At 34.8% G+C, this 72,089-nt stretch overlaps 4 protein-coding genes across 9 annotated transcripts in view; 1 reads left to right on the top strand and 3 right to left on the bottom strand.

The window, feature by feature from the left end:
* Positions 1–18,151: 18,151 nt before the first annotated feature.
* Positions 18,152–33,509, top strand: LOC133304161 (uncharacterized). The gene is made up of 11 exons (XM_061504145.1): positions 18,152–18,315; positions 19,272–19,555; positions 20,396–20,584; positions 21,449–21,541; positions 21,626–21,808; positions 21,923–22,025; positions 22,142–22,327; positions 24,320–26,676; positions 26,956–27,292; positions 27,405–27,540; positions 33,240–33,509. The coding sequence occupies exons 2-11, from the start codon at positions 19,328–19,330 to the stop codon at positions 33,253–33,255; spliced, it is 3,828 nt and encodes a 1,275-aa protein (XP_061360129.1). The 5' UTR covers positions 18,152–18,315; positions 19,272–19,327; the 3' UTR covers positions 33,256–33,509.
* A 1,254-nt stretch (positions 33,510–34,763) lies between these two features.
* Positions 34,764–44,121, bottom strand: LOC133304163 (uncharacterized). 2 transcript variants are annotated; one of them, XM_061504148.1, is made up of 3 exons: positions 43,996–44,121; positions 35,248–37,214; positions 34,764–35,109 (listed from the first exon to the last, which is right to left on the bottom strand). In XM_061504148.1, the coding sequence occupies exons 2-3, from the start codon at positions 37,166–37,168 to the stop codon at positions 35,042–35,044; spliced, it is 1,989 nt and encodes a 662-aa protein (XP_061360132.1). In that variant the 5' UTR covers positions 37,169–37,214; positions 43,996–44,121; the 3' UTR covers positions 34,764–35,041. The 2 variants fall into 2 exon arrangements, with proteins under 2 accessions (XP_061360132.1, XP_061360131.1); XM_061504147.1 differs by having other exon boundaries at positions 34,764–37,214.
* Positions 44,122–51,479: 7,358 nt separating this feature from the next.
* Positions 51,480–60,791, bottom strand: LOC133304150 (probable protein phosphatase 2C 76). 4 transcript variants are annotated; one of them, XM_061504122.1, is made up of 9 exons: positions 60,439–60,791; positions 60,037–60,297; positions 58,999–59,126; positions 58,774–58,872; positions 58,379–58,537; positions 57,810–57,896; positions 56,971–57,062; positions 52,722–52,796; positions 51,481–52,001 (listed from the first exon to the last, which is right to left on the bottom strand). In XM_061504122.1, exons 2-9 carry the CDS (start codon positions 60,282–60,284, stop codon positions 51,810–51,812), a joined length of 1,080 nt encoding a protein of 359 aa, XP_061360106.1. In that variant the 5' UTR covers positions 60,285–60,297; positions 60,439–60,791; the 3' UTR covers positions 51,481–51,809. The 4 variants fall into 4 exon arrangements, with proteins under 4 accessions (XP_061360107.1, XP_061360106.1, XP_061360105.1 ...); XM_061504121.1 differs by having other exon boundaries at positions 60,465–60,791; XM_061504120.1 differs by having other exon boundaries at positions 60,477–60,791.
* Positions 60,792–64,401: 3,610 nt separating this feature from the next.
* The window catches only part of LOC133304157 (spermine synthase-like), an 11,857-nt gene continuing 4,169 nt past the window's right edge, over positions 64,402–72,089 (bottom strand). For both annotated transcript variants that reach the window (XM_061504133.1, XM_061504134.1), the window contains exons 5-10: positions 66,591–66,695; positions 66,442–66,514; positions 66,246–66,317; positions 65,582–65,777; positions 65,051–65,180; positions 64,402–64,695 (exon numbers count right to left, since the gene is read on the bottom strand). In XM_061504133.1, the coding sequence (XP_061360117.1) occupies positions 64,609–64,695; positions 65,051–65,180; positions 65,582–65,777; positions 66,246–66,317; positions 66,442–66,514; positions 66,591–66,695 (663 nt within the window). In that variant the 3' untranslated portion in view covers positions 64,402–64,608. The remainder of the gene's footprint in view (positions 64,696–65,050; positions 65,181–65,581; positions 65,778–66,245; positions 66,318–66,441; positions 66,515–66,590; positions 66,696–72,089) is intronic.

The raw sequence follows: 72,089 nt of genomic DNA, 5'->3' as shown, positions 1-72,089 counted from the left end.
TGAATGGTTGAACCAAGTGAGGAGTCCAGGAGATGCAGGAGAAATGGAGGAGGGGACTAGACACTCAGAGAGGAAGAGTCTTATGTGAGAAGCATTATCTATATGCCCTGTAACTAAGAAGAGGCAGAAAAAAGGTGCATCCGGAGGGTGTTGAAATAAGATGATGAAGGAAAGTTTTCTGGGGGTGTTTATATAAGCTCCAGTGTTGGTCTCTTACACTTTTTTCAAGTAAAATACATGTGTTGGTGGACCTGAAGAAAGTAATGAATTATAATGTGGTCATTTAATGAGAAACATTTAAATATATATATAAAGTAATGGATTATAAAGTGGTCATTCAATGAGAAGCCTTTGACTATAATATAACATTTCTGACCATTCAAATATGGAAACCCCTCAAGCATTTATGATCATTTAACATTTCTTGTTTTAATGTTGAATAATAAGTCTAAATTTTAGTCAGTCTTATAGATTAATGAATTTTTATTGAACTACCATATAAATGATTATGTTTGAAAACAATAATAAAACATTTATTTATTTATTGTCAAAGGATGAAAGATTTGAAATTTGATATATTCAAACATTTCACTGAGTTTGTTTCATTTGCTTTATTGTTCTAGTTGTGTTTGTCATACTGGAGACTCAAGGGTACCAATCTAATTGGGATGCTTAGTCCTTCACTCTGAGCTAATTGTGTGCGAGGTTGCTCTTTTTATATTAAATGATTGATGCAGTCATACAGAAATGCTCAAACGTTTATTCTTGTTCTAACTTAAAGGAATAATTAATTCTTAATTTTAAATAATCTCATGATTGTAGAGTTTCCATCGCATTGCAACATGTGAAAACATTGATGCCATCTTTGATACTTGGAAAGAAAAGAAAAGGGTCCTGCAAGTTACATGTTTGTGTCTGAATAAGTAACGTTTTCTTTTCTCAAGAAGAAAAAAAGAAACACTCCTCTTTGTCACGAATAACTAGAACTTGTGTAGGACAATATTGTAAACGAACCGTTCTTTACCAAAAAGGGGGGAAAAAACAAAAAAAGAAAGAAAAAGATTGCAACTGATCAATTTATGGATTTTGAGGGTTGCTTCACTTGTAGTTATATGGCACGATAATTATAAACATGTTTCTCATTGAATCAATCATACTTAAATCCATTACTTTTTGTTGTGATATCCATAGAAGAGAAGCAAATGAAAGGTTTTTATAAAAATTGTCGTAAAATCGATAATGAAATTTTCATTCTGTACATATCAGATGATGAATTAATAATTGCATTCAATCTCCCATTAGCAAAAAGACCACCAACATATGCATGCATTTTGCTTGAAAAAAAAACCTTGGAACTTGTATCAACACCCCTAGAAGCATCTTCATTCAGCCTCTTCTCCCTACATGGATACTCCTCACATAGGACCCTTCCACTCAAGCCCTCTCCTTGAATCTCCAGCCCCTCCTCTGTTTCTGTTTCATCTCATGATTTTTCAATTGATTCATCCATTCAAAAACTAAAATGTGAAGGAAAATTAATTAGTGAAACTATTCTAACTCAGAAACACAACATTTCGTTAGTACCCAAAACTTTTGTGTTTCTGACTCAGAATTGGAGCTACGTACGTTAGAGTTTCGCTAAGTTTTTCCTTCTCATTTTGGTTTTTGAATGCATGGCTGAACCAACTGAGGAGTTCATAAGATGCAAAGAAACAACGGAGGTTGCTGGAGGTGCAAAAAGAGGACTCGAAGAAGAAGAGTTATATGTGAGAAACATTATCTATATTCCCCACAAAGAATTTAGAGGCTGAAAGAAGGTGCTTTTGGAGGGTGTTGAAATAAAATGATGAAGCAAGGCGTTTCTAGCTAGGGGTGTTTATATAAGCTCCAATGTTGGTCTCTTGTATTTTTTTTCTCAAGCGAAATGCATGTGTTGGTGGGCCTGCAGAGAGTAATGAATTTTAATGAGGTCATTTAATGAGAAGCGTTTAACTATATAATATTATATAAATTAATGGATTATAATGTGGTCATTAAATAAGAAGCCTTTGACTATAATATATATTTATATATAAAGCAATGGATTATAATGTGACCATTGAATGAGTAACCTTTGACTATAATATATATTTATATGTAAAGTCATAGGTTATAATGTGGTCATTGAATGATAAGCCTTTGACTATGCGTGGAGAGTGGAAGAGAGAAAATACGCTGTTTTTCTTTTTATAACTAAAATTGCTCGTTAGTAGGGATTTAATAGGAAATGATATTTTTTCTTGGTAAACAATAGGAAATGATTTAATTCAATAGCGACCGACAATGTTTGAAAACATCGATTGTAGCTGGAAACGGTTGTTATTTTCCATCGACACGGCTACGATCAGATATGAAATGATATAATATTTCGATACATTAATTTTAAATAATTTTAAATTTTGATGGATACGTTTTGATATTAAATAATATTTTTAATTTATGTAATATATATTATATTTAATATTCAAGAATCTAACAAAAAAATGAAGCTAAACTTATAATATGTACCCATCAATTTTGTAAAAAAATACAAGATATTATAAATATGGCTTTAATGTTTCTAAAGTAAATGTAGATAAGTTATCTACGTTCGCTTCCAAAACGACGTCGTTTTGTATTGAAAAATTAAAAAATTATAATGAAAAAGACTATTATAACCCTGAAATAAATTATAATTACAAAAATATCTTGATTTCTGCCTCAAAACGATGTCGTTTTGGGCTCATTGTAGATAAGTTATCTACATTGACTGTAGAAAAAACGAACCCTATAAATATTTACATTAAACTCAAAAAAATGATAATCGTAATTCAATAAATCTAATAGTTGGAACTAAAAAACAATACAACGCAACCTTTGAATATTTTTTTGAGTCTCTCCAACGAGTATTGAAGTGTCGAGAAATGTCAGACATGACACATGAGGTTTTTCGAAATGTCAATGCATCATAGGTTGCTATGACCCAAGCACAAACTTTTTTTTCCTTGAGAGAGTATTAATTCTCTGTCTATCTATCTATATATCGAAAAAAAATTTGCTTTAAATATAGAAAACTTTATTTACAGTTCATTATATCTTATCAGTAAGATATATTGTAACAACTTTTTTTTAATTAATGGGTCCCACTTTTTTAAAAAAAAAAGATTATGCTATAGATATCTTTCTCTGCCATAACTGTAGATCTATATATATATATATATATATATATATATATATATATATATATATATATATATATATATAGGTTATAGTTACAACCTTTTTTTTTACAACCTCTTACAACCATATCTTAACACCGTTGATTTTCGCTAATCAACGGTTATGATTTTCGCAAATTAAACTCATTAATTAATTATGAATTCACAATAAATGATAATCGTTGATTGGCGGAAATTAACGGAGTCAAGATATGATTGTAAGAAGTTGTAAAAAAAAGTTGTAAGTATAACGTTCCTCATGTATATATATCCATAACTGTAGATCTGAATATATATATATATATATATATATATATATATATATATATATATATATGGGTTTGCTTTTTCTGCAGTTACTGCAAATAAATTATCTGCAGTAAGCCCAATACGACGTCGTTTTAAGGCGGAAATCATGGTGTTTTTGTAATTTTAATTTATTTCAGGGTTATAACAGTCTTTATATTTATAATTTTTTAAGATTTCAATACCAAAACGACGTCGTTTTGGAAAAGATGCAGATAACTTGTCTGCAGAATTTTTTTTCCATATATATATATTAGTTTCTACACTTTTATGGGGAAAGGAAGCAATTTTTATTTTTATTTTTTAATAAAAAATTAACTTGAGAGATAAAATATTCAAGTAAAGAAATGCTCAAGCATTTAAACATCATTTTCCATTTATTGTTTTAGTTTGGAATAACCAATCAAAATTTTATTTAGTCTTATAGATTCGTTAATTTTTATTGACCTACCATATTTATCATTAAAAAGATAATAACGATATAACAGCACATTTAAAATTATTCTTTTCCTTGACCAAAAAAAAAAATTATTCTTTTCAAAAGATGAAAGATTTGAAATTAAAAACACTCAAACATTTATATAAAAAAAAAAAAAAAAAACACTCAAACATTTCACTTTCTTTGCTTCATCTACTTTAATTATGGGTAAAACATCCGTTAGTTACAGGAAAACAAAAAAAATTTCTACAAACACAAAAATTAAGAGAGAGAAACAAATATAAGGAGATAAAGAAATATCAATGGGCCACATCAATTCTTATCTCTACAGGAAATTTAGTTGTTTTCACGGAACAAGACGGGTGTATTACCCTTTTTTATATTCTAGTTGTGTTTGTGCAATGAAACCCACACATATTGGATCCATTGCTGGGAAAAGTAGATTGTGCCACAAACGGGTAACTAAGAGACCCACACATTGTCAAGACTTTGTGATGGGCTGAAGGTAGAAGTAGAAAGCAAATAAGCAATACATAAGATAGAGTGTGGGGCTGCTGAAAAGAGACTTGCAATTTTATTACGGGAAATGTGTTTATCATGAAATTTTATACTTATTTTATAATTATGTATTTTTAGAAATATATAATTAAAAAAAATCAGCAACAACTTTTTAATAATGTGCTCTCAGGAAGACACAGTTAAAAGAAATAACTTTAATATTATAATTATATACTTCTAGAAGTATATAATTAAAAAATAGTTGCAGAAATTCCTGCAACATGAGAAAAAAGAAACCTTTTTATTATTTGAATTATGTGAAGGAAAATACTGAAAATATAAAAAGAGTTTGATTAATGAGAAACTACAAGAAAATTGTTGGAAATTCCTGTCTCTTCCCTTTCTTTCTCTGTCTCTCCCAACTTTCTTCATCTCCCTAACCCTATTTTCTGCAATTAGCCTTATAGTTTGTCACCCTGGAGAGAGAATGAGTTATGTTACTTTTTTTTATTAATTTTAAATATAGGTTATTCTTTTTTGTAAATGATTGATGCAGTCATACAAAAATGCTCAAATTTTGTAGGGATAAATTCAAAATTGAGCCCGAATCTAAAATTATATATGTAGTAACTAGTAAGGTGGTGGAGTGGGAGAGAAGGGGTAAAATTCAAAATACTAGATGGATAAAAATTTAGACCTAAACCCACATTTTGACCTGGAACGGATCGATATTGAGCCAGAATCTAAATCCCATTTTAAAAAATGTCCAATATAAGTAGGGGTGTTAACGGGCCGAACCGAGCCGAGCTTTGATCTTAACGGGCTAAGCCTGTATTTAAACGTGTCCGACTTGCCCTATCCTGTTACCTGTTACGAATATAATATTGGCCTGTGGCCTGGTTTATTTACAAAAAATAAAAGCATGTGTGAAGCTTGTCTTAGCCTGTTAGCATGTTAAAGAATAAAAATAAGAGAACAGAGTTCCATAAAAAATCAATTTCTAGATAGAAACCTTAGCTTCCAATTTGCAGCAATAATTTACAAAGTCTACAATAAATAAATAAAATTAAAGTGAGAGAAGGTAGATAACAGGTTATATTATCTTAGTCCATTATAAAAAAAGTGCCAACAAAAATAAAAATAAAATAAAAAATAAATTGACATAAACGAGCAGTGCACAGTGGAACGAATGAGATTTTGTGGGTTTGTTTGTGTGAAGGAGGATGAAGGATAATATAGAACAGCACTAGTAATTCCATAAATATACATAAATTCAATATATATCCAAATAGCATAATATAGAACAAAATCATTCAAAAAGTCTGTTAAACCAATAAAATGGGGTGAAATAAATTGATGAGAGAGAGTTATTACAAGTAGTATAAAAAGTATAAATAAATATTTATATACTAAGCTAGCCTGGGAAGCTCTAAGGCCGAGCTTCTGAATTAGAGCCTGAGGCCTTTTTATTAAACGAGCTTTTATATAAGTCCAAGTCTGGTTCCAACACGAGCTTTTATTAAACGAGCTCAGGCCTTTACGAGCCAAGCCAGAGGCCCTTGAAAGGCCCCTGGTTTGTTTAGCACCCCTAAATATAAGTACCCTTTTAGGTCAAATTTAAATCGGGATTATTTTTGGATATAATATAATATAGTTGCCTGTTTCTCTTTTCTTTGCTTTATTTATTTTTTGATATTTTTCTTTTCTTTTCTATAGTTGTCTGATTTATATGTATCAAAAGTTACTTCGCTAGTTGTTTCTTTTCTACGTTCCTTTTATTTGATTGACATTTTCTCTATAAAAAAATAAAGAAATGAAAAGATGTGGGTAAATTGGCTGATTGACCATTTTATCCCTCTTTTAAAATTAATTTACCAATATGTCCCTCCTATCAAATTATATACTAATATGTCCCTCTTCTCAAATTATACATTATTCTATTCCTATTTAACCAAAGTTTGACCAAACACTAGTAAAAAAATGGTGTTTAACCAATTTATAAAGTGGCTAACTGACCAAAAAAACGTGGCTAAATAAAACGATTGCACAAATGGCAATTGGTAAAGCAAAATTAAACAAAGGAATCCGCGAGATCTACCAACTTTGGACAAAACACCAACCAAACTAAGAACCTCAACTAGCGGGTGCATAAACAAACGGGAAGGTAATTTACAAGTCACATTCTACCTATATGTTTTTCCAGCAAAAATTGTCTAGATTCCAAATTGTGTATAAGTACCTGTTACGAAGGGAAGTCCTAAATTGAAGAGAAGGGCTGCAGCACCATCTTGGGCCAAGGATTACATTATGTAATCAGCCCAAGATAACTCATTACTATCATATACATTATGTATTGGGCCTTTATAATATCTGCTTATGTGTCGTTGTTAGAGTCAGTTACAGAGTGGGAACGAAAACGTGTCATATAGAAACGATTTGCAGTTGCTTTTGAACATTCATTGAAATATACAGATTTAAAATTGTTCCTTCTTTCATTTTCTCTCATTGTTCTCTTGTTCTTCTCTGAGAGTATTCAATAGGATCCGCTATCCTATCATTGGTGCTTTCATCTCCTTGGAGCTCAACGAGTTCTCAAGATGCGTGTTCAAGAATTGGCCGATGAGTTTGGTGTGTTTCAGCTTCGTGTTGATCGTAGCTTGGACGATCTGCAAGCTAGGGTGGAGCTACGTTTCACTGAGCATCAAAACCAATTCATCGGTTTAACTGCTCAACTCCAAGAAATTCATGCTGTGGTGGTTGGGGCAAGTGTTCGAACACATGGTGTGTCTTCTGGTTCTGGTCATGATTCTGGTGGGACTTCTCAACCACGCTTTGGTGCTGATGATCCTCGTTCTCTTATGAAATCCATTCGGATGGAGTTTCCTCTGTTCAATGGTTCCGATCCAAATAGTTGGATCTTCCGAAATGAACTTTATTTTGGATTGCAACAAGTTCCTGATTCGCTTAAGGTCAAATTGGCGGGAATGCGCATGGACGGTTTAGCTGGTCCTTGGTTTCAGTGGTTATTCAATGGGGGTTCCATTCATTCTTGGGAGCAATTTAAGTTGGCCATTCGTCAACGGTTTGGTGGTACAGCATATACCGATTTGAGAGGAGTTTTGTCGAAGTTATCTCAGACTGGAAGCTTGGATGATTACATTCGAAATTTTGAGGCATTAATAAACCAGGTCACGAATTTTTCTGATGACATCTTGATGAGTTTTTTTGTCTCTGGTCTGTTACCTGATCTTTGCAGAGCTATTAAGCTTCATACACCTACATCTCTTCATCAGGCAATGCAGCTGGCTATTACTTATGATGCTCACTTTGTTGAATTGCGTTCTTCATTTGCTTCACCAGGGAGTAAGAAGAGCTTTGTTAAGAACTCTTATACTGTTGAGCAACCTAAACCCTTGGCTGCTATTTTGCCCAGTGAGAAACCTGTTTTGCCTACTCTGCCTTTGAATGTTTCTTATAAGAAGTTGAGTAATGAGGAATTGCGTAAAAGGAGAGAGCTAGGATTGTGCTATACTTGTGATGAGAAGCGGAATGCTCGTCACAAATGTCCTGCCAAATTATTCTTGCTGGTTAGGGATTTTGATGATTTTGGGGATGATTCTGATGAGCAGATTGTATGGCAACCTGAATTGGTTCCTGAAGTTTCCCATGATGCTGCTTTACACTCGTTGAAAGGGGATACGAACCCTCGAGCACTCCAGTTTAGAATTCCATTCAAAGGTCGTTTCCTTTATATCCTCATTGATTCAGGTATGGATGCAATGGGGTTGTCCAGTGTCAAGGTTCCTAAGATGCGTGTCTTTTTGGGTAATAGGGAGTTCTTAATATGTGATAGGAAATGTTTGAATGTGCCATTGGATATTCAGGGAAATTGTTTCAGTGTGGACCTTTGGATTATCGAATTATCTGGTTTTGATGTTGTTCTGGGGATGTCTTGGTTAAGCAAGTTGGGCAGGGTCATCCATGATTATACTGACTTGTCCATGGAGTTTGTGTTCCAGAATAATAGGGTGATATTACATGGAGAATCTTTTGGTGGCCGTGACACTTTTGTTGTTAAACAGTGCTTGACCTTTCAGGGGATTGGGGAGGAGTTGGTGCCTACTATTTTACCTGAGTTGTTGGATATGAAAAATAAAATTCCCATGGCTGTTTGGGATATTTTAGTACAGTTTCAGCCAGTTTTTCAGCTACCACAAGGGCTGTCTCCTTCTAGGAGTTATGATCATGCCATTCATTTGCTGGAAGGATCTCATCCAGTTAATGTGCGACCCTATAGATATGTTCATCATCAAAAGGGGGAAATTGAGAAGCAAATATCTGATTTATTGGCTTCTGGTTTTATTAAGGAGAGTAGAAGCCTTTTTTCCTCACCTGTATTGTTGGTTAAAAAGCATGACAACTCTTGGAGAATGTGCATTGACTATATAGCTCTGAACAATATTACAATTCGGGACCGATTTCCCATCCCTACCATAGATGAATTACTTAATGAACTTAAGGGTGCACATGTATTCACAAAGCTTGATTTGAGGAGTGGTTATCATCATATTTTACTGGTTCTTGAAGATACACCTAAAACTGCTTTTAGGACTCATGCAGGGCATTATAAGTTCTTGGTGATGCCATTTGGCTTAACCAATGCCCCTTCCACCTTCCAGGCTGCAATGAATCACATGTTTAAACCTTATCTTCGCAAGTTCATCATAGTCTTCTTTGATGACATCCTTATTTACAGTGGTTCACTTGAGGATCATTATGATCATTTGATACTGACTTTGGGTTGTTTGCAGGCTAATCTGTTTATGGTGAAATTGAGTAAGTGTTCTTTTGCATTGGCAGAAGTGGAGTACTTAGGCCACTTGGTGTCCGGTTCTGGTGTTAAGGCTGACCCCAGGAAAATCGATGCAATGCAAAATTGGCCACAACCTAAAACACTCAAAAAGTTGAGGGGATTTATTGGTCTCACTGGTTATTACCGTCGGTTCATCAAGCATTATGCTGCTCTTGCTTCTCCACTGACTGATTTGTTGAAGAAGGAGGCTTTTGTATGGACAGAAGGAGCTGCTAAGGCTTTTGCATCACTCAAGGATGCCATGGCCGAAACTCCAGTCCTCATTTTACCGGATTTTTCCTCTCCTTTCATTATGGAGACTGATGCTTCTGCCATGGGGATAGGTGCTGTACTTCAGCAACACAATCATCCTATTTCTTTTTTTAGTAAAAAGCTTGGGCCAAGGATGAAGGTAGCTTCCACATATGTCAGGGAGTTATATGCCTTAACTGAGACTGTGAAGAAATGGAGGCACTATTTGTTAGGCTCTAAGTTCATTATTCGCACTGATCATCGCAGCTTGAAGGAGCTCTTCACTCAAACTGTGCAGACTAATGAACAACAAAAATATGCTTATAAGCTCATGGGTTATGATTTCACCATTGAGTATAAACCGGGTTCTACCAATGTGGTTGCTGATTCACTTTCCAGATGTTTTGATGTGGAGGATACATGTATGACTCTATCTTTAATGTCAGAAGTTTCCTTCTCCCTGCTAGATCAGATTCGAGCTGAGAATGTATCTGACTCTGAGTTAAAGGCAATTCGATTGAAGCTACAAAATACAGAATTGGTGGATTATGGCTTTGTTGATAGAAATGGAATTCTGTATTACAACAATCGATATCTATTAGGGTCTGCTTCTGCCTTAAAGGAAATTATTCTCCAGGAAGCTCATTCCACTTTGGTAGGAGAGCATGCAGGTATTACACGCACCTTTCTTAGGATTTCTGCTTCTTTTTATTGGAAGCACATGCGCAGGGATATTCATGAGTTTGTTGAGAAGTGTTCAACATGTCAACTAATCAAGACTACTACCTCACCTCTTTTGGGATTACTTCAACCTCTACCAATTCCTGAGGGTGTTTATGAGGACTTGAGTATGGATTTTATAACCGGTTTGCCTTGCTCCAAGGGATTCAATGTTATATTAGTGGTGGTAGATCGTTTAACCAAGTTTGCTCACTTTGGTGCTTTAGCTACTCCTTATACTGCTAATAAGGTGGCTTCTTTGTTTTGTGATATTGTGATCAAGTTACATGGTTTTCCCAAAACCATTGTGTCTGATAGAGATTCAATTTTTTTGAGTCATTTTTGGACTCAGTTGTTCAAGCATAGTGGGACTTTGCTGCGCACCAGTACTTCTTATCACCCCCAGTCCGATGGGCAAACTGAAGTAACTAATCGTTACTTGGAGCAATACCTTTGAGCTTTTTGCCATGAGGAGAACCATAAGTGGGCTTTATACTTAGGATGGGCTGAATACCACTATAATACGGCTGTGCATTCTGCTATTGGGATGACCCCCTTCCAAGCATTATATGGTAAGGTTCCTTTGATGATTCCATCTTATATTCCTGGTTCTGTGAAGGTGGAGGCTGTTGATGCTACCTTAAGCCATAGGGATGCATTACTGAGGTGTCTTAAAAGTCATTTACAAAGTGCTCAGAATAGAATGAAGGTCCAGTCTGATAAACATAGGAAGGATGTCACATTATCAGTGGGCGATTTGGTATTGGTGAAATTACAGCCTTATAGACAGATCACTTTGGCCAAGAAGAAGTGCCAAAAACTCTTTAAGAGGTACTTTGGTCCTTATCCTGTTACTCGAGTGTTGAGTCCCGTAGCTTACCAGGTGGGGTTGCCTGCTTCTTGCCGTATCCATTCTTCTTTCCATATTTCTGTCCTCAAACTTTTTAAGGGAGATGGTGCCACTATAGCTGTTCCACTACCAGAACTTACCAAGGACAATCAACCTGTCCAAGTGCCTTTAGCTGCTGTTATGGCTCGGATTTTGCATGAAGGGCATGAGGCTTGCAAGCAATGGCTGATTCAGTGGACATGTTCTCCTCCTGAAGATGCTACTTGGGAGTATGAGGCAGATCTTCTCAGGTTCTATCCTGAATTTTCATTGCCACCCATAAACCTTGAGGACAAGGTTCCTTTTGCAGCAGGGGATAATGTTACGAAGGGAAGTCCTAAATTGAAGAGAAGGGCTGGAGCCCCATCTTGGGCCAAGGATTACATTATGTAATCAGCCCAAGATAACTCATTACTATCATATAGTTACTAGTGTGCCAAATGTGTTAAGCACTTTATTCTGTTGCCATCTGTATTGGGCATTCCCTGGCTATCTGTATTGGGCCTTTATAATTTCCGCTTATGTGTCGTTGTTAGAGTCAGTTACAGAGTGGGAACGAAAACGTGTCATATTGCAGTTGCTTTTGAACATTCATTGAAATATACAGATTCAGAATTGTTCCTTCTTTCATTTTCTCTCATTGTTCTCTTGTTCTTCTCTGAGAATATTCAATAGGATCCGCTATCCTATCAGTACCCTATTTTCAAATAAATATTTAAACAGAAAGATGAAAGTGAACGTTATTTTATATAATAAGAATGCCAGCCTTTGATATTAACTGTTTCTTGTTAAGTAATTGGGTCCTCGCCTTGTTCAAAACCGAATTTGGAGACTTAAACATTCTCTTATACATTACAAAATATAGGGAGCAAAATATGCTTCAATCATTGATTGAATCTATGAGTAATGTGTGCAATGCCGTTTGTATTTGACTTTCAGACTCGATTAATTAGCTAGAACTATTTAAGGATGAAAGATCCTATGTTCTCCAGATTTTTAGGGGAGGATTATCTTTGGAACATGCAATGGAGGAGTCAGGGAGGGGTTAGGTGGATGATTGCCCCCATTCAATTTCATATAATCTCTATCTTAGACTGCATTCAGACCTGAGAAAAATGTGGTATAGCATAAGTTTGGCCTTTCAAGTTTAATCTTTCAACTTATTATTCATCATGTACAAAAATAAAATAAAATTGGAGTCATTCAAATTTAGCTATATATGGACTTACTATCATGTTGTTAATTATGTCTCAATTAATGTGAATTTTTCTTCATTAGCCAACTCTAACAAAATTTTCTGGCTCCACCATTGGGAGCACGTGACAAGGTTTACCAAAGACGGTAATTACTTTGTGGTGGATGAGTACTTAAATTATTTCCAAATTCCAAGTTCTTTCACATAAAGAAAACTATATATTATACAAGGAAATGTTCTTTTGATTCCAGAGTAAGACTTTTAAATCTTTCTTTCCATCTTAGTCGTTGATGGACGAAAATCAACTATTATCATTTATAGTGTAATTAATAATTAATTAATATAATTTCCTAAACTATAACTGTTGGATGAGCGAAAATCAATGGCTAGGATGAAGAGTAAGACTTATAAATCTTACGTTGGAGTCAAATAATCTCTCTCCTATTATACATCATTTAAATGTAGTAGCAGTATTATTTGCATTAAAGATATCCAGGCATTATTTGTGTGGTGTATAATTTGAAGTCGTAGTAAATGTAAAAGATTATGACTTTTGCAATATAATCTTGGCAAAGCAAATGAAAAAAACTTAAATTTACAATTACACAAGATGAGTAACAATACTTCAACAAAATTTATATAAATTTACAATTAAATTCTCCTCACATATATTTACATTTGAATTATTGAATAATATCTTAGTTTTATTGTAAATGTATTTACATATAATCTAAATTATACACATTCCTCATATAATATTTACAAGTATAATTTTTCAAAACAAAAATCACAATTACAAAAGCAAAAAATAAAAAGATTGCAGCTGATCAACTTATGGATTTTGAGAGCTGTTTCACTTGTAAGTATAAACAAGTTTCTCATTGACTCGGCCAAACTTTAATTCATTACTTTCCGCTATGATTGGCAGAAAGACCACCAACACGAGCTCATTTATTATGAGCCGGGCTCTCGTGGGCCTTTTCCAAAAATAGAAGGGGAAAAGATTGGGAGGAGATTTAAATGAAAGAAAAGGGTATAAATGGAAGAAAAATTTTCCTTTTTAATAAAGGACCATCAATTTTTATTGTGCACCTGGAGCACAATAAAAAAATCCCACCAACACATACATGTATTTTACTTGAAAAAAGTGTGAGAGACCAATCTTGAAACTTGTATGTATCAACACCCCTAGAAGCATCTTCATTCAGCCTCTTCTCTCTGCAGGGATACTCCTCACATATGACCCTTCCACTCAAAACCTTCTACTTAATATCTCCATCCCTCTCCTCTCGTTTCTGTTGCATTTCATGATGACTCCTCAATTGATTCATCCATTCAAAAACTAAAATGGGAAGGGAAATTAATTAGTGAAACTATTCGGAATCATAAACTTTTGTGTTTCTGACTCCGAATGAGTTTCATTAAATTTTCCTTCTCATTTTGGTTTTTGAATGGAGAACCAATTGACGAGTTCAGGAGAAGAACAAGAAATAACGGAGGGGGATAGAGCTGCAAGGAGGGGGCTTAGAGAGGAAGAGTCATATGTGAGAAGCATTATCTATATGCCCCGTAGATAATTAAGAGGCTGAAAGAAGGTGCTTCCAAAGGATGTTGAAATAAGATTATGAAGCAAGACATTTCTGGGGTTGTTTATATAAGTTCCAATGTTGGTCTCCTACACTTTTTTTCATGCAAAATACATGAGTTGGTGGACCTGGAGAGAGTAATGAATGATAATATGGTCATTTAATGAGAAGCGTTTGACTATAATATAGATGTATAAATTAATGGATTATAATGTAGTCATTCAATGAGAAACCTTTGACTATAATATATTATTATATATAAAGTAAGGGAAAAACATTTTTCATGTTGCATAAGAAGTGTTTTCTCATGTTGTGATTCAATTTGCGTGCAAAACTTTCTTTTTTTTTCTTTTTTTAATAAGTGTGGGATCCACAACAAGTTGAATCACAACATGAGAATTCAATCCTCATGCAACATGATAAAATCAAAGCCCATAAAGTAATGGATTATAACGAGGTAATTGAATGAGTAACCTTTGACTTACACGATGGAAAAAGTTTTTCCTGCACACACATTGAACTTCGGGCCTCTTCATTTTGATTTTTGTTTTTAAAAAAATTATTAATCCCAAAAAATATATGTATCACTAGGACAATTTGAATCTTGTCCTGTCAGGTGACGAATGCAACCCCCTGTTTATATATAAGGTAATGGATTATAACGTGTTCATTGAATGAAAAACCTTTGACTATAACTGGAGAGTGGAAGAGAGAAAATGAGCTGTGTTTTTTTTTTTTTTTTTTTGGAATTAATTAGCAACCATGTTTGAAAATATCGATTGTGGTGGAAAATAGACAGATACCAAGTTACTATGACCCAGACACAAACTTCTTTAACCGGGAGATTATTAATTTTTGCTCTCTATCTCCCTATATATAGAGTTCTTAGTTTCTACATTTTTATGGGGAAAGTAAGCAATTTTTTTATTTTATTTTGAATAAAAAATAATTTTTTAATTGAATAATTGAATAAACAAATTTAACTTAAGAGATAAAATATTCTAGTGAAGTGCTCAACCATTTAATGATCAGTATCCATTTATTGTTCTAGATTCATGAATTTTTATTAACCTGCCATATTCATCATGAAAAATATAATAACGATATAACTGCACATTTAAAATTATTATTTTCAAAAGATGAAAGATTTGAAATTAAAAACAGTCAAATTATTATTTTTCACACTGTAGTAATTATTTTTTATTTTATGTTAGTAAAAAGAGAGTAAAGTGTTAGCAGTCCCAACCTATTTGGGATGTTTATTACTTCACTCTAACATAATTGTGTGTGGGCTTACTCTTTTTAAATGATTGATGCCATCATATATAAATGCTCAAACGTTTATTCTTGTTATCGCATTGCGTGAAAACATTGACACCATACTTGAAACGTAAAGAAAATGGTCATGCTAGCTATATGTTTGTGTCTGAACAAGTAACGTTGTTTAGTTTTTTCAAGAAGAAAAAAAGAAACACGATCACTTTGTCATGAAAAACTAGAACTTTTGTATATCTTTGTGTTCTGGTCAACTCAGTTAACTAATCTAATATGGCCGGCTCAATACCCAATGACCCATGCCACTTTTGCTACACCTAACCAGCAACATCAGAGCAGCATCAATAGCGTTGTCATCCTGCTCCCATGTAGCAGAATTTCCAACATAAGACATCAGAATGTCTTGGGGTATCCCCCACTCCTTTTGTGACCTGCATTGGGACCAAAATGCCTCCCTTGTTATGATTTTCCCTACATAGCAGATGCTACAATACTGACAGCAGTTGCTATGTGCCTTGCCTGAGTAAGACACAAGTTACCTTGGCTCTTCCTTATAATAGTTGACTTATCTCATTCTCTCACCAGAATAGAACCTATAAATAAATACACCTTTTTTTTTTTTTTTTTTTTTTGATAACAAATAAATACACCTCTTTATCTCTACCATAAACACACACAAAATCACTATTTCATGAGCCATTATTCTGTTTACTTGGAGAATCATTGTAACTATTCAAACATCACCCCCATTGATACACACAACATCTGGGACTGCCTTACATAACCTTGGTCTATACTATTGTTGTTAAAGATATCCCTATAGTGATCGTAACACCCTTCTGAGTTACATATATGACTCTCGTGCCTCACTAAATGTTCACATTGTTCCTGAACCATTCTTTTTGAAAAACCAATTCTTTCTCTCATTTGTATGTTGTAAATGAATCCATGTGAAGCTTATCTTCCCATTTTATTCTTCCAAAACACAAGCTTGCTAATTGATATCATTATGTTTTCTTAGCTTGAGCAAAATGACCCATTCAAGGATGGGGTGAAGTAAAAATATTATGTGACTTTTCTTTTCTTATGTTATTATCATTATTATTTACAAGGATACTCTTTTTAGAGCTTGTATAATTCCATTGTGTGCTAAACTAATAACATGCAATTAATTGGAAAAAGCATTAGATGCTGTAACTCAAAATAAAAAATGAAACGAATTATCAATTAAATTTCATTATTCAATTAATTTTAATGGGACTAGCTAACTCAGCGTCATTAGATTTATCTTTAAATGCAACATAAGATGAGTAACAATACTTCAACAATATTTATATAAATTTACAATTAAATTCTCCTCACATATTCACATGAATTTTTAAATAATCTAAATTATACATATACATCATATAATATGTACAAGTATTTTTTTTGTTTTTCAAAACAACAAATAGAAAGATTGCAGCTGATGATCAGTTTATGGATTTTGGGAATGCTTCACTTGTATCTATATGGTAAGTATAAACAGACTCATTGAATTGGCCACACTCTAATCCATCACTTTCTGCTGTGATTAGAAAATGGTCACCAACACATGTATTTTACTTGGAAAAAAGTGTGAGAGACCAACCTCATAACTTTTATCAACACCATTAGAAGCACTTTCCTTCAGCCTCTTCTATCTGCAGGATACTCCTCACATATGACTATAAATTAGGAATATTTCAAGTCTTCCTAATTACTTTAACCTTAATCTTCTACTTCTCTTTAGTAGGATTAAGATCTTTTATAAAATCATATTTGAAATACATAATGCAAAAGAAGGACTTGAGAAGAAGAAGAAGAAAAATAGACAAAAAACACAAGAAATATGTATACAGAAGTCAATTACCAAACAAAAAAAATTCAGTAACATATCAGCAAACTTTTCAAAGAATTTAGTAATTTTCAGCTAGAGTTTTAGATAGAGTAAAATAAGAAAAATATCTCCTTAAATAAGAAAAAAAGAAAACTAAATATGATGGCTAATCAACCCTTTGATTAGCGTCCAATCACTTCCTAGTTATATTAGGTAATTTATTTTTTTTATCTAATCAATCCCATTAATTGGTTTACCTAATTTTAGCCAATTAATCTAATTAATTGATTTCTTTAATTTTTTTCATTGTCATCAAATCTAATTCCATGACTATATTTAAATTCAAAATTTAAAATTATAATTTAAATTAATTTTATTAATTTAATATTTAAATTAAGTAAATTGCACCATGAATTAAGATTCAATTAGCCCATGAAGATATAATTTAAATTTTTTTAAAAACTTACCTAAGATGGAAAGTTTATATATATATATATATATTTTTTTTGGAAATACAATGAAAACGAATCCAAATTATTATATAATTATACATGGCAAAATTTTGCCCAAATGACTTGAATTATAATATAATATATATATGAAAGTTTTTGAACTTTTTAATTACAACAATTTAAAAAAATTAAAAAACTTGATACGAAGAACAATGTGGAACTCAACCAGCTAATAAGATATCATATCACCATTGCAAATAAATGATATTTTATTTAACATCATCAACATGCGTGTTTTACGTTTGTTATTTGTATGTCTTTTATATTTGTTGGTCGTTGTATATGAATACATTATACGTAGATGATTGTTAAGGAAAAAACAATAATAATTGAAATAGTTTAATTTCTTATTTTAATTATATCTATTAATTTTTAATAAATTAAAAATAAATATTTTAAAAATATAAGACTAAAATATAAATAAGTGAAAATAAAACCAAACAGTGTCTGTCTCTGTTTCTGCTGTTTTCCTCTTCCCCGTTCCGACAATACACTCTCTTACACAGTGTTCTAAGCTTACCCATTTTGACATTTTTCTTCTTTCTAATTTCCCATTTGTGCGATCATCCAAAATACAAATGAAAAAGCCTTTCATTCAGTTGCATGCAACACTGATTAAACTTCATTGAGCAGCACCCCAATCATACCATCATTTTTGCACCTCTTCCTTATCCATCACTTGTTCTTTACGCAGCAGGTTCACACTCTTCATTTTTTTTTATATCTATTTTTGTGTGTGTGTCTGTGTGTTCATGTGTGAGTGAGAGACCGAGAGAGTTTATTTTTTTCCTTTTAATTTGAATTGTGGAATTTGCAGTTCTTACTTTGCAACTGTGAAGCATTTGGATGGGTTTTGGTTAGGGATTGTTTGTATCGTTTTGGTTTCGTTAATTCCTAGGGTTTTCACTTGTGTCAAGTGTTTTCAATGTGTGACTGAACTGTTGATTTCCTTTCTTTTTTGAAAAAAAAAACTGAATAAACCTGTTGAAGCATTTGATGTGATTTTTTAACTCTTGCATATACTCTTTTTATCTATCCTAGTATTACTATAATGTAGAAGAATTGTAGTGTAATGACATTATTTCTGGTTCAGATGTAGCTATATATAGATACCTCACATCTGTCAAGTGTCAAATTTTATTCTTTCAACTTCTTGTATGATTGCGAGGTGCCGAGAGCCTTTCATAGAAAGGAAAGAAATTGATATCTCAAATTTATGGTTTTATATGTATGTATTGGAGACTTAAAACTATTATTCACACCTTCATTTGGCTTAGCTGATAATAGAAGTATTATCCAGTGCTCTTACTACTGCAATAAATTTTTCTCCTTATGGAGGTTGACTTAAATGGCCACTTCACAATTAGTAACCAAAATCTGGGTCAAAATTGCATATGCTTTCTTGTTTTGAGTATTGGCCTTCATTGTTCCTTTCACTACAGTCTTATTAAAAATGCTGAAATTAATTTTCTTGTTTGCCTTTTTATTTCTTGCATCATATTTTGGCTTCATTAACCTACTATATTACATGGTGGTGAAGAGGCCATATTGTGGCACTAAATTATATATATTCATTGTTTTAAGATTTTTAAACTCCATGGATATCGAGACAAATCGTGAATATTCTCTAACTCTCTCCTTCTCCATAAGCAGACACTGTGGAAGGAGGTGCTGAAGGCAGAACATTATTACAAGGGAATAATCTTTGCATGGGTTGTCATCAACAAGCCATGGTGAGTGGCTTTATGCCCAATGGTCTCTTGCCCAATGAAGCAACTTCTGCTAATCTGGTGCTTGACCAAGGCAGATGGTCACTAGCTGAAGAAAGATCTGCGCAGCTCATTGAACATATTCAGCCCAATCAACCATCGGAAGAACATCGAAATGCTGTATCATCTTATGTGCAACGCCTGATTATGAAGTGCTTCTCTTGTGAGGTGCCAAACTCTGCTTCATCTTTTCCTCTAGTTGATTCTGTTCAAATTTTAAATTTGTTGTTTCTTTTGATATTAGATCTCCTTGCATGATTAGTCATATTAGTTGTTAAATAATTTTTGGAACTTTATTGTGTTGTCACTATTTAGACTTAGTATATTAGTTATTTAGTATCTTTGTACATTTTATGGCATACTATTTTTGGAGTGAAGTCATACCAAAATATAATAGTTGTCTATTGAAATCTTAGGCCTCTATTATTATTTTAGCACTTTGAGCTTATACATTTTATTTTTGTTAACTATAGCTAATTGATGGAAAGAGCTATCTTGTTGTCCCGAAGAAGCATGACCAAATTAATTTATTTGTTATCTAATTAAGGCTATCCTTGGCAATCATTTTAGAAATATTTTCCCCCCAGTTCCCTTCCAATCATGAGTTGTTCTGAAGCATTAATTTATTTCAGGAAACATTTGAGTAAGCTTAAGTACAAAATTTATCTCAAAGTTTCATAACACTATTACTTAGCATTGAAGTTTTTAGAAATAAAATATAAAACCTTTCATCTGCCTTCATCTAATAGCTTAAACTTTTGGGTTGAATAGGTTCATGACATTGTATCAGAGCCTCGTTGACCAAGTGGTCCAGAGTTCGATCCTTGCCGCCTCCATTCTTCTAATAATCTTCTAATAAATATTGTAGAATTTCTTAACATGGGTAGATAGCCTGTGCATTGTCTATACATGAAATGAAAATGGGAAAAAATAAGTAAATAAACTTCCACAATGAAACTTTATACTGCCTAATGCTTGCATAATAATATCCTTCCTTTTGCACTGCAGGTATTCACATTTGGGTCTGTACCATTGAAGACCTATTTACCTGATGGGGATATTGATCTAACAGCATTTAGTAGCAATCAGACTTTCAAGGACAGTTGGGTTCAAAAGGTACGGGATATTTTTGAAAGTGAAGAGAAGAGGGAGGATGCTGAATTTCGTGTGAAAGAGGTTCAGTGTATCCAAGCAGAGGTATGTACTTCTTATCAGCTGTATCTACAGTCCTCAAATGTATTTTCTTCATGACAATAATGTATATACAAAAGCTGACAGATTTTAGAAGGGCCATTTTATGATTTCCATATTGTATTGTGATTGCAAAAATGTTTTAGCATTCTGGATATTGTTAGTGGTTTCTAAAATTATTGCAAATTTTCCAATTCTAAGCATGTTGGCATCATATTTTCTGCCTTCAGATCACACAAGGGAGCATTTGTATACTTATGATTGTGGTAAACTTGTCAGAATGAAGAATGCAAAATACACAAGCCACTGGAATTAGGATTTCAAGTTCTTTTTTGTGTGAGATTATTCTGCTATGCCAGAGAAATTTCTTGGTGGTATGCTAAGAAAGTCCATAATACAATGTGTCAATATTCAACCACATTCGTCATACATATGCTGATTTAGCTGTTTGTAATCTGCATAGGTCCTTAGATCTTTGTTGGCCAAAGCTCATTTTGGCCACTTTTAAGTTGGACTGTCAGCTGATAAGATAAGTGGGAACTCTTAATCCTTTTGCTGTGGTTTAGGGCAGATTTTAACTTTTACTTTTTGATGCTTTGACCTAAAGGCACTTGTAGCTCCTAACATGTCTTGTTTCAGTTGACCGATATAATATGCTCATACATTTATTTGTAGAATTGATTATATGAAGTGTGGATCCATGTCTTAAATGAAATTAATCGCCCTTGATATTATCGCTTTTTTCATTTGATCATTGATAAAATTAAATTTTTTCTACTATCTTGTTTAAATGCTGCTTGACTGTTTTATTTCTGATGTAAAATTTTACAATCTTACAAAATGCTTTGTCTTATTGTCATTCAACGGCAGGTGAAGATCATAAAGTGCTTGGTGGAAAATATTGTAGTCGACATATCTTTCAATCAGCTTGGTGGTTTATGTACGCTTTGCTTTCTTGAGGAGGTTATTTACTCTGATAGAAGTTGTGATTGTCAAATACACTGTTTCCCTTGTAGAGATCTCTAATAGCTAGTTTTCCTTTTCTAGGTTGACAATCTGATAAGGAGGAATCATATATTCAAGCGCAGTATTATATTGATAAAAGCTTGGTGTTACTATGAGAGCCGCATCCTGGGTGCTTCACATGGACTTATTTCGACCTATGCACTGGAAACTTTAGTCTTATACATATTTAATGTTTACAATAATACATTTGCTGGACCACTTGAGGTGACAAATTTGTTTTCTTTGGTATATATATTATTGTGGCATCTGTAGGGTGAAAGTATAATTTATGTTGTTACCTTTCCCATCTTCTTATTTCCTATTGCTGCCATACCTCAGGTGCTCTATCGATTTCTGGAGTTCTTTAGCAAATTTGACTGGGATAACTATTGCCTTAGCCTGTGGGGACCAGTTCCCATACGTTCACTTCCTAATATAAGAGGTACATAAAATGTTTTCTCGAGTTCCTCGCATCTCTGTGTTGAATAATATGCTATTTTCATTGTGGCTAATAGGTTTTTCTTTTCTTATTTTTTACTGCATTCAAAATCTTGACAGCGGAGCCTCCACTAAAGGATTGCAGAGAGTTACTGCTTGACAACTCGTTTCTTAATGCATGTAACACCTTTTATGGTGTTATGCCTAGCAGCCAAGAAAATCAAGAGCAACCTTTTGTTTGCAGATATTTTAATATTATAGATCCTTTGCGTGCAAACAACAACTTGGGGCGTAGTGTCAGTAAGGGTATTCCTCTTTTAAACCCTTACACAGGAAATAAGTAGCCAGTGAAAAAAATACAATTTTTAAGATACATAATATGTTTATTTGTTTCCCTGAATATAGAAGCTTTGTGATGTTAGGCTACAATATAGACTCCATGCTCAAAGATAATAATATGGCGCTATGAGATATCAACACATAAAGGACAAACAAGGAAAATAGATTAAAGCTAGAGTTAACAAGACAGAAAAAAAAGAACAACCTGATTTTATAAAGCTTTGCAATGCACAGGGTCTAGGTAGGAACCGATATTGGTGAATGAGTTGGGAGCTTTTCTTGCAAGTTTTTGGCAATGTGTTTCCGTGTGGGATACTGAAATCGTAAGATCTCGATGCTTTGAGTCCAATGGTGGCCTTAAAGCACATAAATCCTGAGAATTGAGAACAACACAAGGTGTGGAAGCAGAATTGAAATATGTCTTTGATGCCAAAATTGATGTAGAACAATCCCAGAGTACTTCTCTTGACAAGATACTCCCTTGACAAACCTAGAGTACTCTTCTGCGCAACATAGCAGTGTTTAAAAACCCGACCCGGCCGAGGTCAGGGGTCACGGGTTCAACCGGGGGTCACGGGGTCACTACGTTCACCCGGTTTTATATATTAAAAAAATATAAATATATATATCTTATATGAAGAAAATTAAAAAACAAATCACCAATCATTAAAGATTCAAAATATATTTAATATAATTCACCAATTACAACCACAAGTCAATATTACACAACCTAATTAAAGTATCAAGATACCAAAGTACAAAACTCATATTCTAATGATACCAAAGTATCAAGATACCACAAGTCTAGGTCGCTGGGAGAGAAGAGAACGATTAGATTTAGATTTGCAAGCATTTTTATTTTATTTTTTTTAATAAAATGACGTTGTTTCATGGAATTTTCTTTAAAAAAAAACATGCAATGACCTCCTTTGAACCCTCTGACCCGGGAGTCACTGAAATCCGGCCGGGTTTTGGGGGTCGGAGGGATCGATGTGCATATAGGGTCCAACTTGTGACCCCAACCCTCAGAGGGAAGGGGTCAGGGTTGACCCGGGTCAACCCGGGGGGCGGGTTAGGGTTTTAAAACACTACAACATAGTACTCCTCTGATTGAAGTATCATATATTCCCGGATTAAAGGGAGTATCAATTAATATAATAATCAAAAGTGTCTCAAATGTTTAAACTGATGGTCTATTTATAGACCCAACATAGCTAAACTTCCTGATAAGTTATTCCTATTCTAAGTTGGAATAAGATAATCCAAAGTGGAATAAAATCCTTAAATAAATTAACTATAAATAATCCCAAATTGAAAATCCATATTCGAAATTAAAGATCCTAAATTAAATAAGAAAACTAATAGCTCAGTCTACATCACGCTTGCTTGTTTCATTTAACCTTCTGTTTTTTTTTTTTTGTGATGCATATTGTTTGCTGATGTGAGATATTAACTTAAAGCTTCCCCTAACTTCTCTATGTCGGATCCGGAGTTCAAATTTCGGATGCTCTTTTAAAATCATGATTAAATCTGATTTCAAGAATGAATTTTATCTCTAGGGCTAATATAGGCAAGCAGATATGATTAATTTTTTGGCCCCTCATTTGTTCTGTGCCCATGTTCTCATATAGAGTTTAATACTACTTAAACAGAGGTTAGATAGCTATATTGTTCCTGTGTTTTATGTGTGTCTTTGCTCAAGAGTAAAACTTATTTGCAGTTTTACTTGTACTCTCCTTCCTTTATAAATTAATTCTTCATTTATCGAAAACCATCCTGGCAAGCAAATCTACACTATGTTCAGCAATTGAATTGTTTCAGCATCAATTTTTTCTAAACTTCTAGATGGTACTCTTTCATCTGAACTTTCGGCAATATAGTATTTAACTATCAACATGTATACATGCGAATGCTATTTAAGTCTTTTATCTGATTTTGTTATTATAATCTACTTTACAGGTAGTCACTTTAGGATAAGAAAGGCATTTGCTTTTGGGGCTCAGCAGCTAGTGAGATTGCTTGATTGCCCAGAAGAGAACTTAATTGCCGAATTTGATTTGTTTTTCAGAAACACATGGGATAGGCATAGGAATGGCCACCGACCCGATGCTCCCAGTTCTGGTCTTAATTCAAGAAATAAATATGTTGTAAAAAATTCAGCATGTAATGAAGCTGAGGATGAGCATCCTCAAGCTTCTCATGCATCACATGATATCTACAAAAAAACTGGTGATCATTCGACAGGAGCAAAAGAGATTTTTGGAACCTCATATATATCTGCTGTTTCACGAACTCAGAGCCCAAACACTAATGGCATCTTCACCGGTACCATGACCTCAGATATAAAACATGAAAGTTCCATGAAAAATGCACATCCTGGTAAAAGCCAAATCCCTGATTATTCATCAAATGAAGTTCATGTCACGCATCACTTTGATAGGGCACTCTCTCTTCCAGAGTTTGCACATATATCTGTTGAAGGTCCACCTAGACATAGGCATATTGGGGTATCAGAAATGGAAAAAGGACATAACCATTCGAGATCTAAAGTTTTAGCCAACCACAATGACAGTGTTTCAGCTGAAAATCAGCAACAAACTTTATATGATTGGAGAAGCAATGATGCTGCTGAATCAAAAAATGCTTCAAATAGTTATAATGCTGAATTTGGCTTAGGTGTCATCAAGGAAGATGGTCATTCTGTTGATAAAGCAATGTGGATGCATCAAAAAGGGCAGGATTTTATGAATATTACAGAAACTTACAGAAATTTTAGTTCCAATGGATATTTGCAAGCACCGGTGAATGTAAATTTAAGTAATGTACCTTTTCCAGTTCCATCAGCTGTTTCAGCTTCGGGATTTGCACATGCAAACTCATTTGCTATGCATTCTGCAAATGCTCCTTCTTTTGAGTCCTTTTGGGGTTGCAATATGCCTTATTCTCAGGATTTAGTTCCTTTTCCTGCATTGCAGTGGTTTCCAAGTGTAGGAGTGCCATTAAATCAGGAAGAAATTAATGAACCAGTTGATGATAATGTAGTATTAGCTTATTTGGATCATGATGATAGTGATGGAGGTTTCTGGTCTAATGATAACATGAATGCTGTTGGAGGATATGACTATGAAGATGGGTATATCCAAGCTCAACAACAGAGAGATAGGAAAATGGTTACTACAGAATGTTCCAGTACTGGTAATCCATCTTGGCTGACTAGTTCTGGAAGTTACCTGCCAAAAGATTATGAGCCAACTATCGAACATAGAATGTTGACCAGCGAAAATACTAGTGATGGTTTACTTGATAAAAGAAACATGGGTAATTGTATTAACTCTACAGCAAGCTCTAGATCAATGTGTTCAACCTCAAGTTCCAAGCTTTCTTCCTCTACTTTCTCAAATAAATCTCCTTCCAAGGCTCCAAAGTTAAAGAAGGACCAAAGAGCGTTAAAGTCAGCCTTTCCTACACCACCATTTTCTGTATATGAAAGCCAACGTGAAGGAAAACACATTGATCATATTTCTGCTCAACCAGATGATGACAGTGGAGAGCGGATTTGTCAAGCAACTATAGGAACTGACTTGGCTGAGTGCACAACAGCTGAAGCTGTTACTTCAGATGTTCAGAATCATCAATCAGCCAATTATAGGCAAGGACCAATGAATGTGTCTAATTCAAATGTTCCCAACATTCCTGTTCTTGTTGGTCCTGGTTCAAGCCAGAGAGCTGTTGATAACCAAGAGTTATTACCATTTGCATTTCATCCTGCTGGATCACCAGTTCCATTTAATACCATGTACATGTTCCCATTGTACTATCTTCCACATGAGACTGGTACTCCTTATACAGCTACCAATTGTATGGATATGGAGGCAGAGCTAGGTAATCTTCATGCATATCAATCAGTTTTCAGTTTGGATTCTACTGAGAGAATCAAACAATTAGATACCTTCCATAAGTCTAACAATATCATTTATGAAGAGTCATTGGTAAAACAGAGGCCCGATATTTTGCATGGCGATTTTAGGAGTTATTGGCTGAATCTGCAATATGGACGGTTTTGTCAGAATGCACAATTACTGAGGCCTTCATCATATCCTTCCTATGATGTTCCACCAATTTACATACAGGGACAATTTCCTTGGGATGGTCCAGGGAGACCTTCATCAAATATGAACATGATGGCTCATGCTCCTCCTCTTGTTCCTATGATGTCAATCCGATGTGGTTCTGATAGCCATGTAGGAGTTAATCAGCTATATGCTGGTGAACTTCCCAGATATAGTGGTGGGACTGGAACTTACCTGCCAAACCCAGTAAGTTTCAAGGTTAATTTCTATACCGTCATCTCCCTGGTAGTATGCTATTTATAATTGTGATTTTTTTGGTGCCATGATCAACCTATAAAAATCTAAAATGAAAGATGCCAAGTACCAGCTGAAGCTATATTCGAATGCCTTTATATGGTTCAATTCCATTTTATTAATTCTAGAGGATTTGAGAGGAAAATGTTCTTGTAAGATTTATCCGTTGAAGTATTTTACATTGCACAATATAGAGAGCAACATATGCTTCTAATATTTAGATTTCAGCAGAAATATTACAGGTGCATGCATTCTAATAACAGAAATCAGAGAGGAAATTACAACTTTGGCCAGAAGGACCGTCCCTGGGAAAGGGAAGGGAATTGGAATTTTAATTCTAAGTCTAGGTTTGCCAGCCGTGACCAGTTTTACTACCAAGTTGAGAGGCCTGGTATAAGGATGGATAAATCCAATCTGAGCAACAGACGACCTGATAGGCCATGGAATTCATTTAAACGTGGTTCTTTTTACAGGGGAAAGTTGTATAATGATTCACATAATACTTCAACACCTAACGATCATGTTGCTGACTTGCCATATGGCATTCGTCCACCTCCAGTTAGTGCTGGTGAGATTTCTACTGAATCTACCTTTCCATAAATTATTGTGATGTATCCATAATGATTAAAATATATGTTATGATCATAATGACTGGCTTAAGTTTGATTTTCTTGGATCAGCACGTTTCTCAGGCACCAATGAAGCGACGCATCAAGGTAAAGATTCACACAATGCTATCAATGGGCTAGCAAAGTTTAAAAGAGATTCTGCAGAGTCTTATCTAGATCGTCACTCATCATCACATAATTTCGGGGGGTAATTATTTATTTTCTTTCCTATTCTGTTTTTTCCCATTACACTTTACATGCTGATTTATTCATTGAATGGTTAATATCAATATTAATATGACCTTTCAGTTTGAGTCAGCTGTCGATGGATCCAAATAATTATTCAATGAATGGTAAATAAAATTGTAATGCACCAGAAAATCTGTTTTCTCGAATTTCATTGATGTCGGCTATTTCCTTCTGTGACTGTATGGAAAATAGTTAGATGTTCAACTCAAGCTTGTAAAACTAACTGATCTCAAGTAGCTTGGTTTCAGATTTGCTTGATCAGTTCAATCAAATATAATTATTTCCCCTCTGTTTCTTGGGTGGTGGGGTTTAGGTCTGTCAACACTAAAACTCATTCATTATCACAGTTGTCAGACCCAGTCTGGACCAGCTGGTCAGTCCAGAAGAACCGGAACCGGTTTTCTAGCGGGTGTAATTGACCCACAAAACAGAATTTTCAAAAAACCGATTAAAAAAAAACTAGAGAACCATTTTTTAAAAAACCTTTTTTAAAATTTCTCTGACTTAACGAATTATTTGTTTACTAATTTATAACCAAAAATCGTAATTTTTTTTCTTAATTTGTCCAATGTAAGACAAATAGGAGATTGTAATGCAATAAGAGTTTGGCTACTATTTAAAATGGGAAGTTTTATCTGTTCCCCTTTTACTTATTCGGAAAAGGCTCATTTATCTGTTCCCCTTTGAGCGATGTAATTTAAATTTTATGATAACTACGCCCTTATTTATTCACTTTAGTTGTTAACTCACTTTACAGGAGTCTAATCCTACTTATTAGCGCTATTATAGTTATAAAATCATGCAACTTTTAGTATAATATTTTTAGTTTAATAGTTAATGTGATAAATCAAGTTAATTATATTAGGCATATAATTCTATGTTGTTTCTTGGTTTTATTTTAGGGATAGGTTATATTTACAAATTTTTTTGTTTACAAACTACAATATCTTCTCTCGGGAGAACACTAGGTTTTACTATGTTCTCCCAGGAGAAGATAGTGTAATTTGTAAAAATTAATCAAAAAAGTTTGTAAACGGATCATTCCCCTTTATTTTATACTCTTTAACATATGGGTATATTTTTCTTACATATTGTTATTGAAGAAAAGAAGAAGAAAAGAAGAAGTGGAAGAAGTGTTTTATCTGAATAATACTTTCTTGATTCATTGAGAGACCCAATGAGTCCTTTTTATATTGAGTACATCCAACTACCTCAACTACTTTAATAAATATACAACCACCAACTACATCAATAAATATACAACTACCAACTAAATATACAACTACCAATTACATCAATAAATACTATCTAGAATATTCTACATATTCTACACTCCCCCTCAAGTTGGGAGATATATATTGATCATTCCCAACTTGTTGATCAAATTCTCAAAGGTCGGCTTAAGTAATCCTTTGGTGAGGATATCCGCCGTCTGTTCCTTGGTAGGTATATATGTCAAGCATACACTACCGTCTTCTAATTTCTCTTTGATAAAGTGACGATCAACTTCCACATGTTTTGTTCTGTCATGATGAACATGATTTTGAGCAATGCTGACAGCAGCCTTATTATCACAATATAATCTGATAGGTAGGGAATAAGAGATCTTCAACTCCTCCAGAAGCCTTCGTAACCAAATTCCTTCACAAATACCATGGGCTAGAGCCCGAAATTCCGCTTCTGCACTGCTTCTTGCAACAACAGTTTGTTTCTTACTTCTCCAGGTCACAAGGTTTCCCCAGACATAAGTACAATATCCTGAAGTAGATCTTCGGTCCATTGCAGAGCCAGCCCAGTCTGCATCTGTATAGATTTCAATCATCCTTTTGTGCCCCTTTTTAAAGAAAATTCCTCGACCAGGGGTATTTTTGAAGTATTTGAGAATTCTATAAACAACACTAAGGTGTTTTTCCTTAGGAGAATGCATGAATTGGCTAACCATGCTCACAACAAAAGCAATATCAGGACGAGTGTGAGACAAATAGATTAATTTTCCCACTAGTCTCTGGTACTGCTCCCTATCAACATCTTCCCCGTCCTCAACTCCCATCTTGATATTAGCTTCAATTGGAGTCTCTGCCGGCTTGCACCCAAGCATACCTGTTTCTTGCAACAGGTCTAGAATGTATTTTTTCTGAGTTAAAGAAATTCCTTCCTTACTCCGAGCAATTTTCATGCCAAGGAAATATTTGAGAGATCAAAGATCTTTTAGTTCAAACTGGTCAGCTAAATTTTTTTTAAAGAAGTTATCTCCTCGCTATCATTACCAGTGACAATTATGTCATCAACATAAACGATCAGAATAGCAATTCTTCCTTTGTCGGAGTGTTTAAAAAATAAAGTGTGATCAGTCTGAGCTTGGGTGAACCCTCTTCCCTTAACAGCTTGAGTAAATTTCCCAAACCATTCTCTGGGATATTGTTTAAGTCCATAGAGAGACTTTTGCAAATTGCACACAGAACCATCCCCTTTTTCAAAACCAAGAGGTAGATCCATGTAAACTTCCTCATGGAGATCACCATTCAAGAAGGCATTCTTAACATCTAACTGTTGCAATGGCCAATCAAGGTTGGCGGCAAGAGATAGCAGAACGCGGATAGTGTTAAGTTTGGCAACAAGAGCAAATGTCTCCTGATAATCTATCCCATGAGTCTGAGTAAATCCCTTAGCAACTAATCTGGCCTTATACCTATTGATGCTATTGTCTGCATTGAATTTTATTGTGAACACCCACTTGCAACCAACAGTTTTCTTTCCTTTAGGTAATGTCACAAACTCCCATGTTCCATTTTTTGTAAGTGCATCCATTTCTTCTAATACTGCATTCCTCCATTTTGGGTCATCAAGTGCTTCTTGGATATTTTTGGGTATCCTGGTACTATCTAACATAGTGTTGAAAGCACGAAAACCTGGAGACAACTTTTCATATGAGATATAATGGGAAATAGGATGAGCAGTGCAAGATCTAGTACCTTTCCGAAGAGCAATAGGCATATCAACGTTGGCTGTACTAGTACATTCAAGTGGGTTGCTGGAACAAGGACTCGAGTCAGGATCCTGGCAGTCTAGAGTATCTTCATGTGTTTTGCGCCTGCTGTAAAATTTTCCCCATTTACCAGGAGGATCACAAGGAGGATCATTAGATTCAGGTATAGTTGCTCCCCCTGTTTCCTTCCCAATAACTCCACCTGTTTCCAAAGGCCAAGGTAAGACAGCAGCATCATTTGGTTTCCCAGGCTTATCTTCATCCATACCAATACCAATAGACTCCCCCTGAAGAGAAGTCGGGGAAAAAAAGGATTGTGTCTCATAAAAGGTAACATCCATGGAAACAAAAACCTTACGGAGAGAAGGTGAGTAACACTTATAACCTTTTTGATTAGGGGAATATCCTATGAAGACACATCTGATGGATTTAGGGTCAAGTTTGGACCTTTGATGTGGAGGAATATGTACAAAAACCACACAGCCAAATATTTTGGGAGGCAGAGAAGAAAGAGCACTGAAAGAGGGAAAAGATTTAGTAAAACAGGATAAAGGAGAATGAAAATTTAGTACTCGAGAAGGCATCCGATTAATGAGATAACAGGCTGTCAAGACGGCTTCCCCCCACAGATATTTAGGGACATGCATCGTGAATAAAAGAGCTCGAGCAACTTCAATTAGATGTCTATTTTTCCTTTCAGCCACCCCATTTTGTTGAGGGGTGTTAGGATAAGAACTTTGATGAATAATTCCATGCTGGTTTAGGTAATCTCCAAGAACTGAATTAAAATATTCAGTGTCATTGTCTGTTCGCAGAATTTTGATAGAAGTCTGAAATTGAGTTTGAATCATAGCATGAAAGTTTTTAAAAGTGGATGCTGCCTCAAACTTATCTTTTAAGAGATATACCCAACATACCCTAGAATGATCATCAATGAAAGTAATAAACCAACGAGCACCCGAGACATTTTTTTCACGAGCAGGTCCCCAAATATCACTATGAATCAATGTACAGGGAGAAGATTCATGATATTTCTTAGGAGAATAAGTGACACGAGAGTGCTTTGCAAGCTGACAAATATCACAAAGAAGGGAACTTGGCTTTTTATTGATAAATAAGTTCGACAATAACTTCTGGAGATAAACAAAATCTGGGTGTCCCAACCTACGATGCCATAACAAAACATCATTACAGTCATCTGATAAACATAGAGAGTGGTTCGAAAAAATCCTCTTTTCACAATGAACATCTGTAAAATAGTATAGCCCTTCTTCCTCTCTAGCACTGCCAATCATCATCCCCGAGTCCTGTTCTTGAAAGATACAAGCATTTGCAGAGAACTTAGCAACACAATGCAACTCAGCAGTAAGTTTGCTAATAGAGATGAGATTACAAGTAAGAGAGGGAACATGAAGTACTGAGTTCAAAATAATATGCTCAGAAAGTTTAATGGATCCCTTTCCCGCAATAGTGGAGAAATTCCCATTAGCTGTTCTTATTCGTGACGGGTGATAGTAAGGGGTATAGGAGAAAAATAAGGTTGCATTACTTGTCATGTGATCAGAGGCCCCTGAATCAAGGATCCAACGATTACTACGTTCAACATGGAATGCCATACCTTTTTGAGCAACATGACTAGTTGCCTCAGCAGGTTGAGACATCAATTTCTGAAAAGACGAATTTTCAAAATTTTCAACGTCCATGGTTTTCTAACAACAGGTACCCAGAAAAAAGTTCCTCCAAATACGATTTTGACCCTCAAAACAGGAAGAGAGTTGCTCGCAAAAATCAATGAATGAGAGCAATCTTGGCTACAGTGAAACAGTAATTGCTACATTAATGAACAGTACTGCTACGGGTCTTCTGTGGGCTGGCTCAGAATCTTGTCCTGAACCTAATGGTGGCCTTGGTTTCGTGGTTGGAGGTGTCTAGGTAAGGATTCTGGCTTGGGCAGTGGCTAAAACGAAAAAAAAAAGGAATAGGAAAATGACTTACAAATAAATCAGAACGGGGAAGAGACTGGAATATAACCAGCTCTTGATACCATGAAGAAAAGAAGAAGTGAAAGAAGTGTTTTATCTGAATAATACTTTCTTGATTCATTGAGAGACCCAATGAGTCCTTTTTATATTGAGTACATCCAACTACCTCAACTACTTTAATAAATATACAACCACCAACTACATCAATAAATATACAACTACCAACTAAATATACAACTACCAATTACATCAATAAATACTATCTAGAATATTCTACAGTTATATATATAAACCTGGTTTAATCCCAGTCCAATCTCAGTTTTACCTCAAAACCTTGAACATCTATGGCCGATCTGGTTCCGTAAACAGTGTTCATTATCTTATTGTTGGGCTTAATTAGGTTTTGTCATTGTTGCTGTGTCCAATCTGTATTCCTTACGACCTGCCACCACAAGTCCGTTCACTTAATTACTCTTGGCGATGTGTTATTATTTAGTAACAACATAGTTCGCCTGGTCTATTGAACCTTTTGTTATGCTTCGCATGGCAAAAAAGGAAATGAGCAGAGAACAAATTAGATATTCCATCTGTACTATTACATTAACTTTATTACCTTGGCTGATATTTATTACTTGTCTTACGATCTTATCAAAATTTGGTAGTATTGTGATGATTTATTGTATTTAACAGGGTTCAAAAAGATTGACAAGCTTTCAATAAACAGAGATGCTGATTTCCTGCTGTTCTGGCCAGAGAGTTCATTTTTGTTTGTTCGTGCCACCCCTCTACTAGGGTGAAGCTTGGACTTTGTGACCCTTTTGTACACAGAAAATTTGTAATAGTAGTGAGAATAGTACTCTTTACTTTCCTACAGTTAACATTTTGTGTTAGCGTGAAGAGGGATTCTGGCTGTTGAGAAGAAAGTGGTGTATATTTGTATATACTACCCCAAGTGTCACATGGTGCCTTTTTGAGTAAGAAAATGACTAGATTTTGTTCCTTTCAGGTTCCTTTTCTCCAATTTTATATTTGTCTTCATGTAAGCTGCTGCTTTTATTACAGGTTACTAAGTAATGGTGTTTTCATAAGACAACTTCAGATATGAACTTAATTACTTGTGTTTTCAACTGATGACCTCCTTTAGCTGAAAACCGCAGTAAATTATTCTTGCTTGAAATCTATTTACAGGCTGGAAATATGTAATACAAGGTTATCTTACAAATCAACTACTCTATCAGAATTAACAATTATGCCACTTCACCAAAGCCATTGTAGGATGTAACTCGTGCGTTGCCAGACTCTCATGTATCCTTTTAACTAAATTTTAAAGGCCTGGTTATAATTGGATAACCTTGTCGGCTTGTCCTCTACTCTATGACTGTGCTGCTGTGTAGATAATTAGAGAAACCGTATAACTATCAACTATTGGAATGATCTGGTATATATGCACTTCAAAGGCGAAAGAAATTATTTTGCTATAGATATTGTAGTGCTGTCCTTATTACACTTAGTCTTCCTCGAAGATTGAAGCACTCAATGTGCTGTAGTGAATTACGTTTGCAGACAAAACAAACCATCCATAATCCATGATACCATATGATAGTGTAATTTTCTTTTCCAGGTATCATAATCAAACTCAATTATTATTAGCAGAATTAGTTTTCCAATTAATATCGTTTATTTGATAATTGTAAATCAACATGTGAATCGTAAGATCCATCTTGTACGGAAAATGCTCAACCTCATGAGAGTTTTATCTTCATCCCTGCATATAAATTATATATCCAGAATATCACCCTGATTTCAAAGCAACATTCCACTTCACAAAATACGAAGGAATTCTTGATTTCTTAAGATTAAAAACTACATGAATATAAACATTTTCCCCTTTATTTTATCACAAACGGGAAGTTAAGAAAAACAAAGCAGTGCAACGTTAAACACGCAATAGCATCATTGTATTAAGTATCAAACAGCAAGTAAAAGTTGAATCTTATGTCTAGTGTAAGTAAACTTCATACATGTAACAAGACAGAAAAGGCATGTCGATCAACTGGAATAGCAAAAGCACCAGGCAAGGAAGAGATAAATGCAAGAACTATAGCCTAATCATCTAGCATGTCGAAGATGATAACTACGATTAGCTTGGAGTATATCCATGCCTAAATGAATAACAAGTCCCAAAATTATATAGCAAAATCCAAATGCTGTAAATCCCTTCTATCCAATTATGACACCAAAAAGTACTTTAGGCTTACAAAATCAAGAGTAACCTATGAGAGTATTTTAATCAATATTGAATTCAATTTCTAAGCCTATTTGCATTACTTTTCTATACTGTGCAGTGTCATCTATCATCCTTTCTCTGTTTTCCATCCTCGTCTAACGTTACTGCTCTACTAGATTTTGAAGCATTCACTCCTTCACCAGATGCATGGTTTTCAGGTGGACTGGACAATGTGTCTTCCTTAGATTTTCCAACCAATGCCCCATTAACTTGTGTTGTTAGCTGCTGGATCCAAGTCTCGACAGCCCTTTGGAGCATTATGAGCTTCTTGCCCTGTAAGCAAGTGATTAGGAACCTGATGAGAGAAGCGAAACATCTCCTCTTTAGGAATCTTCCTTACCTGATCATGGCTGTGCCTTTGATACACTGTCCTAAAACCATCAACCTTAACAAGTGGTGTAACTAATATACCTTCCTCCTCGCTGAAATCTTCAAGCACCTCCACCATATCATACTTGTGTATCACTTCATCTGGAGTATTTTCATCCCAGTCAGGAGACCAGTTTCTATAGAGAGCCCAAACTTGCCCCTTTCCAGGAAAGATGCGAACGACTCCTCTGGTGCCTTTTGTCCACCTAACCTTATGTGAAAATGAATTTAATGATTCAGTTATTTCATGCCTGCCAATCCTGAAATCCCCACAAGTTTTGTAAAAACCAGAACCTATCCAATCTATTGGGCCCAATTCACTGTTGCTTCGAGAGTTAAGCCAACTAATACGCATTCTAAATGGCTTCAAGGAGATCACCTTCTGAATTCTAGCATAATATCTAGGCATTCCATCATCATCATCGTAAGCAGCCCAGACCTGGTCCTCCTCAAAGGAATTTTCAGCTCTATCCAAGTCAAAATTGTGAAAATCAGAATCTGGAACATTGATTGTAAAAGCTTGGTTCTCCTCTACAGTGTCATCAGATGTGACTGGGATAGAATCACTGTCCACATGCCTGTTACCATGAATACTGGAACCTCCATGCTTCTCTGGACCAGTTATTTTGTCACTAAACGTGCTCTTTTGTCTCTTATTTCCTTTGTCCTTATTTGTAATCTTAGCTTCAGCCATAGATCTCCATTCTTTAAGTTTCTTGCGAATTTCAATCCGAGCCTTATCCATCAACATGATTCGTATTTCAAACATTGACAACTCTCTCTTGCTAGTAATACCTGAAAAACCATAAATCCTTTCTGTTCCCATGTCATCCTTTCCTAATTCACGAAAACAGCCCAAACTGGTTGCTCCATCTCTCATGCTCATGTGAGTATCATCCGCCCTTATTTTCTTCATAGGTTTTTCAACATTACTAAAAGAACCATCAGATCTGTTATACATCTGAGTCCTCTGCCATGCAGCAATTGATGCGGCTCCCTCACATTCTCTTCTTTTCTCACTTGACTGCTGCTTAAAACTTGCACCAGCAACAGATGATGATCCACCTGTGCCAACAAAGCCAGCCATTCTTGAGTGAGGAACCCCCTGGAAGTTTGTGTTATTAAAATAAGTCATGCCTGAAGAACCGCCAGATTGTGAGTTTTGAGAAACTGCACAAGTTCTTCCTGGATTACTTGAGTTATTCCATCCAGCATGATGTCGGGACTTCTGATTATGTTGCGGAGAAGACCAATTAGAAGACCTAACAACATTGGGAGGTGGACATTTCTCTATAGCTATAAAAGCTTCATTACAATTTGGACATAAAAGGGAATGATTCAAATAAATCCTGAGATACTCATAATGTGTCTTGCACCGGTTACAGATAGTCCAAAAGGTACCATCCTTTTTATGTGGAGTAGGAATGGAGGTTGAAGGTGGCCGAACACTTCTATTTCCAGTTCTCACATTTGAAGTTGCATTCTTGTTAATATTTTTAAAACCATTTGAACTGGGTGCTTCTGATTGAGACCCAACATGGTTGGGAGCATTATGCTGAAATCCTTGCAAACTCCTTTTCTGGTTATATGCTAGTTTCCTGAACTTATCTGATAGTAAACTCCATGCCTCTGAAACAAGCTTAAATGCACCCTCTGAACCTAAAGACTTGTTTTTGTCAGGGTGAAGAGTGAGAGCCAGCTTCCTGTACTGCTTTCTAACTGTCTCATCATCAGCAAAGGGATTAACTCCAAGAATACCATACCAATCCATTTCTCCACTTATTTTGTTCCCGGCAGAGATATAAACATCGAGTGTTGTCAAAAACTGGGAAAGACCCTCCAGTGCAGGATACAAATTTAAAGCCTTGAGAGCAAACTTTTTTGCAGTAGCATATTCCCTTTCAGAAAATTTCCTCTCTGCTATTTCTTTGGCCCTAGCTGCCTCATCTTTGTTGCACTCCATATTTTCCCAGTTGTCTCAACTCTTAATATGTTGCTTCATCACATAGCTAAATGACGAAAAAGAATTTAACCATCAGTTCAGGACTCTATAAACATGCCACCTTTGCTTGATGATCCTTCAATCATGTACCTCACCCAAAGTAATAAAAAATTGAGACATACCACTAAAATTCTTACGATTCAGGTAGTGGATCAACAATTATTCGAAAACCAGCATTTCAAAGATACGTGGCACATATAGATATTAGATATTCAAAACTAGTAATGACAAAAGCTATAGTGTGAGCAATTCCACATTTTCTTACCATATACGATAAGCCCCATAGTCAAGTTTTCTATAATAAGATTCCATGCAATCATATAGACTTTCCAAAACCAAAAAAATATATATGGCGTATTTCACAAAGTCATTTTTACAAATGAGGTCCTATACAACTTCTCCATACAAAGTTTTTTCCTCAAGAAATGAATTTCTTATGTGCACAATATAGTCTAAACATCTTGGAATTCTAATGAGCTTTCCTCAAAGAATATGCTCAGCTTGTGTAGACAAACTAGCTTGAACGTCTTGGAAAGTAAATGGACAATAAGTATTCCATTTTTTATTCTCTCTAAATATCTTGATGAGCCAATCCCCATCCAAAACTCATGAATATAAAGAGAAAAGGAACGTTCCCAAAGATTTATTGAACTCTACAACCAGAGAGGCTAGATACAAATAAAAACTTAAGTTTCCAAAGAACAGGGTAAAATAAAATGACCAAAATTTATTAAATTAATAGAACAATATATTTTATATTATTATATCATACATGTCTTTCAACAAAACATGAAACTAGAAAATGTCAAATGTAAGAATGGGTAAAAATTGACACTTGTTTCTGTAAGTTTTCTCATGTTATTAAAAAAATACCATTTATTAAGCAGCTCTTTCTTTCTTCGGTACAATAAAAAGAAAGACAAACAGAATATTACAACGTCTAGCAGCATTTTAAAGTGTCATCATCTGTTATTACATATATTTCAAGGCACAGCAACTAAACAATCCACATATTCAAGAAAACTCTATTCATAGACTAGCATGAAATACTTTTAAGGAATCTATTGACACATCCAATAACAAATGTCTACAATTTCCTTCCTCCTCATGCTTACCAACAGTGACAGTAAGACTGAGTTTAACAAACTTCTAAGCATGTGTTACACATTATAATAGTATAATACTTTATGCCATAATGGGGAAGAAACGAAAAAACAAAATAAAAATAAAGAGTAGGAAGGACAGATATAGATAAAAATGAACTGTTAGATGCCATGAATATATAAAATATTTTTTATCAGCCATATCAAGATGCAATTAACAGTGCCATTTCCAGCCTCACTAATAGTAGAACATGGTAATGTAACATTCTTTCAACAGGGAAAACCCCAGTGCACAAGACTCCTGGATTTGCACAGGGGAGATAAGGGTCGATTGCACGGAATTGCAAAAGGCTGTAATTTAACATTCTTTCAATAATCATTAGTGTTGAGCTGTATAGTATCCGTAATTAATTTGATTTTGATTGTGTTAGCAATCATAGGAATTAATTGTAAATAGAATTGATTGACGGGAGACATCAATTCTCTGAGTAATTAATTTCATTTTGATTGTGTTAGCAATTATAGGAATTAATTGTAAATAGAATTGATTGATGAGAGACATCAATTCTATGATTTTAACTTTATTTTTTAGAGTGATTAGTGGCTTGATTGAAGCCCAAAATTTGTATATATAATTACCTCTGTACAAAGGAAGAAATATACATATTCCATTGTTTGACATGGTATCAGATTTTTTCCAGGGAAAAGAATTTGTACATCTATTTCTCACATAGTGATCATATCCCCTCTTCTGTAAAACCCCAAATTTCTAATTTTTCCTCGACAATATGGAAAACATTGGACCTGCAACCCCTACCCCTATCACAAATTTCTCACCCCAGAATATAATCATCCAACAAAACAATTCATCCCTCCCTGTGTCTGTCATTCTAGATGAATCGAATTATCCTTTATGGTCTCAACTTATGGATATGCGTATTGGCGCTCGTAACAAAGCTGGTTATCTCACTGGTGCTGCGAAGAAACCGAAAGCTGATGATCCTGCATATGATGTGTGGATTACTGAAAACAAACGGGTCAAGAGCTGGCTCATTGACTCTATGACCCCCACCCTTATGCATCGTTTCATCCGACTCGAAACAGCCAAAGAAATCTGGGATGCCTTATCCAAAACCTTTTATGATGGCTCCGACGAGACTCGCCTATTTGAACTGAACCAAAGATCGTTCTCCACCAAGTAACAAGGACATCCTCTATCCGTTTATTTTAATGAACTTGTGTCTATTTTTCAGGAAATCGATCATCGTTCCTCTTCTCAGGTTGACACTGTTAATGGTGTCCTTCAAATGCAGTCTGCCATGTCTCGCCTTCGCGTGCACATCTTTCTTAGTGGCCTCGACTCAGAATTTGATCAAGTACGTGGAGAGATCCTGCGTAAAGATCCCAAATTGGACCTTGAAAGTGCCTATGCATATGTTCGGCGGGAGTTTCAACAGAAACAAACCATGAGTACCACCAACTCTGTTCCTGAACATTCAGCCCTTCTCACTCAACCACCACGCCAAGGACCAACCTTTGCACCTGGCAAGCCTCGCTGGGACTCCTCTTCTGGAAAATCCAACACCTTCCTTTGCTCTCACTGCAGTGAATCTAGCCATTCTAAGCAACGAATCTAGCCACCTGCCGAAGACGCACCTTCTCCTATTGCTAATGTTGCCCAATCAGGTATTATTGGTAAAACTCTTTCCCTTTCTACAATTCCAGGAACAATACTTGGATAATCGATATCGGTGCCTCATATCATATGATTTCAGATTCGAATAACTTGCATTCCTTATCCCCTTCTTCTCAATCTATCATACATACTGCTAATGGTAGCACATCTGTTATTACTGGTGAAGGGTCTATTATCTGACCATATTAAACTTGATTCAGTTCTGATTGTTCCATCTCTTGATTACAATTTGTTGTCTGTTGGTCAACTTACCGCTTCACTTAACTGCACTCAACGTCTAGGAGTTTGAAAAGCCAAGACCCGAGAGGGAGTACGATTAATCAAGTATGCAGCTGATTTCACAGCCTCTCCCCAATAAGTTCGAGGCATATTCATGCCAAATAGGGATGCCCGGACTACTTCCATAATTTGTCGGTTCCTCCTTTCAGCCAAACCATTCTGCTGTGGAGTGTAAGTGCAGGAAGTTTGATGCCTTATGCCATGGTGACTAAGAAAATCAGTAAAATTCCTATCAAGATATTCCATGCCATTATCAGATTGTAAAACACGAATTTGGCACTGATATTGGGTACTAACCATGCTAAGGAAGTGTTTAAAAGCCATAAAAACATCCCTTTTTTTCTTTAATAAGCTTACCCAAGTCATCTTGGTGCATTCATCAATAAAAGTAACATAATAACATGCCTTAGAGAAAGAAGGGACCTTGGCAGGGCCTCATACATCCGAATGAATAACTTCAAAAGGAATAGAACTTTTATTACTACTTGGGAAATAAGGAACACGATGACTTTTAGCCAATTCACAAGTACTACAATGGAAATCGTAGGAATTCAAACTCCTCAACAAAAGTTGCAGTCTTTTTTTTCTATCCCTCATATTCCAAACTTGGAGCCTAGGGTCTTTGGTTGCACCGTGTATGTTCATATCCCCAAACCTCTACGCACCAAGTTAGATCCTTGTGCCAAGAAGTGTGTATTCGTGGGTTACTCAGATCTTCAAAAAGGATACCGGTGTTATGATCCCATCCTTCACAAAATGCATATTACTCTGGAAGCATCTTTTCAAAAATCTGAGCCTTATTACTCAGGGGGAGCCTCCGAGACTTCTCCTCAAGGGGAGAGCTATAGTGGAGAAGAAGTCTTCTTTGATGGATGGAATTCAACCAAGAGCAACTCTTTCCCAATAACTGAAAATGCTTCAGCCCTTGATGAACTTCCACCTGCTATCACTACCCTTGATCATGCCCCTACTGATATGGTGCATACTCCATCTACTGAACTTCCAACTTTAACACCCATAACAGAAGACTCATCTAGGGATGTCACTGATACCTCACCCAAGGAAAATACTGAGGTACCTTCTTTCTCAACTCCATTTGATTTACCTGAAACACATATTCCTACTGAAAATATCTTAGATCCTCCACATATTAATATTAGGTGTTCCTTGAGACCTAACAAAAGTGTGCCAAAAAATCAATATGAACCAGACCCAAAAGCAAATGTTAAATATCCAATTAGAAGCTATGTATCCACTCATAGGCTATCTGAATCATATGCTCTGACGGTTAATCAATTGTCTAGTGTATATGTTCCTAACAATTTGCAAGAGGCCTTACATGATCCAAGGTGGAAGAAAGCAATGAATGAGGAAATGGAAGCATTACAAAAGAACTCAACATGGGAGCTGGTTCCCTTGCCAAATGGAAAGAAAACCATAGGGTGCAAATGGGTGTTCACAGTTAAACTAAAAGCAGATGGAAGCATTGATAGGTACAAAGCTAGACTAGTAGCAAAAGAATACACACAGAAGTACGGAGTAGATTATCAAGACACTTTTGCCCCGGTTGCCAAACTTAATACTATTCGAATCCTTTTGTCTATTGCTGCAAACAAAGATTGGCCCCTAAAACAATTTGATGTTAAAAATGCCTTTCTAAATGGAGATCTTGAAGAGGAGGTCTATACGGAGATACCACCAGGTGTCAAGAGGAGCTCCATGGGAAAAAATGAAGTTTACAAATTGAAGAAAGCTTTATATGGGCTCAAGCAATCACCTCGAGCCTGGTTTGGAAGATTTTCTCAAGCAATGAATAACTTTGGGTATAACCAAAGTAATGCAGATCATACTCTCTTCATAAAGAACAAAGATGGAAAGGTAACAACATTGATTGTGTATGTTGATGATATGGTTTTGACTGGTGATGATCCATGCGAAATGAAGTTATTACAGAAGTATCTAGCAACTGAATTTGATATGAAAGATTTGGGACAACTCAAATACTTCTTAGGCATCGAGATTGCTCGATCTAAACAGGGAATCTTTCTCTCTCAAAGAAAATATATACTGGATCTTCTTGCTGATACAGGATTGCTTGCATGCAAACCAGTGGAAACACCTATAGAGATGAACCATACACTTGGTATCTTCCCTAATCAAGTCCCAACCGATATTGGCAGGTATCAAAGGTTAGTTGGTAGACTAATTTATTTATCGCACACTAGGCCAGATATAGCTTATGCCGTAAGTGTTGTGAGCCGCTTCATGCATGCTCCTAGTGTGGACCATATGAATGCTATATATCGAATTCTTAGGTACCTAAAGGGTGCCCCCGGCCGAGGTTTGTTGTTCTCAAAAAATAATACTTCCTGCATTTAGGGATATACAGATTCTGATTGGGCTGGAGATCAAACCACCAGGAAATCCACTTCTGGTTATTTCACCTTTGTGGAAGGCAACTTGGTGACTTGGAAAAGTAAAAAACAAAAGGTTGTAGCAAGGTCAAGTGCAGAAGCTGAATTTCGAGGTATGGCTCATGGTGTGTGTGAATTATTGGGGATCAAAAGTGTCCTAAAAGATTTAGGAGTTTGTTATGACCATCCTATGAACCTGCACTGTGATAACAAAGCTGATATTGAAATTGCACACAACCCAGTTCAGCATGATCGGACTAAACATGTGGAAGTAGACAGACATTTCATCAAGGAGAAATTAGATCAAAAAATTATACACTTTCCTTTTGTAAAATCTGAAGATCAACTTGCTGATATATTGACTAAAGCTGTGTCCGGGAAGGTGTTTCAAGATGCTATTGGCAAGTTGGGCATGATAGATATTTATGCTCCAACTTGAGGGAGAGTGTTGAGTTGTATAGTATCCGTAATTAATTTGATTTTGATTGTGTTAGCAATCATAGGAATTAATTGTAAATAGAATTGATTGACGGGAGACATCAATTCTCTGAGTAATTAATTTGATTTTGATTGTGCTAGCAATTATAGGAATTAATTGTAAATAGAATTGATTGATGAGAGACATCAATTCTATGATTTTAACTTTATTTTTTAGAGTGATTAGTGGCTTGATTGAAGCCCAAAATTTGTATATATAATTAACTCTGTACAAAGGAAGAAATATACAGATTCCATTGTTTGACAATTAGTAAGCTCAGCTCAATACAGAGAACCGATTTTTTCCCCCTTTGGAGACAGTAACACAGTAACATCGCTGTATTTCATGACTTAATTAGCTGGCATCCATGGATCACAAAATTAAAAGCACCAACATTGAATATTAAAAATAAACGAATAAAAATCAATAAACAAAACCTCAGAATTTAAATTGTTGATAAATATCACAAATCACCTAATTAATACATATCATGGCGACACACAAACAGAATATACAGGCACCACACGGACAAAGCAAGAAATTCGGAATCGGAACCCATATCCTCTTCCCAAATGTATCTAGAGAAGAACGAGTTTTCAAGCCAGTATGCACTTCGAAAATTGACACTAAAGAAACCCGCCAAGGATCTACAGGGCATGCATTTTCAAACAACACACAACGGTCAACATTCATAGTTTCAAATTCTGCAACTAAATTACTGAAACCCTAGACTCTGAAGCAAGGCGAATCTAACGAACGATGTAACACAAGATTTCGGTGCAGCACCAATGGCAAAGTAATGAATTGAGTAAAATTACCAAATTGGAGAGAGGCTATGCGCTACGGTTTGAAATTTGAATCTGAGAAGACCATCACCATGTACAATGACCCATCTGTCAAAAGACTCACCAAGAATTTAACTTCCCCAAAATGTTGGTGAAAATGGCAAGTCTTGTATCTATTTTCTAGCTTTCATTTCCACTTTTGTAATGCATTGGGACCCAAAATGCTTAACTAGGGTTAATTTTTAACTCATGGTCCTTAGACTGGTTTATACCATGAATTGCCCAAAATAAATTTAATAATAAGAGTGAGATTATCTATGTTGCACCGATACGATATATGATATAATACGATATTCTGATATGTTAATTCTTAAAATTATTAGATTTTGAATAATTAGGACATATTTTGATATTAAATAATATTTTTAATTTGTAATATTCCAGAAAAATAATAGTAATTTAGAATAATAATAATAATAATGAATTAATAATAATAATAAACTATAAATTAGTAATATATATGTATATTTGATGGTGATAGATAACAAATTATAATATAAATTTTACCTTTGATAAAATGATGTGCAATATTTGTGCGATATGACTCCTATTGAATAATTGAGAAAATTGATTTTAATACCATGTAAATTATGTTGATAGACATTTGAATTATGATAATGGATATTAGTTGAACTTATTTTGAATATTTTAATATTTTTGAATAGTATGGAAAGTTATGATGACCTTGAGCAATAGATATATTGAAAGAAAAAAATTTCAAATATGATAATTGTAATATGATTGAATTTTGATGATTGTGTGATTGTAATTAATTAATAGTGGAAAGATAGCTTTGGGATAGTACCTCCCAAAGTGATGAACACAACCTTTGGGCTTTATGCCTCCGATATATTTATACGATGTGAACAAAGATTATCCATTCTTCTCAAAGTGGTATTTGGCAGGATATCCGGATACTGGTAGCAACTTTGGGAAGAGATGTTTTTGATAATGGCCAAATTGTTGATATGTGACTGGCAGGATATCCGGGTCACAGGTAGACTGGTAGGATCTCCGGGTCTACCATGGTTCTCTTCCCACTAAATGAATTTAATAAAGATAATAATTGATTTAATTTTTATATATATATATATATAATGAATATTAAAATTGGTGTTGATTCAATTGTTATGTGATTACAATTTTTATTTAATTATTGTATTTGAGTTATATAATTGTGTTTTGATTAGGATTACTAGCTTTGTTGACTTTTGTGTTTGTTTGACTGCAATGATTCTCTGGGGGAGCTGATTTTCAGTAAAAAATCAGGTTCCAAGGAATCGGGCTAGCAGTAGGCAGTGAGTAGGGGTGCTAAACGAGTCAAGGGCCTTACAGGGACCTTTGGCTCGGCTCGTGAAGGTCTGAGCTTACATGTCTAAAATTGATTGTTAGACTCAGGCTTGAACTTGTATAAAAGCTCGTCTAATAAAAAGGCCTAAGGCTCCAATTCAAAGGCTCGGCCTTATAGCCTCTCAGGCATGCCTAATATATTAATTTTTTATTTTTTTATATTTTTTATACTACTTGTGATAACCCCTCCTCTCTCTCTCAATCCATTTCATTCCATTTTATTAATTAAATAGACTTTTGAATGATTTTATTTTATATTATGCTATTTGGATATACATTAAATTTATGAATATTTATAGAATTACTAGTGCTGTTGATTGTATATTTTGTTTGAATAAATTTTTGTTGTCTTATTTTTTTTTTTTAAACAGGCTTAACAGGCTAAAGCAAGCTTTTATTTTTTATAAATAAGACAGGACACAGGCTGAAATTATATTCGTGACAGGTAACAGGTTTGGCCAGGCTGACACATTTAAATACAGGCTTAGTCTTTTAAGACCAAAGTTCGGCTCGGCTCGGCCCGTTAACACCCATAGCAGTGAGGATAACGACTCATGATTTCTAGTTAGTCATAAATATTATGTATAGAAATGTAGTCTTAGATTTTATTTGAATGTAATAGAATTAGCCTTGCACTTGTCCCTGTACAGGTGCGACGGTAACATTTTTCCAAATTAGTTTTAGATTAGCTTCTGCAATATTTCTTTTATCATAATTATACAAAACGTAAATTTTGACAATTTATTTATTATAAGAATGTTTTATAAATTGTTAAAAATTTGGGGGTGTTACATAATTTATATTGTATATTATATTTATGGTATAGTGTTTGTCATTTTAAATAATATTTTTTAAATGTTTTAAATGACACAACTTTGTGTCATTTTTAATGAAATTACATCGCTTTGGTGTATTTTGTCATTTTCTCTAATTTATAAAAGGGAAAAAAGTATCTAATGTTACTTTAGATAACTTTGCCTAATATTCATCAAAACGACGTCGTTTTGAGGTTGATAAATTAAAAAATTAGAATGATAAAGACTATTATAACCCTGAAATAAATTAAAATTATAAAAACACCATGATTTCTCTCACGTCGTTTTAATGAACATTAAATAAAGTTATCTAAAGTAACTTTAGAACAAACAAACCCTTTATAAAATTAGAAATAAAAAGAAAATGGAGGAGAGAGAACGTAAAAACTTACCAAAACGAAGTAGTTTATTAAAAATGGCATAATTTTGTGTCATTTAAGATAACAAAGATTTTTTCCTTTATTTCATATTCAATAATTTAACAAAGAAAATGAAACTAAACTTATAATACCCATCAATTTTGAAAAGAAACATAAGATGTAAATATTTATTATTATATTTTTAAATTGAAAATTTTTATACTTTCCAATGAGATTTATTATGTATCAATTTTTAATTTTTATTAGATCATTTTGACAAAACATTGATATTATAAAATATATAAAATATCGGAACGTGTTAGACACAAACACGACACTTTAATGTCGTGTCATAAGCTATCATAAGTATGGATATTTATGGGTATGGAACTCTAATGTGATATTAGATAATATCAAATGATCTCAACCATTTACAAGTAAATTGAAAGCAGTGTTGTTAAACCCGACCCGGTCGGGGTACTGGGTCACTGGTCGGATCGATTGACCCGGATATATATAGATTTATAAAAATATATATAAATATGAACATATAAATTCAATTATATTCTCCATATCTAAAATGAATTAAACAAGGTTCACTAAATAAACTAAAAAATATGAAGCATAAATAAATAAAAGTGCATGCTATTACAATGTCAATTTAAATTGTAACTCAGAATCTCCATAAATATACCTCTCAATGACATTGAACTCATATTTTTCAAATTCAACTACATTAAAATGACATATGTCACATTCTCTAATTTATTATTTCATAAATTACTTCAGTATTGAAAACTAAGAGGTTATTGTAGAAGAGTATACTAGCAAATAAAATTATAAAAAAAATTAAAATGAATTTTACATTTTTTTTTATAAGGTGAAACAGTTTTGGTTTTTTTTTTTAAATGCATGACCCGACCAGGACGCCGGGTCACCGGGTTTGGCCGAGTTTGTCCGAGTTTTGACCAAGTCGATGCATGACCGGTCTAATGCTTAACCTGAACCGGTCTGATGACCGGTTCACCAGATTCTGGGTCGGGTCGGATTTTACAACAGTGATTGAAAGTGTACATTGAATCTACCAAAAAAAAAAAAGTGTACATTGAGATACAAAATGATTATGTCATATGAACTAATGTCAAAATAATAGGGTATTTTGTTGAATTATATAAATTTTAAGTATTGAATGTTGATTTTTTTTAAATTTAATGCTAAAGTTAATCAAATGCATAATGAGCGGTGCTTGTTGAACAATAGTTTATGAAACAGAAACTACGTAGATCTAATCTATCCATTTCTTGCATTTGTTTTCTCTCTCCTATATTTTCTTCTTTATACCAATGGCTTATATTCCTCATGTGAGGAATCTGTGGTGATAAAAGTATGTACAAATTACCGAGAGAAAAAAATGTGCCTATTTTTTATACGTTTTGAAGCAAGTTATTTTTTTTTTGCTATTAAATATGTGCTAATTTAGTCATAACATTAAAAATAATTAAAGTAAGAAATACTAATGATGCACAAAACAGATATGATAAGACATTTAACTATATCAAATATAATAAGTTTCTTTCTTCAAAAATACATACATTATAATTTCTTGCAAGGAAATTATTTGAGTTTTGCTAACAAATACTTTAAAGAGTAGTATCACAAAATAAAAATAAAAAGTATTAAATGAAAAAAAAAACTATTTCGAAGTAAGTCTATATTTTCTATTCCTTAGCAAATGTTCTTAGGGTGTGCATGACAACCATTCTATTTCCTAGCACTGTTTCTGAAAAGAAACAATTCTTTTCTATTTCTATGCCTAGGAACAGTTTCTGAGAAAAAAAATGTGTTTGATAACATATTCTATTTTTATTCTGAGAATGAGAATTGTGTTTGATAACACAACAAATAATATAATAAAAAATAATTTCTATTAAATATAAATTTTTTTTGGATCATCACTTTCCTTTCTATATGGTGTGGTTGTGGTGGTGGTGGCGGCGGGTGGCATGGTGGTGGCGGCGGCAACGGTACGGTAGTGGTGGTGGCAGTGACGTGGTGAAGATAGTGGTGATGGTTGTGATGGCAGTGGCTGCGACGATGGCGGTGGTAATGGTGGCGGCGACAACGGTAGTGGTGGGGATAGTGGTGGTGGAGGTGACTGCAGTGGCTGCGACAATGGTAGTGCGTATGGTGGTTGGTGGCGGCAACAATGGTAGCCGTGACATGATTGTGGTGGTTGTGAAGGCATCATGGTGGTGGTGGTGACAGTGGCTGCGGCGGTGGTGATGGTGGCGATGGCGTGGTTATTGTAGTAACGAGGGTGGTGTAATGGTGGCGATGGTGGTGGTTATTTGTGACGGTAATGGCTGTGACGATGATGGTGGTGGTTGGCGGCGGCGACAGTGATGACAGTAGTGGTTGCAGCAATGGTAGTGGTGGTAGTGGTGGCAGTGGCGTGTGATGGCAATGGTGGCGGTGACGACAGTGGTTGGGATGATGGTGGTGTTGGTTGATGGCGGTGGTGATGGTTATGGTGACGGTGATAGTGGTGGTGATGGTGGCAGCGGTGGTAGTTGTGGTGGTGGTAACAGTGGCATGGTGGTAGTGATGGGTGGAGGTGGTGGTAACGGTGGCGGTGGCATCGTGGTGGTAACGACGTGGTACGATGACAACGGCGACGATGGTGGCGGCAGTCGTGTCGGGATGATGGTGGTGGTGGTGGTGATGATGGTAGAGGTGGAGAGTGATTGAGAGAGCTAAGAGTTTCTCATTTTGTGTCCGAGAACAAAAAAGCAGAAATTTTCTGATTCTTTTTTCTGTTCTCCAGCACAAAAATTAAACCGGTTCATCCCGGGAACAAAAAAATAAACCGATTTTACCAAACGAGTTTCCTATCCATTTTTGTTCCGGGAACAGAAATTAAATAAGAATTGATTTCGAGAAGGTTGTCATGCACATCCTTAATGATTTACTTAGCGAAACCATTATTTATACAACAACAAAATCCTCCTTTTGTCGTGGATTTGTTTGTATTTGTATAATTTCATTTATATAAATTCAGTCGCAGAACTAGCATAACAACCTAGCCAGAATCAAAAAAAATTTAGTCTGTGTCAAACCTAATTATGGTTATTAAATCATGTCTAAAACATGGCTAATTTTTGAAAATCGACCTGCAAATTAATTATAGTAACTTAACCACGTTTAAAACATTGCTAATTTTCAAAAATTAACCCGGGTCAAGACCCACATTGCCCTAACGTGACTCTGTCACTGTATATATTTAGCGTCTCAAAAATGGATTTGATTAAAATATGGATCATACTTTGTATCAATTAGGGTATAAAATTTAAAGAAATTATTAAAATAAATTATAACCGATTCTAAGACTATAGAATTGGACCCAATTTTTTTTAATGCAAAACTAAAATTTAAGGTTAATTGAATTATACAAGAATTGAGTTACCCACTTAGTAATATTAAGGAAAAATTGTCCCATTTCAAGGACAAGACATACTATAAGGCTTTGTAAAGACTTACAAATGACCTTAAAAACGAATGTCTACCATTAAGAATGGAACAAGTCTTTTTATAAACGTTGTTTAATCCAACCAATTTATATATATATATTTTTTTAAATCACTTTAAAAAATTCTGATCTTGTTATTTAAGTAAATATATAAATATATTCACTATCTGCATAGAAAAATATTATTAATATCTCTTTAGTGAACAAAATACAAAGTCTTGGAGGAAGTGCGTAGCAAATTCTAGACTTATCATTTGCTTGAGTGATCACTAAAAAGTCTCCAAGTTAATCCACACAACAATTATCTTCCCTACAAGTGTGTTGGGATTTTATGCACCAAATACGAGTTAGTAAATGAGACTCACAAGCTACATGATTTCTCCATTGTAGCCTCTGCAAAGTCCCTCGCAAGCAGTTGTTCCTGGAGATCCTTTTTTGGCGCCATCAGTGTTTAGCTTCAATCATCTGTCGTCAGGTCAGGTGGGTGCCCTTGGATGACAATAGAGGCATAAATCTTATTGGCACTTCCTTTAGTTTTTTTCCTCGATAGCAATCTGAGTATTTGAAATCAGTTTGTGAATATTGTGTACAGAGAAACTTGATTGAGTGCCATCCTAATAGCCTTGACAACTAGCATTCCCTCCTAAATATGTAGCAAATATAAATCCAAAATGCTCCGGAATAAAAAGTTGCGTTTCTGTCATGTCACACAATACTTCTTTTTTTGTGTAAAAAAGAAAAGAAAAGAAAAAAAAGCTGTCTTCAGGTAATAAATGCTTAGACTTTATTGAGTTGTAAAATGATTGTGTTGAGTTTATGAAATATTAATCGGGCACTCACCCTTCAGTGTTGGATGCTTATAGATAGGAAAAAGAACATCTTTCTCTTTTTTATCAATATTTAAGATTGCAGGGGAATTTAATGTGTGAACATACATAAAAACAATACCTTGAATAATAGAATAATGATATCACCACTTATATATACCCATTTCCTATTTTTGAATTTTTGTCTTTTGAAATATTTCCCCCGAATAAAACGAGAATTTATGGAAACAGTGTACATATCTTTGATGAATTGATTAAATTTCCAACTTGTATCTGCAATAAGACATTAATTGTTTGATTTTTCTTCGAAAAAACATCTATCATTTTAAATCTTAATCGTTAATTTTCATCTATCAACAATTATAATTTATTGAATCAAACTTAATAGACCAAACTTATTATTAATTAATTAATAATTTTAATCCAATAAATTATAACCGTTGATTGACGAAAATCAACAGTTAAAATCTAAAATGACATATTATATCCTTTAAAAAGATAGATGATTTTCCCTTTTCCTTTATATACATTTTGGATTACACAAATTTACATACTACTGGGAATTTAAGGCCGAATGCAGGAAAAAAATTTCCAGGGAATCTGAATCATCATGCACTTCAATTCAAGGAACTCCAATCCCCGAATAATGGGCATTACATTTATTAGATTAAAACAATAACACCAAATTGATGCCTCTACAAACAGTAAACTTGAAATATATACCTGCAAACGCTGAAATAAGTTTCCGGAACATGAATCCAAAATCAGAAAACGAGAGTGACTCACATTACAAAACTAATGAATAAACAAACCGCTTGTTGACATGCACAGTGAGCCATGGTGCATGCGGTGAGCTCAGTTCATTCAATTTTACCGCGAATGTGTATAACAAACACAATCGTTTGTGCTTTCACGTTGTCTGCTCATGCTGATCAGTAGCTGATTCAGCTTTGTCAGGATTAGCGGGGTCTGGTTTGTCATGATGAAAGCGCACCACAATGCATGTAATGTTATCTGCACTACCACGAGAAAATGCGGCCTCTGTTAACTTGCGAGCAGCTGCCTCGGGCTCCTCTTCTGCGCGGGCAAGAGAAACAGCATCCTGAAAAGATGAGTAATATGTAATATCAAACAAAACAATACAAACAGCTGAACCAAATATCGCACTGGACACCCTGATGAATATAGAAGGGGAGTAAAATAAATATCCCAATATCGCACTGGACACATTTTCTTTGGTACATAAACCAAGCTTTTGCAAACATGAAATAACAATAGTCATTGGTTCAAGAATATAATAAGTATTTCATCTTCATTTATAGTCATGTTTGATGACCAATATCAATTAACTGATAAAGTTACGGATGGAAAGAACCCTAAACTCAATTTACTACGATACCTACGGTTCATAGCTTGCTACTTTCCATGGAGCATAGAAAATAAGGCCATAGGAGTAGTAGAATAAGTCACAAGAAGACAATCCCTCATTAGATTCCCACTACCCAAGCATACCCTTTTTTTTTTCTTTCCCCCCTCAGGCTCCCAACTTATAGGCTATGTTATGGTAGATAATCCTATTCTATTCCATCGAACACTATTCTTGAAGACAGCGGATTTGATTACTGGTCCTGGGAAAGTTGACATCATTTCACCAGCTGAATCAGGCACCTTCATGCTCTTTCTTTTTCTTGTTTCTTTTACCAGCTTTATAAACTATTAAGAATAATCCACTCCTGCCTGATTAGAAATGAATATAGGGCATCACATATGCACATATGAATGCAATACGAAATGCATGACTAAGAAGGAAAACAAAGCTTACGTCATTCTGTACAACATCCCAGAGTCCATCACTTGCAAGAATAAGCAGTTCAATTTGTTCATCCATCTCTTGGTCCTGAAAAAAATGAGAAAATATATTAGATTGTTAACATATTATTACTTATCACTTTAACATGCAATTGTCAATTGCAGCAGAGGTGTGGTGATCTACATCACCAAACAAAAATCTAAAGTAAGGCCCTCCAAAGCATGTGCAGGGTACTATCAACAGAAAATATATAGTCTAGCGCTTTCTTGCTACTATGGGAAACACAAAGCCACAATTTGATACACACATCTCTCACAATTAGGGTAGATGCAGATCTTCTGATGACATGGCTCCCTTAAATTTCTTATTTTTTATTTTTTGAAACTCTCGGTACTTGCATGAAAAACTTTTATACGGCTCCAACAAAATATGTCTAAAAATCACATATTTCAAACAAAATATATGTAGACCTTAACTTTACTAGCCCATACTAATTGCTAAACCTATTAAGAGAACTAGGTTAAAGAAATTGCCCTATACACATGCTTTTAGTGATTTTTTGAACAGTCCATTAACTTCTGACCATTCACTAAAAGGGCAGACAATTAATGGCACCCAGTTAGAATATCTTGGTTAATCTTTAGAAGATATTTTGGAATCAATTAGATATCCTATTGAGGCGACAAGAATTGTTTCCATATTTCATTATCTTTCCAAATTTGTTTCTGATAGGATTTGGAGAAATGTATCAGAGATAGTGCACAAACACCAAGGAAATGACCCAGAATCAATCTGGATTTTCTGTATATTGAACTAAAAAAAGACAATTACAGTGAATACAAAGAAGCAGCAATGGAACAGATGAAAATTACAATGGAAAAGGAAGAAAAACAAAAGATAATTTTAGAGCAATTAGAGAGTGCTCTGGTTCTCTCCCAATCTGGTTTCCCACCCCAAGTCCCAAGTTCCAATCTGGATCCTTCTCACACCTCTCCACCCCTTTTATTCCTTCTAACAACCTTGCCACCTCAGCAATTCTTCTAGAATATACTAACTAACAAACTTGTCATACTCCAATAATCCCCTACTAGCCAACCTACATATATTTACATGACTATATTCCTATCAATACTGCCCCCCTTAAACACTCACCTTGCCCTCAAGGTGAGGTTTAGCCCCTAAGTACCTTCCACCGGGATCCCATTGCTTGAATTGTAGAGATGCACCTGTGCTCAAAGTAAGATGTTGTCCACCAAGATCCCATATTTGTCCAACTTGAATGGCTTTTACCACAACAAACGGGAATAAATTTAGCCCAAGGGCGGGCCTCAAAATGTTTGTCAGAGCAACTGTTGGTAGTGCCGCTTACTTAATCCAAGTAAGGAATTCTCAGATTTGTCAAGAAATAACTCATTGGGTGTAAGGTTTGATTGTGACTGCAGCCCCACTTTCTTTTGAGAATCCTCAGTGATGACTTGTTTCAATTTTTCTTCATATATTGAAGACATTGAATGAGGTTTCAAAGGAAAAGAACGAGAATCTTTTTCTCTTAATGTGGAAGATGTTAGACTAGAATGATTGACATACAGAGAAGGCAACCCTTCAGAAATAGTATTTTGCACCCACCTTGACTCAGAAGAGTCAGAAAAATATTGTTCAAAATCTTCTGTTGCTAAAATGTTGGTTGTTTCAGACTATGATTCAGCCCCATTATACAAATCCACTTGAGGAGCACTACCCAAAGTAATTGACGGAAATCTCTTACAAATCAAGGAAATGTCCAAATCATCTAATGCATCTTTAAGACTCATTTCAGATTTCATTTCCTCACTTCCATTTCCAATTAAGTCAGGAAGGTTATAATCCATAAGGACAAATACCTTGCATCGAAGACTAGGGTTCCACCGTTTTTCACATATAAAGCATACCCCCCTTTTTCGCATGTCTTGGATTTCTGCCTGGGTTAAACGCCTTCCTTCACTCTGCCCATTGTTACTTGCAACGCTTTCTTCCTTCTTCACGAAATGGGAGACTCCACCCTCTTGAACTTGTGTGTTAATGCTCAGTTTCGTGTCAACGCCTGAGATAGGATTAATGGGACGTGTGTTGCTGCCAGAATTGTTGTTAGGTGAACTAATTTGGCTCACGTGCCTTGTACCCACACTAACTAGGTTATTTTTAAGTGATTGGGTTGTGGTTTGAATGTATCTACCTGACCCGGCCCATTTTCCTTTCACACTAGGCCCAACTCCAAACCCATCACCTAAGCAAGCTACATTTGGTTTCTCCCATGTCGTCTCCTTCAACAGATCTTCCAAGCTGGGCATCTCCAATCTGTGCGCGCTCCATTCAGGTGAGCGCACGTTGCTCGGATCTTCTCCAAAATGTTCGGCTATGAGTGGTTGAGTTGTGGGATCGCCACTGCCGTATGTTTTCGTAGCTTCCTCTTCTTCGACGATCTTCAGAAGGTTGAGTGTTGGGATCCTGCAGCAATGGGTTTGACACCCACGCTCGACACCCTCGATTATGTTGGATCTCTCATTCTGCAGCGCTTTGTGATCATGGCCTTCGTCCGCTTCAGATCTGTATTCCGATTCAAAGGAATCTAGATTTCTCTTGCGAGAACAACCACTATGATGATGCTTGTCTCTGTTTCGTCTACCTGCCCTTCCTTGTCGCCGTCGAAGGACCTGCAAGATTTCTGTCAATTTCTGATCAATTATGCGACTCCTCACTTCTGCAATTTCTTCATTCCTCCTCATCCTCTCTACTATGATCTCAAATCGGTTGTCCATGTTGTGCATAAGAACCGTTCAAAGCACCCCTAGGATCGGAGTTCTCTGATACCAATTGTTAGGATATGGAGAAATGTATCAGAGATAGCGCACAAACACCAAGGAAATGGCCCAGAATCAATCTGGATTTTCTGTATATTGAACTAAAAAAAGACAATTACAGTGAATACAAAGAAACAGCAATGGAACAGAAGAAAATTACAATGGAAAAGGAAGAAAAACAAAAGATATTTTCAGAGCAATTAGAGAGTGCTCTGGTTCTCTCCCAATCTGGTTTCCCAGCCCAAGTCCCAAGTTCCAATCTGGATCCTTCTCCACACCTCTCCACCCCTTTTATTCCTTCTAACAACCTTGCCACCTCAACAATTCTTCTAGAATATACTAACTAACAAACTTGTCATACTCCAATAATCCCCTACTAGCCAACCTACATATATTTACATGACTATATTCCTATCAGTTTCCTTATTTACTTAGGTTAGGATTCTTATTGTAATAGTGGGCTCACACTTGTACTAGTAGTGCTACACTAGTGCTTGACCTAACTCTTAGACTCTTAGTATAAATATGTTCAGTGATTTGTATTTTCTATACATCATATCTCTATAATCTTTTTATTCGAAGTATTCCTTTGCTTTCCCTCCTTCCGTACCTAGATCTTTCAATTTCAGCACACCCAGAACTGAACAACCCATACACAGTGGCTTTAGTAGGAATTAACGGGGCATATTTTTTCGTCTCTCACTAGCTGCAGCTGGGTTATTCTCACAGACAGATACATTGGATACATTCTCTCAATTCTTTTAACATGGAACCCTCTCACAACTTCAACCCCACTATAATTATGCATTAAGTATTTTTTTATCTCCTTTCATCTGTAATTTTCTTTTCTCTTATATATATTTTCTTAAATGCTAGCAGTAGAGAGTGAGTCTTGCCATGGTGATTTTGCTGCTTTGTGACCTGATGTTAATGGGTTTTAGTAGCAGAAATAGTATATCCACTCATGGGAGTAAGGCTAGAAGTCCCGTGCAGCGGGCTGTCCTTTTTCCCCCCCACTAAATGTTTACCATCTTTACCATGATTTTATGTTTATATTTGTTAGTAATAAATATGATGAAAAAGTTACAAACAAATGCCTAATTAGTAACTTTTACATAAATAATGTGCTAAAACTTAAATACATATACTTGTAATGAGATTGTGCTAATATTGTGTGGAATAATAAATGAGTTGAGTAATCAGTTTGACCATTTCAAAATTTTAGGACAAGACCCAATGTTCCTTTCAATGGAATGTCCAAAGCTGGAATCTAATGCTATTAATTTTTCTTTACCTTGGTTAATTTCCTTGTAAAAGTAGAAAGTTAGTAATTTCTGTTAGAAACTTTCAAGAGACATTATCTACATTCATTATCAGGATTTGGCGTCCATGCAATGCAAATGCACAAGGCAATCGACGATCACCTGGATCTCAGGTTCCGCAACAACAAACTGCTTCAACATACGATTACCAAAGGCACGAGACATTGCTAGCACCCCTCCTACCCTCCAAGTACCTGACCAATAAAATAAGCATATGTAAATATCACCTCCCCAAACTAATCATTCCATCCTTTGAATGGTTGCCTGTTTTCAAAGTGAAGATATGAAGCATGTTATTCCAATGTAGTATAAGTTGAGAACACGGATACTACTTGCATAATCAATCTAATGCCAATATTGAATAAGTCAACATCTACTAACTTGTGTCAAAACATGGAAAATGCAATACATCTGCACATTTGTCCTGAAGCCCAACAGGTTTCTCCACTTTATCCCCATCCACAAGCCAGTAACACATACTGATTTGATTAATGACTTATAACTCATTCAAGATTTACACAAGAAAATTTAACAGAAGGACTGGGTCAATGAACTTCTATAAATTTCCATGTACTCATATAAGATTACAAGAGAGTTAACAAACATTTTATGGATAAAAGGTGGCAAAATATATGGCATATCCATCAGCTAGAACATAATTCCATGTATATTATTATATGCCAAGTTGCCAACATAACCCCCAATCAAAATGATCCAAGATAGGGGCAGCTTGAACTTCCAATGTCACCATCAAATTACTCCTCTCAATTAAAACATGCAGGAAATCCTCAACCACAAAAAAAATGACCCATCCCCATTGTATGTTGCACTAAATGTACCAGAAGCATACTATCAACAGCAGAACTATTTAAAGAATCTATTTGTATGCTTGAAATATCGTATAAAGAATCTATTTGTATGCTTGAAATATTGTATCTCACCTGCCCACATAACAACACCCCCAGCATTCTCAATTCTCTTCCGCTCATCGCTTCTATTTGGCTTATGATCGTCAGAGAGAGCAATTGCTGCCAAAAAGGAAACAATTAGTTTAAGATTTTGCATTCACATTCTATTTTCCAAAATGTATTCAATGGATGTAAAGGTGAAAATTAATGGTATAGTCATACAATAACTCTTGTTATTAAGATGTGAAAACTTCTTTTGTATAAATAAAAAAAGAAGAAGGAATTTTACTAACACTTTACCAATTATTATATGAGAATTTATAAAGGATATGAGAACTTAAACTTTATCAATAAAAAACCACTCCCCATTCAATCCCGACTAGCGAGGGTAGGGATAAGGGTAATCCTTGTACACAGCCTTACCCTCGCATATTTGCAAAGAAATTGTTTCCTATATTCGAACCTATGACATTTTAATCACAAAGGAGTCACTTTACCATTGCACCAAGCTCGCCCTCTTTTAAACTTTATCAATATTATGAGTTAATAATAGTGACTATAATCTGAAGAAATCATAAAATAGAAGGTCATCAAAATAATACCTTTACCAGCTTTCGATATTATAGTCCTGGAATCTCCAACATTAGCTACATAAAGATGGTTATCAACCAAGACCGCTGTAGAAGCTGTAGAGCCATCATCCCGGAAGTTGTCCTTTTCGGAATCCAGAAAATCAGCATCAGTCTGTTGATATGTTTCACCTGCAAACTTAGTGAAGTTACAATGATTGCGAAAACTGATAATGGAATATCAAATGCATTCCATGCAGGAATCCTCCCCAGATGCCATAAGAAAGCAGAATAAACACATGATAGATCATAGATGTGAACTCAAAAATTTCCAACAATGTTGGAGCACCCGAGAAAGCATTAACAAATGATAAACAACAAATATTACAACACAACATTCAATAAAATAGGAGAGAATGGGAACACACTTATAGCCAATTTGGCATCTGTCAAAAACTTCGGATGTTTAATGAGATTGTCAAAGAGATGTTCCTTCAAATACTCTGCAGCACGAGAACCACCATGACCTGTATGTAATTTAAAAATTTATTAAGATATGTAACCACGACCACAGAGAAGATGATCATGTAAGATCACTAAGACCAAAGAACCATTTTTCTCCCAATGAAGTGATGACACTAAAAAAATCTTACCATCAAATATTCCAAATAAGCATATTGATTGACCACCTATCTTCAATGTTTTAATATCATAAAAATCCTCCATTGTCACTCTCTTCCCCCTAAAACTTGAATACCCACAGCTAAGTCTTCCACCTTCACTGCCAATTAGAAATTCAAAGAAATAAGAACCATCTGATCACAATATAGATAGGCAAAAGCATAAAGCACAAGCGCACAACACCAAATCCAGCCACTAAAGCAAATTAAATTATTTATTAATGCAATTCTTCCGGTGCAAGCCCTAACATAAAAAATTCACGCTTTAGCCACAAAAGTAGTTGATTACCTTCCACAAAAAGAACATGACCTATTTAAGGAGGTTTCCTTAACAGATATGTTGAGGAACTGGGCAGCTTAGCTCCATTGAAGTTTTATTTTTTTATTTCGTATTTTGCTCCCCAGTCCCCACCCAGTGGGAATAAGGCTTTTGTTATTGTTTTATGTTTTGCTCTTATGCTAAGGAGGATCCTTATCCCTCAAACACTTTTAATTTACTCACTTCATCTTAAAGCATTTCTTCCTTTATAAAAAACAAAAAGACTTTCCAAAAAAATATTTTCTCTCATAGCTCCTCTTTTCCTTCAGTCTAAATTTTGTGCCAATACACAAAAGATAAGCCAGCGTATCAACCTAAATAGTTTAAAGAACTCTTAGCAGTGGCCACCCTTCGTGTGCTTTTTCAGATTGCGCTGCACCCTACCAAAATCAGGTCCTCACATAAATTCAATCAGTCACTGACTTTGATATGTTTTGGTGTCATCGTAAATTCCATATGCAAATTTTGCTTCTAACGGCTAAGCTGCTAGTCCATTTGACAAGACCAGCGCAAGGTTATTTTGGCAGTGTGATATAACCTAAACACCCCAACCTTGCAAATGTTCGATTCCAACAGGGATGTTATACCATTGTATCAAAGCAAGAAAGTAAAGGTTCTATGGAGATTACATCTATCGTCATCAGAACAAATATACTTTTCAATATGTCAGTACAACTTGGAATCAAATTCACCTTTTCCACCCTCCACTGGCAAACCGGCCATCATCATCTTTCTCTGGCATCATATCAACAAGGGGTCCGGCCCTCGACATAGAACCCGTATCAACCATCATCCCTATGTTTGTCTTAAATTCACGAATTGGCGAATAAGTAACACTGGGAATTGCCTGAAAACTCCTCCCGATGCCGTTGATTTTCACTCTGTTGCCGAAGGTACCAGCTCGAACAAACAAAAACCTCACGCAACTGCAGCATACCATCTAACCGACAAACCTAGCGATTCACACAAAAATAACAACATCACAAAAATATTCTCAAATCCGAACAATAATTGAACTCAATAATGTTAAACAGAGAGAGATTAAAATGTAATCATAATCATTATTAATCAATATAAATATTCAAATTGGTTACTTCAGAAGCCAAAAAAAGGCAAGCACCACAATCAAAACCTGCTTGAATATTGAACTCTCTAAGCTACTGTAATGTAATCATTAAGGGATCAGGGATCGAATGTTCGAGTATCGGATCGGATAAAAAATACGCAGAAAAAAATAACAGCGGTAACGGCTGAGATCCGAATCCGAAACAGGTAGATGTTGGGAGAAGAATCAAATCAATTAAAGATAGTATATGTTTTTGAGAATCTTAAATGAGAATGAAACCCTAGAGAGAGAGAGAGAGAGAGAGAGAGAGAGAGAGAGAGAGATTTGAAGAGAAGAGTTGCGAGATTTGGCAAAAGCGACGGAAGGAAGAAAGAGAATGAATAGAGCAACGTGGAAGTGTGTGGTAAGTATTCATACCATGTATGATATATACTCTTCTTTTTTTCTCATGAACCCAGTGACTGACACCTACTCTTTAATAAATAACATGTAAATAAATAACATGTACGGTCTCTTTTATATTTAACTTAATATCTAAACTAGTCTCTGCCACCACCTACCTACCTGGGATCCCTTGTTGCTTATCACCTTTTTAACAAAAGTTTGATCAACGGAGAAAAAGAAGTATCGTTTAACAAAAGTTGTGTTTTTTTAATGATTTATATAGAATATGATTGGTTATATTTTATGTAATTTTGAAAAATAATTTTTTTTTTCACTTTATATGTCGATAATAATTTATACTTTGTTAGATAATTTACACGTCAGAACAAAAAATAATTTTTTGAATTTACACAAAGTATAAATCTAAAAGAACACAATTAAGTGACACACACTAAACCCTTGATTAATATACTTTTTTATTTTAATTTTCATTCACAATTTTTTTTATATTTAGCCTTTTTTAGCGCTATTTTATATTTTTAATAATTATGGAATCTATTTTTTTACTCATATTTTCATAATTTTAAATATCTTTATTTAAAATTTATTGACCAAACTTCTGAGTCTCAGTAATTCTTTTTTTGATAACTGATCTTAATTACTTCTTTGAGGCGAGTCAGAACTCCTGATATTCCTACGGGTTCGACTCTTTGAGCTATCTATGAAACTAATCTAGAGTTTGAGTGCGAGTCTCAGTAATTCTTCTATAATATGGTTGGACGAAGAATTTATCATAGAAAATTTAAAATTTTAAATATTTTTATTTAAAATTTATTGACCGAACCTTGTAGGCTCTATAATTCCTTTAGAATGTGTTTTGATCAAAGATTGATAAAGGCAAATAATGGATGGGAAACCTTATGACTAGCTTTTCCCTTATTAGAGTCCTCTAATATATATATATATATATATATATATATATATATATATATATAGTAAACACCATTTTTGGTCCCTAACAAAAAACACGGTCCTCACTTTAGTCTTTTACAAAAATAAATTAGTCAGTTAGTCCCTAACAAATTCAAAGTGGGGACCGTATTTTTGTAAGGGACTAATTAATTTATTTTTGTAAGGGACTAAAGTGGGGACCGTATTTTTTGTTAGGGACCAAAAATGGTATTTACTCATATATATATATATGATTTTATTAATCTCATGTTAAAAGAGATAAGTTATCTCATGTCATAGAGATAAATTTGTGGGCTCCACCATCTGAAGAATAAAAGGAAAAGAAAAGAAAAAAAGGTGGCACAGTTATCGAAGAGTGTGTAGGAGAGAAAGTTATTACATATAACATAAGAGTAGTTTTTTCCATATATATATATATATATATATATATATATATATATATATATAAACATTTGTTCTTTTAAAGGATATAACTTTGTGTCATTTTAGATCGTAACTATTGATTTTTGTGAATCAACGGTTACAGTCTATTGGGTCAAACTTATTAATTAATTATATATTAATTCGCAATAAAACTCAATAAATTTTAATCGTTGATTAATGGAAATCAACAGTTTAGATCTAAAATGATACAAAGTTATATTCTTTAAAAAGACAATCATTTTTACCATATATATATAGGCGCGAGACAACTCTCTTTATAAAATTTTGGCAAAATAGTTTCGTAACTTTGGAAAAAGGATGCCTCCTCATATGTGATATGATTCCGAAAGATAAACCAGATGGTTTAAATAAAATGTTATTCTTGAACAAAAACTTGATATATTTATTGAAGAGAGATCCCATTCACATGCATATGGTGATATAGTAGTTAAAATCTCGATTTAAATTTATGCTTTTACGATTTTACTATTTTTCTTAATCAAAACGATTTCATCAAAATTTTAAACATTTTTATGTTTTTATGATTTTTTATGATTTTTTTTACATTAGAATTTTACGTGTTACAATTTTTTATCCTCCTTCAGATTTTAGATAAAATTTCAATTTTAACTATCATGAGCGTGCATCCGGTAGGAATACATACATACATACATATATATATATATATATATAAGTACATCTCAAACAACTAAAGCCTACTCCACTAAAGAAGACCTTTCATTATGGATTCACCCCAATCAAAATTACGTGGATGAATGCCTGGTTAGTAAGAAAAGAAACGATATGATTGAGAAGAGAAAATGAACATGGAATGACATTTTGGTAGAATTTTTAAGAAGTGTATGATATATTTGGTATCTAAATTGTTTTTTTTTTTTTAATATTCTGATTGATTTATCGTTTCGCGACTAATCCAATTCGGGGCAGATTTCAAGATTAAAACTTTAATCTCTTCCCAAAAATGATACAAAGAAGGATTAAAGATATCACATATGATTTTACCTCCACCTTTTCAGTTTCCCGCTATCTAAATTGTTAAGTTGTATATATAAATATCTGATAGTTATTAAATAATTTTTAATACAATTTTTGCTCTCTATTCTTTCCTCTTTAAATTTTTTTGGTCAATTGGGTTATGAAGCCTTACTATTCTAGGGATCATATATCGAGGAAATTCTTTAATTCGACTTACTTTTAATTGCGGGGTTCAAATTCAAATAATGGATTTCCATCCATCTATAGGTTCAGATCGGAAAACATGGAGACAATCATAGAAGTGAAACATGTTCTTCAAAAAAAAAATAAAAAAAAAATCATAGGAGTAAAACCTTCTTTACTAAATTATTATTTTAGTCCATCTAAATTATTCAGGATTTCTTTTTGGTCGCGAATCTTTTTATTTTTTTGGGTAAAAGTCTCACTTAAGTAGTTCCTTGATTTATTAACATGTTATGGCGTGCAGTCATTGGATATTTCAACTGTTAAACTTTTGCAATTTTTCTTGAAAGTAGATTAATTTGTTATGTAATTTTTTTTTTTTTTTAAATTCAATTATGAAAGTTCAAACTTATGATCTTATATAGACTATTTGTCTTTGATCCCCTAGACCAATCCTAATGATTTTATGTAACTATTTTTTATGTAAATGTTGCGTATTTTTTTTAAAATGACAATTTCTTTATTTGTGAGTCTTGGCATTCATAGTTTTGTTTTACTTTTTTAAGTCCTATCCATATATTTTTTAAATATAAAACCTATCCATAATAGATTATGAAGTAAAATGATTTTGATAAAAAATAAAAAGATCATTTCAAATATTTGTACATTTATAATATAATTACAAAAAAAATTATGTTTAAAGAATGTAATTATAATATTACAAATTCTTAAAATACCCGTAACTTACCAATTTTTTTTTTTTTTTTTGGGTAAGCACTTACCAATTTATTTTCCACATTTTAACAAATATGTGCTGTATCTATATATAAATTCATAGCTAAACTAATTTGGGACAAAAGGGTGAAGTATGAGGTAAAAGGGCTAAGGATATATTAATATTTCTAGAATAAAAGACGTGGCAACAAAAATCACAGAGAGTTCAACATAGCAAATCAATACATATAGAAAATTGGCAAAGAAAAACAATGACACCTAGTTCATAATTTTTCCCCATGTTGTTGGTCTACTTCCCCTAATTACTGTAGGGGTTTTATAATTCTTGTTCAACATGAGAATTGAAATTTTTCTATACGCCCTTCAATTTCTGTGCTGACGTAAGTCCTACACGTAATTTTTTCTAATATATGATTCTCACATATTTTTTTGTCTCTACGACATGAGATTTTAATTCTCATGTAACTTGAGAATTATAAAACCCTTACTATAAAGTCAAAATTGACTAATGAGGGCCTACATCATGCAAACGTGCGGTGCAGCTCACTTCCCACTTCAGAAATGCTGGCAACGCAAATGCTGCTTTGTGCATCTGCAGAAAGAAACATAAGATATTACTTGTGTGTAGGAATTATCAATGAAAGAAATTCTAATGTGATTTGATTCATGTGAAACAATAATAAGACCTTACTAGCATGAATAGCAGCAACACTCATATTAGGGGAGGATTTGGTCCATAGCAATAACATTAAAAACAGAACAGTATTGACAAACCAGCGAATAATACCATTCATGAGAAAAACACAAAACAAAAAGCCACACGCTCTTGCTATTCACTAAAGGCCAAAAATTTAGTCATTGATTTTGCAGAAGAGAAAAGATCATTCAGATCAGCAAAGCAAATATGTGAGTAGAAGCAACACATATCTTTGGACCATATATTTTACCTGTGAGTTATAGAACCTAAGTTCTCTTCTATGCTTAGCAGCACCTTCCACTTTTTCAATAGGGTTGATGGGGTTTACAAAATCGACAGGTGGCCCCTCTGTTGAGCATAGAATAAAACCTATCACACCGCTGCATGACAAGGAAGGAAGAGGACAAAGGAGATGTAATCACTCATTATTAAAGAAAAATCAAAATGTAAAACATGTTTCTTTTAAGGATTCGCTTTTTCTGCGTTACTGCATATAACTTATCTGCAATAAGCCCAATACAACGTCATTTTGGGATGAAAATTATGGTGTTTTTGTAATTTAAATTTATTTCAAGATTATTATAATCTTTATAATTATAATTTTCTAATCTTTCAATTCCAAAATGACGTCGTTTTGGAAGTAAATGCAGATAACTTATCTGCTGTTCTTCTAAATAAAACATGGTCCCTCTGAAATTTTTATAATAAAATTTTAAGAGTAACATGAAATGAACTTAAAAGTAGAAGAGAATACCGTCTTGCCAGCAAATTGGAAAAGTACCTTGGATATGTTGGAACACTTGCCCATGCATAACGTACTGAACCACTGAATGTTTCTTGACAAATGGAGATCATATCCTGAATAAGGTGCGTATGAAGCCACATACTTTCTGCCATATTACACAGTACTCCACCAGGCCTTAACGCCTTAGCTATTGTCTTAAAAAATGGCTTCTCCACAAGTTCCTGAGCAGGACCTAAAGTAACAAAGAGATCCTGTGAGTGTTTGGAAATAATGACCAACAAATGAAGATTCTCAAGCATTTTAATCCTCTAAATTTAATATATTAGTTTAATTATCTTATCTTAGTTGATGAATTAGAGAAATATTTTAGCTTTTACTATAGGAAACTATACTTTTGATGAAATCCAAAGCAGAATTGGTCGCAATGTAGATAGTCAATCATTATATCATGCAACAATTTACAAAAGTTCAGAAAAACCTCATCTAGTTAAGCAATGTTAAAACAAGAAAAAGCACACTTCACCTCAAAGCACTAGCCTACATCACATATCCAGCCATTTATTTTCCATTTCTTACCTTTTTTAAAATAAACTTCCATTTCTTACAATTTAATTACATGTCCAGTGTTCAGCATAATTTTTTTCAATGACAAGCATGCCTTAACGAATATGATAAATTATTATAAAATGTAATAACATACCCACAGGATCTGAGGAATCAACAATTATGGCATCATACTTCCCTTCAGGAGCACATTGAAGAAAGTCAATAGCTGCAAAAATTTGGTGTGAAGAAACAACATTAGATGTTAAAATAACTTTGCAGTTTCCAATCGCGAAAATGTCATTGAAATGGAAACTCAAACATTGATACTAGCATATAACAGAAATGGATACCATCACCAACATGCAGATGTACTCGAGGATCTTCAAATCCAACAGCCAACTCTGGAAAAAACTTCCTAGAAACCTAATGAATAAATGTCAATTAGTTTTTTGTTCAATCAAATCAGTTATATCCATCATTAAAATTTACCTTAACTTACATCAATAACCATCTCATCTATCTCACAAATATCAACATGATTCACGGAACTGTGGCGGCATACTTCCCTTAGAACACCACCATCTCCACCACCAACAACTAAAACCTGGATCAACAACATAAAAATCATTTAGCAGATGGATAAAATAGAAAGAGGGAGGGGGGAGGGGATAAAAGAGAACAGAATCATACAAGTGAGGATTGAGGAATAAATTCAATCAACGTCCAAGTTTCAATATGTGCAAAAAACTTTTCCTCCTTACACATTTAAGGAGCAATGCAAATCAGAACTGATACGAAGATGTCTATATCAATTTGATTGCACTGACAGAAATATAATAAAAGAAAATAAGAAGAAGCAACATTTAAACTGCTAAATAAAAAAAGTACATATCTAACTTGTGCAATATCATTTCCCCTAAGTGATAAGAAACTGTATTTTGAGAATTTACACTGAAGTTACTAGTATTAAGAGATAATATTTTCCCCTCAGATTATTTTTTTTCTCCCTCCTCTCTCCCCCTTGTTTCTTGAAGAAATGGAAAAGAATAATCCTAGGCTCCTGGCTAAAGGTATTTGACACAGGATCTCAAGCACAGGGAAGATTCAAGAGAGAGAGAAAATATCTGTGAGATCTCTCAATGTGAGAGAAATTGATAGAATGAATATTAAATTATAAAGACTATACAAAAGTCTATTTATAGTATATTAGAAAGGAAACTAAACTAGGCTAACTAATTCAGTTACAGACTCAAAACAAACTGAACAGAATTGAAAACTAACTTAACAATTACTAATCCATATATCTTTCCAGAAAAAATAATAATGTGACATAAAGCTCACCAATGAAGTAAAACCTACTTCTGGATTCCTACGTTCATTATGATGCACCCGAGTTAACTGACTAGGATTGAGTTTTTCTATAGTTTAGGGTTTTTCAATAATTGTTAATTATTTCCCCTTTTGTTATTTTTAGATTATGTTTGAGTGTGCATTATTTATCTCCTTTGATTGCGTATGATTATAATTATTTACTTTTTTGTTATTTTATTTTGTCTATTTAAGGCTTGGAAAACTCTATTATTATGAAGTTGTTTTTGGTTAAATAAAACCAAGAAAAAAGAATAGTGTTTTCTCACAATCCTTGTGTTCGTTCTTTTTTTTGTTTAGCCAATTGGTTACTGCTTCGGCATTATTTGGTAATCAGAACTCTGGTTGTCACATAAATGGCTGAACAGAACAATGGTGGTCGAGGTCAAGTTTGAGTTCGTGGACAACGGGGTCAAGGCGATGGCGGCGGTAGAGGGCGTGGTAACACCCTTAACGGCGACGACGAACGACCACACATCTACGCTCAAGACGCCATAATTGTAGTTGCAATGGCCGCTGCAATGGTAGAACAAGATAGACTAATTCAAGAGTTCGAATAATTGCTTGCCCTAACACAGTTGGACGAGTCAGATAAAAGAAGGGAGTCTGAAAGATCATCTCATGTAGAGGAAATGAGCGAAAACCCATTATGGAACCAAGAGAGACAAGGACGAAGTCAACCTGGCGATAAATTCTTTTTTTCTAATATTGGGCTGAAGATTGAGATCTCAGAATTCGAGGGAACCACTCATCTAGATGAGTTTATCGACGGGTTACACACTGTCGAAAGGGGTCTTTGACATTAGATACTTGACAGAAGACCAGAAGGTCCCGATCTGACTGATGCACCTGAGCTGACTGACTAAAAAAGTGTGCATCATCCTCCCCCGCTAGGAAAAAATTCGCCCTCGAATCTGCTTCGTCTTCATTGATATCAATTTCTTCAGGTGGTAATCGAGGTGGCAACTCTTCTGGTACAATATCACCAAATTCCCTAATTAAGATTAGGACTTGTGAATGCAATTCTTTGATATGCTTGATATGTTCATCTGCATTCGTATTAAACTGCTTGGGAACTAGAAGTATTGCGAGTTCTAAGGAAGTAAGTGGACAAAACCCATAAACTATTGCAAAAGGACTATTGCCTGCAGTTTGGTTCAATGATCGCATCTGTGATCCATCATAGGAAAATTCTGTCTGATGTAACAGCAAGTCCCATTCCACCTGACGATCTCCAATTAAACTTCTACTAAAAGCTAAATCTTTATCTCCATGGAGCATGAGGTTGTTATGCCTGTTGTCCCCAAATTCGTAATACTGCTTGCAAACTAAAGACTTCTTAAATGAAGGATCATTTCGCATGATATCTTTGGGTAGAACTTCCTCTTTGTCAGAGATATTAGAATTTCTAATAACTGACTTTCCACCGAAATCACTACAAGAGATTTCTTCCACCTCTAGATTCTCGTCGTCTTGCTCCCAATTATACTTATCACAGATCAGGAACTCGTCATAAACTGGAGATGCTAAAGACCTTTTCAACGGTGTGTAACCCGTCGATAAACTCATTTGGATGAGTGGTACACTCGAATTCCGGGATCTCAATCTTCAGCCCAATATTAGCAAAAAAGGATTTATCGCCAGGTTGACTTCGTACGTGTCGCTCCTGGTTCCATAATGGGTTTTCGCTCCTTTCCTCTACATAAAATGATCTTTCAGACTTTCTTCCTTCATCTGACTCGTCCAACAATGTTAGGGCAAACAGTTGTTCGAGCTCCTGAATTCGTCTATTTTGTTCTACCATTGCAGCGGCCATTGCAGCTACAATTATGACGTCTCGCACGTAGATGTGTGGTCATCCGTCGTCGCCGTTAAGGGTGTTACCACGCCCTCTACCGCCGCTGTCGCCTTGACCCCGTTTTCCACGAGCTCGAGCTCGACCGCCATTGTTCTGCTCAGCCATTTATGTGACAACCAGAGCTCTGATTACCAAATAATGCCGAAGCAGTAACCAATTGGCTAAAGAGAAAGAAGAACGAATACAAGGATTGCGAGAAAATAGTATTTCTTTTTTCTTAATTTTATTTAACCAAAAACAACCTTATAATAATATGGTTCTCCAAGCCTTAAATAAGCAAAATAAAATAACAAAAAAGTAAATAACTATAATCATGCGCAATCAAAGGAGATAACGCACAATCAACGCACACTCAAACATAATCTAAAAATATCAAAAAGGGAAATAATTAACAAGCGAAATATAGTTCTTCTGTCGCTGCAGATGGAAAAAAATGCAGCAACACTTATTTTTATCAGGATACACGTCCGAATCCTGATGTGTTTTTTTTTTTTTTTTAGGTCAGGATACGACCTCGTATTCTAGTGTTAATAATTTGCTGCAACTTTTCTCATCAGCAGCGAAAGGAGAAGCGACGAACCCAATTAACAATTATGATAAAACCCTAAACTATGAATAAATTATAGAAATGCCCAATCCAGGTCAGTCACCTTGGTGCATCACATTACCATTATGACTTCAGAACCTACATGGATTATTACATCAAAGTTGACATATCAACTTCAGCTATACATGAAGTTCAAAACATAATTAATCTACATATCCTTAAATAAAAGAGTTATATAACTTGTTAACATACACCTCACAGCACAAAGTTAGAAAACACTAGTCACAGACTTATCACTCCAAAGACAATAGCTTAGGTAGGAAACAATATAATTAACTGCAATATTGCAATTCCTCAGACTAAAACATTCAATTAACATTGCCGCCAAAATACTAAAGATTGTTCCAACATGGCATCATTGGCATTTTTGGCATATGATCCTAAATTAAATTATTTCCACAGCTTGTTAAATTAAATTATTATCATATGCTGCACAACAACAAAGAGAAAGAAGTTCTACTATTCATTTAAGAGTTGGTCCCATCAAAATATAGACAAATTCATAAGGAAATCACAAGGTGAAGTTATAGGAATATAGAAAAAATGTAGAAGGAAATCAAAAGGTATAGTTATAGAAAGGAAATTTAGTTATGTCTAGAAGTTCTGATTATCTTTTCTTTTGGTGATTAGAGGGAGCAGGGGTTCTTGCCAAGACCTGCATAAGGTCAATAACTGTGCCAATGCAACAATTAGCAGAAACAAAATCTTTCAATATTGCTTGTCAAGAGAAATGGAACAACCATGCAAGCCAATATTCTTTGCCATGCTGCAACTTGTGCAATCAATAGTACAAAAACTTGCAATTTTATATTCAGAAACAAATAAGATAAGTTGAAATCCAATAAAATAATAGTTAAATGTAAAAGAATACGTTGTGTATTGATCTGTGTCAGGGAGTTACAATATATAGAGACCCTAATGGGCTTAAGTGTAAGGCCCAAACCTAATCCAAACATAATCCTAATACAGTCAGACTATTTACGGATAAGACAGAATCCAATCATATCTAATCAAATCTAATCATATCATATCTAATATTCTAACACTCCCCCTCAAGCTGGTGCGTATATATTATGAGCACCAAGCTTGTTACAAATGTATTCAACCCGAGGACCTCTAAGAGCTTTAGTGAAAACATCTGCTAGTTGATTAGACGAGTTGACAAAAGCTGTCTTGATTTCTCCTGACTGAATCTTTTCCCGAATGAAGTGACAATCAATCTCTATATGTTTGGTCCTCTCATGAAAAACAGGATTAGAGGATATATGTAGCGCAGCTTGATTATCACAGATGAGTGTCATGGGTTGTTTCTGTTCACAAAGATGAAGCTCATGAATCAACTGCTTTAACCAGATCAACTCACAGGTAGTATTTGCCATTGCACGATACTCAGCTTCTGCACTAGATCGGGAAATAGGTTGTTTCTTGCTTTTCCATGAGATTAAGTTTCCTCCGAAGAAGACACAATAACCAGAAGTAGAGCGTCTGTCCGAGGGTGATCCTGCCCAATCGGCATCTGAGTAACCACAAATTTATGTATTTCCCTGATCCGAATACAACAAACCTTTTCCTGGTGCTCCTTTGATGTATCGGAGGATCCTCACAGCAGCATCCCAATGTGAACCACAAGGGAAATCAAGGAACTGACTGGCCATACTGACAGCGAAAGAAATATCTGGCCTAGTCACAGTAAGATAATTGAGCTTCCCAATTAGCCTCCGATAACGTCCAGGATCAGATAACGGCTCCCCTTGTCCGGGTAATAACTTGACATTAGGATCCATAGGTGTATCAACTGGTTTACTCCCCAACATACCAGTTTCTTCTAGGATATCCAAGGCATATTTCCTTTGACAGATAGAAATGCCCTGTCTTGATTGCGCCACCTCAATTCCCAAGAAGTAACGCAGCTTCCCAAGGTCCTTTGTTTGAAATGTACTAAACAAATGCTGTTTTAACTGACGAATTCCGTCTTGATCACTTCCGGTGAGAATGATGTCGTCAACATAGACTAACAAATAGATACACTTATCAGGAGATGTAATCCTATAAAACACAGAATGGTCAACTTTACTGCGGATTAAGCCAAACGCCTGAACAGCAGAACTGAAGCGACTGAACCATGCTCGAGGAGACTGCTTGAGACCATATAAGGATTTCCGAAG

The sequence above is a fragment of the Gastrolobium bilobum genome, unplaced genomic scaffold, assembly GCF_033153095.1.
Source record: "Gastrolobium bilobum isolate Gb01-03AN ecotype WA unplaced genomic scaffold, APGP_CSIRO_Gbil_v1 utg3900, whole genome shotgun sequence".
NCBI classification, from domain to species: Eukaryota; Viridiplantae; Streptophyta; class Magnoliopsida; order Fabales; family Fabaceae; genus Gastrolobium; species Gastrolobium bilobum.
The sequence above is the reverse complement of the archived record's forward strand: the minus strand, read 5'-3'. Positions and strand labels throughout refer to the sequence as shown.

Coding starts and splice junctions, on each gene's coding strand:
- LOC133304161 (XM_061504145.1), top strand. CDS start 19,328: ATGGGTTGTCATCAACAAGCCATGGTGAGTGGCTTTATGCCCAATGGT. Junction 26,677..26,955: donor GAACTTACCTGCCAAACCCA/GTAAGTTTCAAG, acceptor AGATTTCAGCAG/AAATATTACAGGTGCATGCA. Junction 27,293..27,404: donor TCCACCTCCAGTTAGTGCTG/GTGAGATTTCTA, acceptor TTCTTGGATCAG/CACGTTTCTCAGGCACCAAT.
- LOC133304163 (XM_061504147.1), bottom strand. CDS start 37,168: ATGGAGTGCAACAAAGATGAGGCAGCTAGGGCCAAAGAAATAGCAGAG.
- LOC133304150 (XM_061504122.1), bottom strand. CDS start 60,284: ATGGTATGCTGCAGTTGCGTGAGGTTTTTGTTTGTTCGAGCTGGTACC. Junction 57,897..58,378: donor AATATCGAAAGCTGGTAAAG/GTATTATTTTGA, acceptor CCTTTTTGGCAG/CAATTGCTCTCTCTGACGAT. Junction 52,002..52,721: donor GGGATGTTGTACAGAATGAC/GTAAGCTTTGTT, acceptor TCATCTTTTCAG/GATGCTGTTTCTCTTGCCCG.